The sequence below is a fragment of the Dipteris shenzhenensis genome, chromosome 18, assembly GCF_047967505.1.
Source record: "Dipteris shenzhenensis isolate YYH24624 ecotype China chromosome 18, Dip_SZ_1.0, whole genome shotgun sequence".
Lineage (NCBI taxonomy): Eukaryota > Viridiplantae > Streptophyta > Polypodiopsida > Gleicheniales > Dipteridaceae > Dipteris > Dipteris shenzhenensis.
In genome coordinates, this window is record NC_141613.1 from 50,330,876 (window position 1) to 50,402,964 (window position 72,089).

The 72,089-nt window shown below is 41.0% G+C and overlaps 1 protein-coding gene across 1 annotated transcript; it reads left to right on the forward strand.

Moving 5' to 3' along the window:
- Positions 1–23,794: 23,794 nt before the first annotated feature.
- On the forward strand, positions 23,795–42,954 carry LOC147891375 (uncharacterized). Its single transcript, XM_087389752.1, has 6 exons — positions 23,795–24,470; positions 26,697–27,221; positions 34,770–35,171; positions 38,051–38,966; positions 40,288–40,379; positions 42,526–42,954. Exons 2-6 carry the CDS (start codon positions 27,130–27,132, stop codon positions 42,641–42,643), a joined length of 1,620 nt encoding a protein of 539 aa, XP_087245878.1. The 5' UTR covers positions 23,795–24,470; positions 26,697–27,129; the 3' UTR covers positions 42,644–42,954.
- Positions 42,955–72,089: the final 29,135 nt, after the last annotated feature.

The following is a 72,089-nucleotide window of genomic DNA, read 5'->3' on the forward strand; positions in this document are numbered from 1 at the left end:
AGTATTACATATATTTTGCTTTAGAAATAGAAGTATGTCAATTTATTTGGAAATAGTAAAACTAATAAGAGAGACTCCGATTCTTCACCCCGTCTTTTTTGCTGATGTAGGATCAGAAAACTGTAAAATTATGTTTGTCGTCAATTTGCATATAGCTCATCAACTGTTTTTGTGTTATTTGATGTACGCTTTGAAATGTAGCAGTTTCTCCTTATATTTACCAGCAAGATACATTGTACCATGCCAGGGATCACTTGGTTAACCACCATTTTCTACATTTGAAGGAGATTTTTGCGGACAAGAGTCCTACCCTCTCCCTTCTAGTAGCAAATTCTTGCACAAAAGGGATTGAGTCGAGTAACTCTCCTTCTCTTGTTACACCTTGAGGCTCATCTGGATTTAGTTTGCCTCGTGGGACTTGAAATAGATTAGGGTCTTTAAGATGAGCTAGCGAGCACCCTTGTTGTATTGAGCATGAGAGAGAGGGGTCCCCCTTACGATTTGTGATTTGTGAGAGGTGTGTCCCGCTAGAGCTAGTTACTTAAGAAGGGTGAAAGCGCTCTAATGCATTGAGTTGAGAAGACTTGAATCTTCATGGTGCCCTACGAAGCTTTAGTATACCTTATCATAGGCCTCCTCCTTGAAATCCATGAGAAGAATTGCAAACAGCTAAGACTCTTGATAAACTAGTTGGACTTTCGAAAGTAAACATCTTGTCCATGATGCTCAGTTGACGAGATCGATACCTTGGATAAGATCTTGCAAGATGTATCTGTATCTAGCATCTACCTAATGTTACCTCGACCGCAATGAGAGAGAGACTCTTTCCATCATTGTAAAGGCAAAATCTATTCAAAAGCATGCTTAATTTCTAGAATTGCCTAAAGAAGGTTAGGGGATAAATGGATCCTTTACCAATTGGAAGTCATTACTTACTAATATCTCCCTTGCTTGGGTATATAAAAAGCTTCTACGTCACATGAAGGCCGGTCTGATGTCAACCATTCAATTTCTTCAATCACGTCCCCTTGTTTAATGAGTGAAGGGGTCTCTTTGAGTTTCTTAATCCTTTTCATAATATACTTTATCCCTATAGAAACTAATAAAGTGTGGTTTCAAGTTTATGCCAGCCTTCTAGTAATGCATTCAATGTACCTTGAATGCTATAATTCCTACCAACAATATGGCCTACCCTCCCTTTACTGCATTGGATAAGCGGAGGGTACATGTATAATATCTTTTTGGATTTTTCGGTGCATATGATAGCAGCAAAGACTAAGAAAGGAAAATTTCAAAAGATGAGAGTTGTATGTATTGAGCATAATGACTATATGGTGGAATTTTGTACAAGAAGTACAACTAGATCCTACATGTGAACTTCATTCTCTCTTACAATGTAAATCATCCTTTGTCGTTGGGAACAAAACCTAAAAAATCAATTAAAGGCCAAATGAAACTATGTAAAAAAGAGAGGTCCTCCAAGGTCTACGGTTGATTAATCACTCATTGCGGTTTATTAGGATAGTTGTGAGAAAATACTTTGAAAGGTTGTGATAAACAACGGTGTCTCCACAACAAGACAAGTGGATTGTGTAAGATATGTGCTTAGAATAACCTTTGTTAAGTAGGGCATAATAAAAAAATCCATAATCATTATTGATAGAGGGATTCATAGGGGGAGAAGGAGCCAAGTATGATACTTGCAAATAAAAGGCTTTGCCATGTGGTAATGTCCCATAAATTTGAAAAGGTATATGATACCAAAAGGCTATGGTAGATTCCACGGGGAAGGCCTAACAACTCGAATATTGTTAGTATCTTGAATGATCAAGTATCATGAGCTAAAGGTAATCTACAATAAGAGTGTCTAAACCTTTGTCTGAAGATCCTCAAGGACTTGCGTAATAGCCTTGATTGGAAAAGAGAATATATGAGTTGTCCTAGTTGTGGAAGGTGGAAATGACATTAACATAATGCACCAGGTGGTCACTCTGTACAATATGCACAGTTGTAGGCAATGCATTTTGTGATCTGGGGGACTTATTAAACCTTTTATGGACAGGAGAGGGTTTTAAATGTATTTATCTAAGATAGTTATGGTATGTATATGTACAAAGGGGTCTTTTAAAATCAAAATTGCAACATACATACATACATACAGAAAAGGGAAGAAGCTATACAAAAAAATTTGCAAATTTAAATATACAAATCATTAGAGTCTGGGGGCCTCATGTCGAGGGCTTATCTGCAAATCTACAGGATTAGAAAAAGGGGTTTGATGCATACAAGCATGTGGTGGATGCACATCACTACCAAAAATCAACTTGTGCTAATGTAGATGCAAGGGCTTACCTACAAAGTGATAAAAAAGTAGAGTCTAATCCATGCAAGCATTGATGAATGCTTATCACTACAAAAGGCAAACTGTGCTGATGTAGATCCAAGAGCCTAACTCTGAGGGATTACTTGCACAAAATTGGATACTTATTATCCACGTAATATTAGGGATGAAGAGAGTTGTCCTCATTGTAGATGGAACAAGTTGCTTTGGAGCTCACAACTTTGTGTTGATTTCTATCCTCTGCTATAGGATTGAAATTGGAATAAATAAAATCACAAAAACTACAAGCTTTGAATGCGATAGAGTTAGAAGTAACCTTCACAACATGTTTCAGATTCAAATTGCCATTGTATGAGCTTATATCTTAATTTCATAAGTAACTTGAATTGGAATGGATTCTATTATTGAGTTTGTTTGTTGAGACCTCTCCGGAGTGACGTTGGATGGAATCACATGAGCATGCATGGTGCTATCTGGGGATTTGTGGTAGAGTGTTACTTGTCTTTGTCAAGAGAAGTTACCCATGAAGGACACCAAGATGCTTCACTATGAAAGGTTGATGAATGTGTAAAGACATGGCTGTTAAGTGTGGAAAATATGCCAAAAAATAGCCAAACAATGACGTTTTAAAGGTGGCATGTAAAGTGCAGCTGTCATGTAGCCGAAAAAGATAGCTAAAGGTATTGAGTGATGTTAAATGTATGAATGTGAAATTGATGATATATTCAATGGGGATGATACCGTTAGGAACCAATTGAGATTTTCAGGCAACATGTTCTCAGCTTTATGGAGTTTGACCTCCTCTAAAGAAATGCTAGTCTAAAGCTAGAATACATGTCTCCTCATACATATAGCAACAAAAGGTATCCCTGTTCTTGTACTTTTTACGTACTACTTTGAATGTTGGATGATGTGTAGTTAATGAATAGAATTCAATCAATCAAGAAATGGTTTTGATGGTGAAGCTCAATTAAATTGCAAGGTGAAAAGATCAAAACTCATGTATGAGGTGACTGGTATGTAGAGCATAATGCAGTTTTTCTTTCTATGAAACCTTCAGATTCTTTTTGGATCAAAAGTTATGGTGATCGGAAGATTTGCCAATCTTTGACCAAAAGAGTATTAAAAAAATGATGGTGTGGCAAATAATTGCATATGCTAAAGTTTGAATGTGCTTGTGTAACACATTTTGGTTAGTTGGCAATAGAATGACGTAGCAATATGTGCCATGTGGCTATTGCACTGGTATTGTTGAGGGGGTAGTGTTAAGGTGGATTGTCAATGTTGAGGTGGTGGTAGGATAAGCAGAGGTGGTACAATAAGATGATGTGGGGGTAGGATAAGATGATGTGATAACTTTACCACATGTCATAAGGAATGATGGCCTTATTTGATCTGCCATGTGGGTTGTGTGTGACATTGCTTGCTATAGAGAGGCCTATGGAGATTTGCGTCTGTGATAATTGTTGATGAAGCTGATGATGTTGCACAAGGCATGTCGACGTTGTAGGCTCTGTGGTATTCATATTTTTGACCAAAATGCTCATGCATTGACGAGGCTACATGTGCAATTCAAATCCCAAATAAGCTCTAACATATGAGTTATGCCTAGAAGCAAGACATGCATTGATGAGGCACATATTTTTGAGCAAAATGCTCATGCATTGACGTGCAATTCAAATCCAAAATAAGCTCTAGCACATGAGTTGTGCCTAGAAGCAAGAAACAAGGCATGGATGCAAATGACAGATATAGAAGAGAAGGCTTCAACCAAGTTCTTGGTCAAATTCAAGTTTTGGATTGCTAAGAACATACAGGTAGGTGTGATTCTTTTGTGAGTAGTTAGAGTAATAGTTGTCACTTGCATTGAGATTTGTGTAGAGACTCTTGTGATGCCACTTTTACTTCTTGGATTCATGAATATTTCCTTTTGATTTGGAGGGCCTTGTCTACAATGGCCCATTTCTTTCAAAATCTTCGTAGTAGTAAGAGCATATTTATGTTAACATTTCAATTCTATGATTACCTTGCGGGCCTTAGCAAACTTGTGAGTGCATAAGTTGTTTTCATTGAAGGCAAGTTGTTTTCGCTAAAGAAAAGTCCAACGCGGAACAGCGTAGAAGCAAGACAAAATTTGCACAATGCTAGCTAGTGCACAAGAATGCAAGTGAAGCCTTGTTCAAAGGGTGGAGGAGGTGATTCTATAGAAATATTGGAGTGACTACCTGAGTCGAGTTTAGCTCATGTGGCTAGAGGTAGAAGTACTACAAGGCTTAGAAAGTTGTTTTCGCTAAAGAAAAGTCCAACGCGGAACAGCGTAGAAGCAAGACAAAATCTGCACAATGCTAGCTAGTGCACAAGAATGCAAGTGAAGCCTTGTTCAAAGGGTGGAGGAGGTGATTCTATAGAAATATTGGAGTGACTACCTGAGTCGAGTTTAGCTCATGTGGCTAGAGGTAGAAGTACTACAAGGCTTAGAAACCTTGCATTTTGTTCCAATATTTTCTCTCTCAAAGTATCAGGAGGTCTTTGACTTGTCATTCTCATAAAAGATATTCTCATTAGAGAAAGAGTGAATACTAATAACATCACACTCTTGCAACATTGTGATAGCAATGCCAACATAAATATGAACAAGAAACGTTGAATCATCTACAAGAGCAAGGAGCAATATTGTCCTATGAAACTTCCCCCAAAATATTAAAACTATTCAAAAGTGATAGCATGGAGCCTAAACCATCCAAACCATACACCAAACCATTGATATGCACCCAAATCATTTTCCAACCTTTTTTTGTTTTTCTATAGCCATTTTTTAACTAGGAATCTTAGTTTCTTTAATCTTGCCCATTTTTTATATTCTCTTTCAATATTTGGTGGCATCGAATAGGAAATTTGATAAAATTGAAGTGCATACTTAGAGTTGAGATAAGTAAAAATCAATATAATTTCATGCTTCACAAGAGTAGGTGGATGTGGGAGCACAAAGGACACAAGTACAATTTGAAAAAGGGAGAAAGGGAAGAAGAAAGAGAAACAATATTGAGAAGTCAACAAGGAGAACAAAAATTTAAGATATTGTGAATGATAATGTTGAGGCCCACCTCTCACCCATGTGGTCATCACTTTGGGGAGTAACAACAATATAAGAGTGGAGGTTGTTTTGTAACTGTTCACAATCTAGAGTAGTGGCCTTGTCTGATGAATGATGCTTAGAAATCCGACTGTTGTCACAATACTATCGGAATATGTTATAAGCACCACGTCGTCTCCTTTTTGAAGAGAGTTGTATGCTGTAAGTTGGGAATACAAACTAGTTGCAAGCTTTTATCTTTTAAAACGTTGTTTCGTCTCTCTGAATGCACATTTTTTATTCATCTCTTTCTGACTTTAGTCAGACGTGAATTTGACTCTAGTAGTGATGTGTGTTGGTGTTTTTCTCCCTTTTGAAGACACCAGTAACACTATTGGCGATCCTCTACTGTGTTCGAACTCCCAGTTGGTTGTTACTGCTACATAGCAATTATGCAAAAGAGTGACAACATTACAATCCAAAATGACTCGAACAGCAAGAAACCAACAATAGCAACAACTTGAACGAATAGAATCAACAACGGAGTGCCTATAGAAAGGCTACTTCAATACAAAACAAAGACGACACAGCAACTCGATAAATCAGTGCATTCATATCACAAATTCATACGAAAATTTAACTTCTAGCACACTACGGTAGGAGATAGATTACGACTTTTGCCAGCAAGAACTCACGGAAATAACACGCCCAAGAGTCTCCACTAACCTCTGAACAAGTTAGAAGAATTGTGACGAGGTGCAAAAAATGACTACAAAGCCTGTTCTCGGATTGGGTCTTCGACAGAAGCGGATTAATGTGGGATTGGTTCCAACTGGACAAAGTGACAAAAGGTTCTTTTGAACCAGTTCATCAATAAAATCAAGATCAATACGATTACATCAACAACAAAGTACTACACAAGCTTTCAAATTATCAAGCTCCATCGACATTACAAGCAACTAAGTGGGCAAGACTGCAGTACAAGCATTCTGACATAATCCAGTGACATTAGTTCTCCTTCTCTTTTCTTTCATGGCGGATATCTCGGCTCATGTCAGATAGATTTCACGAGCCATTGTCAACAAGTCAAATAGGATTATGTCGGACTGCAGTACAAGCAGTCCGACATAATCCGGTGACATTAGTTCTCCTTCTCTTTTCTTTCATGGTAGATATCTTGGCTCATGTCAAATAGATTTCAGGAGCCATTGTCACTAAGTCAAATAGGATACGTCTACTTCACATGTAATCCAGCTCGTGTTGAAGCAACAACTCAGACTGACTAGGATCAACAAGATATATTCCACGATCCAAATTACACACCAAGTGGAACAAGCTCGTCTGACAACTCACTTAGCAGCAACGAATTATATGAAGCTCGTGTTGAACTCAGTACATTGATGATATCTACATCGATAGAGGAATTCCTCAAAAGAACTCTTGCAACCAATATAGCAGCAAGTGTGGTTGTTGTAGCCCAAAGAAGATCTTTGACCCACTACCTGCACAACTAAAAAGGAGAGTACCAGCCAAAGCTCCAGCTCAAAATCCAGCTCCACCAAGAATGTAGAACCCATTAGTGAAAGCAGCCAAGTTCATAGGAAGAAAAGGCCAAAATTCCGATAGCCATGTTGGGGAGTTTGAGACAAGGGGGATAGCAAGCGGCTTTGGCGGACTCCCAGACGACACCAAAAAGGAGCAATTTGCAGCAACCGTCAATGGTAAGGCGACGAATTGGTTTATGCAGTATGGAGTAGCTCATTTTGCCACGTATGATGAGTTAAAAATTGCATTTTAAAGTCATTTTCAAAAAGAAAAAACGCAAGAATATATCCTTAAGAAGCTTCGGAACATGAGGCAGAAAGATCTCTTAGTGGAGGATTATGCTTAGATGTTTCGGAATTTGAATAGAAGACTCACTCAAGCCCATCAACCAACTCAGAAGGAATTGGGAGATTACTTCTGCAAAGGATTAAACAAAGAATTAAGAACTACAATAGCTGGTAGAGATCAGCTTGGTGGTGCTAATGACTTCAACAACATGGTTGAAGCAGCCTAAAGGGTGGAAAGAAGACTTGGCACTAAGTCAAAGGCCAAAAGCAAAAGAAAAAGAAAAAGAGATATTCTGACTCTGAGACAAAGACAGATACTGATGCAGAGGAAGAGGATAGTGAGGAAGAAGAATCTGAAACATCCGATGAAGACAATGAAGAGTAAGAACACACCAACAAAGAGAAAAAGGACAAGCAGTCCAAAAGCAAAGAAAAGTCAAAGACTAAGAAGAAATTAGACAAGTTGTCAAGACACCAGTCCAAGTTGGAGAGCAAATGATCAAGGACCAGTTGCAGAGTTTGAAGCCACCCCCAAACTGGTATGATAAGATGCTCTTTTTTCTTATTGATGGATTGATTTGGGAATTGACCAAGTCATTAGAAGATGTGTGCAAGATCATGAACAAAAGGCTGTCCTGGAAGAAGCTCATGGAGAAGTAGCAAGAGGACATTTCTCTGGAGACATTATAGGTAAGAATATCTTTCAAGATGGTTTATGGTGGCCTACTGTGTTAAAGATGCTCACAATTATACAAAGGCATGTTTACAATGCTAGAGGGATGATAGACCACTTGATACTGATAGAATGCCTCATCAGCCCATTCTCCCTTTGGGACCATTCCAAAAGTCCTATCAAACCACCAACAAAATTTATAGGTAACCAATATATTTTGGGTGCAACTAATTTTTGCACAAAGTGGGTTGAGGCTATAGCCCTTAAGACATGCAAAGCCAAAATTGTGGCATACTTTCTTTACCACCTTATTGTGACTAGATTTGGAGTACCTATTGAAATAGTATCAGACAGAGGTACCCACTTCATCATTAAAACAATTAGAAAGATGGCAAGGATGCACATGATGTTGCACAAAAAATCCACAGCATATTATCCTCAAGCTAATGGATAGGCAAAAAGTTCTAATATTCTTATGAAAAAGGTGTACAAAAGGACAATGGTTGATCATCCAGAAGATTGGGATCAACACTTGGATTCAGTTTTATGGGCCCTTAGAGTAGCTCACAAGGTTGCAAACTGGTCTAACACCATTCAGATTGGTGTATGGATGTGAGGCAGTGGTGCTAATGGAATTTATTGCAGGCAGCTTGAGAGTTGCAATTGATAATAAGCTATCACCAGAGGAATCCATTAATTCCAGATTGTAGCAACTTCTACAATTAGATGAAGATAGACTAAGCAATTCCCACACCGCGGACATCATTCAAAAAAGAAGAGCTGCTGGGATCAATAGAAATATCAAGTTCAAGTTATTCAAGAAATGTGACTTAGTTTTGATGTTCAATACAAAGTTGCGTAAAATTCCAGGAAAGTTCAAGCTAAGGTATGATGGACCATTCAAAAAGTACTAGAAGTATTTGATCAAGGTGCCTTCCAATTAGCTGACCTTCATGGCAATGCTTTTGAAAAGCCAGTAAATGGTTTTAGGTTAAAACCCTACATTGGACCTAACTCAACCCAAGCCAAGATCAGTACAATATCTCTGCAGATGTCTACTGACTTCAATCAAGAAAATGTTTTTGTATCAGTCATTCAGGTTGAAGACTTCAACAACAGGAGATTCCAATATAACTCCAACGTCACTCAAGACAGTAGGATTCAAGGCCTCAACCTAGCAAAACTAGGGCAACATACAAATTTGGTCAAGAAAACGTCTCCAATCACTATCTACAGCAACTCTCACCGTGGATTGCAACTAATTTAAAAATTTTCTACTATGATCCTACCACAATCAAAAGGAGTACATAAGGCAATGCCACATGGAGTAGCTTCACTTCAGCTCTTACCATCCAGCTCAAGACACCAGCCGCCATCGAGCCAGAAACAACCAGACACATCAATCAAAGTCCTACAAGAGTTCAACTGTAGGCTGACAGGCACAGAAGAAAACCAAATCAACGACCTCAAAAGGTCTCAAGCAAGCTTTCAGCATAAAGCAATTGAATAATGCAAGTACAAGGGTGCGAGCATGCATGAGCACAGTGGCAAAAACAGGTAAGGCTCTGATCTGACCACCGTCTGACCATACGACGTCCAACTCCAATCCGACCAACGAGCTGCTTGTATCGCTTGGCAAATATGACTCCGACCAAATTCCAACCTACTGTTCTGTGGTCAACTAAGAAGACTAAGCTGAGTCCAATCCAACCATGGTCCCAGAGTCTATTGACTCATAATGCCCATTCCGATCGAGATCTGACTGCATGAATAAACAAACAATCACTTTCAACGGCCACCCCGATTCGTCATACCCTGAACGATCAGACACATGCAGGACATACAAGGAATTGTCGCAAGTCTCGATGACGTGATCGATCACTCGCATGAGTTGTGTAAATCAAAAGCCTTGATCATTACCAACTCAGAGCTAATGAAACTAATCAAACAATACACAATAGACATCACTAGTAAGAGACTTCACAGTCTCTCTCTCCACTTCTCCTAGATCGATGGCAAGATCATTGGATCTCATGCTTATAGCAAGTCAGTGTTCACATCCACTTGCCACAGACTCCATTCCCTACCCTAAGCCATATATGGCACCCAAACTAGCTCTTAGATTCACAACTTTCGCCGCTCGTCGGCAAGCTCCTGAACAACTACTTAATCTTCTCAGCGACACCGCCCTACGTGACGCTGACATGAGGAAGAAGACAAGCCTCACCCTTGCCCACAAGAGTCCCCGAAAGAAGGAAGTCGGAGAGGAAAAGCCTATAGTTGTTCCCGATTTGGAAGATAGAGTCCCACAGCATAGCGAGATGCCCTTGCCCCCTCTCAAGAAGTAAATGGTGCAGACTAGCCTCACCAATTTCAGGATCTCACTCGACCTCACAAAGCACAACAAATCGTTGCGCAAGGTTGGTCTTTTGCCATATGCGAGCTACCTTGGAATTCTTGGAAGGACCAGCCTAATGCTCTCCCCCAATATGAATATTTTCAGAAGGTCAGAGGTATGCTGACCCCAAATCTCATGGTTACCCTAGAAATCATTGCTAAATTTTTTCAATTGTTGATTCTACAGCAAGAAGTCGTGTACAAAAAAGACGTAGATGTAGACATGCAGAAAGAGTTCAGTCTACATGAGACATAGAAAAATTACTTCTTCATCACCAAAATTGAGGATGCATGCAAACAACAACAACTTGTATGGTACTTGGAACGATTGCAATTGTTAGTCAAGACCAACACCATGAGCTGTGACTCTTATGCGACACTTCATGCAACAAAGAAAAGTACAAAAATCTCATGGGCACATCTTCTTCACTCTAGGTTGTGCATGAGATTGCAAGAAAGAATTTGAAAAAGTCAAATGCCTACACCAAAATTGCACCTTTTATTTGTGCTCCTTTTGAGTATGCTCATCAACTAGGCCAGAAGTGCCCTGAGGTAATGTGCAGTATCAGGAAGAAATAACAAAACACATCCATGATAATCCGGATAATGATGATGCAAATGGGAAGCAACATGTCATTCAAGATCTTGAAGCTACACACTACACCAAGGAAGAATCCACAATGGTCGTGTATGGTCAATCATTGGCAGAGAAACTTTGGGATACGCCTCTCACCAGTGCAGAGCTTTTGGCTGGACCAAAAAATCAAATTAAATCCAAAGGCCAAGTTGATGTTTCCAAATCAAGAGAAATGGCAACAACCCGAGGAGGATTTGCCTCGTTTTTTGCTAACAGCATCTCGAAGAAGCTCACTCGAAGCACTCTCCCCTATTTGAAAGCTGACGCAATCGCAAGAGACAACTCCACACATCAGTCTGACCACAAGTAAAGTTACAAAGGTATTGACCATGGAGGCAGAACATGCACTGCAGGTATTGCAGAGATTCAACGAGCAACAAAGAGAAGGGCAGATGCAACTTCACAAATAGATCATGGAATTGAAGTAGGACAAACAGGTTGTATATGATTACATCAATCAGTAGCAAAAAACTTCCCAGAAACAACTCAAAAAGAGCAAAAATGAACTTGCAGTACTGAAGTAGGAATATGCCCAATACAAGGAAATGGAGGATAAGCAGATTTCCAAGCTTACAGGCCAAGTGAGAGTGCAGAGAGAATGTCTACCAATAGTCACAACCTGGTTATAAGAAATGAAATCAGAGATTTTACTCTAGTTGAAGAGACTGTTTGCCTCACATACGAACCTGCAGATTGAGAAAACCATTCTCAAAGAAAGAGTTCATGCACTCAAAGGGATAGAGCAATCTCTAAAGGAGATGGCTGAGAAAATCGAAGGTGTTTTTCTCAGTTCAATAGACCTCAGAGATATGAAGTGACAGTTAGCCGAAACTGCCCAGGGCCTGTGGTATAATTTGAAACAGAGATTATATGTGATTACTAAATGGCCTTATGAAGTGTTTGCTTCAGCCGCTTATACCTACAACATTATGGCCAATGAGATGGAACTGCTAAAGTCAAAGGCTCATAATTTAGGAACAAAGACAGTGCAGATTGAGGAGGCCACAGCCCTAGATGTATTCAAGGCAGAGTTGTTAAACTCTCAAGTGGCCCTCTTGCACTCTGTGCCTACCAAGTAAGACACAAAACACAGTAGCTTAACAAATGCCACCAAGCAGAATAAAGATGCCATAGGAAAGCCCAGTTATGATGTGCAAACAAAAGCTCTACTGAAGGTTGAACCCACTGAACAAACTATGGAAAACAAACTAGTTGAAAGTGTAGCAGCCAATGACAAGGAATGGACAGACCCCTAGCTTGGCAAGATAGGAAGCATAGACATCAATTGCACACAAACCATCAATGTACAATTGATGGAATATTTACCATAAAGGGTTTGTGTCCCTGGTTTTTGGAAAAAACCTCTCCACCGAGAAGTGCCACGTGTTGAGTCCCACCTCTCACCCATGTGGCCATCACTTTGGGGAGTAACAACAATATAAGAGTGGAGGCCATTTTGTAACTACTCACAGTCTAGAGTAGTGGCCTTATCTAGTGAATGATGCTTAGAAATCCGACTATTGTCAAAATACTATCGGAATATGTTATAAGCACCACGTCGTCTATGCAAACTAGTTACAAGCTTTTGTCTTTTAAAACGTTGTTTCATCTCTCTGAATGTGCATTTCTAATTCGTCTCTTTTTGACTTTAGTCAGACATGAATCCAACTCTGGTAGTTCCATTACCAGAAGTGGATGTGTGTTGGTGTTTTTCTCCCTTTTGAAGACACCAGTAGCAGATAATGACAAAGAAAGATGAGGAGATAATGAGGGTGAAAAAGGAAATAAGTATAAAGGGGCTAGTTGTGTCATGAGTTGTCGATCTAAAAGACAACCCCAAGTAAGATCAAAAGGACAAGAAATGGAATGCAATCTAAAACACCCCATTATAGAGTGCATGTCTTCCATGTTAAGATGCACTTTTCATAAGTTAAGTTATTTGCATATGGTATCTCCATGGACCATGAAACCTAAATAGAGACTTGGATATCATGCATATAATGGCTTTAGGAGCATTGGCAAATCTTCCCAATATAGTATCCATGGGTGCAACAAAGGTGAAATTTTTTATACCAACCATAATAATAAAGGATTAGATCTACAATGGGTCTTTTTAGAAAGCCTTAGATAAATTTTCAAAGAATTTGAGAAAGTCTATCATAAATGATGAGGATATTGAATCATGCCATGTGAGTTTGGGATGAAATGCATGACATGCTTAATTTGAACTTTATTACTTTTTGCAACATGTTATAGTTTGATAAAGCATGGACTTATGTCTTTACATTGTTGTTATAGCATACTGTGTATGCTCAACACAAAGTAGTAAAGGCTAGTTCAATTTTTACGATGTTTTGTTGCATGTAAACATTTGGTATTGCATAGCCTTGTCTTTAAATTGTAGTTGCAGCATCCTTTGTATACTCATGGCCCATGGTTTATCCAAGAATACAATTTTGTATATATGTCCTCTACCCAAAATATGGAGAAATCACATTACAAACCAAGAGGTGCATACTGACTCATGTCATAAGGGTGCATACTTCAAAAGCTCACATCGTGGGGATGGATTCATTCTTATCAATGCACTTTATGAGATGTTTCAATGTTTCTATCATCAAATAATTGAGCCCTCTAATGCAAGAGAGAAAGCTGCACAAACACAATTAGGCCATGTGGTTTGTGAAAGTCAGAGTAGGAGCTACACAGATCACAAGTAGTTGGAAGACTTCATTGTGGAAAATGTTGGACTAGACCATTAAAAAAATTGTAAGTTTATGAGGTGTTTTTGTCATCACCTTGAGGGCTTCCTAATGAAATGAACTTTTTTTACTAGCATTAAGATCTAATCTTTTTAGATTATTTAATTTAATCAATCTACTAAGCGTGGTTGCTAGGAGTTAATGCATAAACTATAAGATATTGCTTTTTCCCTAATGCTATGTCTAAAACACTATATTAGGAAATTTTAGAATTTCCAAATAGCTTGGGAATTCCCAAAAGGTTAAAGATTTGGCCACATGGTCAAATCTCAAGCCCTTACTTGAAAGTGTAATCCACCCTAAATACTATATTCAAGAATCCTTACAAGTCCCTCTTTCAAATAAGGGGTTGATAATTTAGCCACATAGTCAAATCTTTAACCCTATTTAAAAGTGGGAATTGAGAAATTCCCAAATTCTCTAATATAGTGAGATCCCACAAAAGGATAGCACAAGTGGTTTGTCCAATGAGAGCGTTGAATGAAAATTAAAGCACTAGAAGCACAACCAATCCTCAACCAATGGCCATGATTGGGGGAAAGAGAGCCTCCATGGAAGATGTAATGGTTTTTCTTCCAACTATAGCAAACATGGAACTATGGAAATGGATTCAAGAGAAAACAAAGAGAGAGAATAGTGCAGACCTGAATGGAAAGAGCTCATTACTAGCAACAAGAGTCTATAACAACAATCAACATGGAAATGGATTCAAAAGAAAACAAAGAGAGAGAATAGTGCAGACCTGAATGGAAAGAGCTCATTACTAGCAACAAGAGTCTACAATGGACTATAACAACAATCAACATCAAGCCAACAATTTCTATGGGGCAACCAAATTTTCCCAAGGTGAAGGGCTAGATCAAGGAAAATTATTATCTAAAATAGGGCAAATAGATAGATGTTTTATTACTAAAAGAGGATCCAAAGCTCGAAGGAATAGAGTCCCTTCAAAGATCAACAAATGGTAATCTATTAGAAACAACAATGCTAGAGGTGGGGAGATGGTGGGACTACACATGGAAGTGGTACTGAAGGAACAATTCATAAAGAAGAAGGCACTAGTGCCACTCCTTCAAGTCCATGTATCCCTAGGCAAATACATTCTTCTACTCGTTGAAGAGCACCCCGCTCTAGTGAGGAAGTCATTGGGAGTTCCTTGTTGATCTGGATCAACTTTAGGTCTTCACACATCCCAACCTTGATTTCTTTGTTGGCCTAGCCTATGGTGGTATGACATTGGTGATACGACTATTGCCATCGACTCAAATAATTTGGCCTTGTTGGTTCTTCTTGGACATTTTATCCCCTTTTTTCTTGTACTTTTTTCACTTACCATAGTGCATCGATAATTTGCAAATGGCACAATATTCAATGCGAGCAACTTCACCTTGATATCAGAGGCATAGCCTTCTTTGACCTGTAGATACTCGGGCTTGTAGTCATTATGGATTGTGCTCTTGTCCATTGGGATTTGCATGTCCTTGATTACTTGGGTTAGTGTGAGGTCCCCCCTTGTAATCATGGAGCACCTTGGCACCCTTTAGCCATGGTCATCCCAAAGGCATGGAGTACACTCCTTTTCTCTCCATCTTGACCACAATTAAGGTTATGGTGCAATAGGATCCATTGATTTTGATGATGACATCTTTTAGCATGTCCATGGGTTTGACTAGCCTTTGATCTACCATCCAAAGTTTGAATGGCAAGGGATTTATCATCTTTAGCTTTAGCCTCCTTTGACTTTTTTTTTAGATCATGTTGATCCTTGAGACATGAATGAATCTTTTTGTCCTTAGGAATGAATCAAGGAGTACCATTCCCTAAAGCAGATCCCTTGCTTTCAACACTTGCTTGAGGAGATGATGACCAAGCAAGCTCCTTCTCCTCACAAAGAAGAAATTGCTCATAATCTCCTCCTGCTCCAAAAGAATCTCCTAGGCAATGCCATGCTTCAAGAACACATTCTCAAAGTTCCCTTCAGTTTAAAGATATTCAGATTCAAAGAAAAGAGGAAGGAGTCCAAAGTCCCATAAGAAACAGAGCAGAAAGCACCAATGGAGATCCCTCGATTCTAGCCCCTCCTCTTCCAGTTCTTCTTCTTTGTCATCTTCTTCTTCTTCCTCTTCTACATCCTGAGAGTCTTGTACTCATGGATGCAAAATTAGGAGATCCAGATCGAGACGAAGGAGCTTTAAAGAAGGAGGCAAGCTTGTCAAATTTACCAAGTGTTGTACTCATGGATGCAAAATAAGGAGATTTAGATCGAGGAGAAAGAGCTTTAAACAAGGAGGAAAGTTTTACCAAGGATGGGGCAAGTGAGAAAGCTTTGAAGTTCATTCGATAGTTTGATATAGCTTTTCAGACAGGTCACTTTCATGAAAAGTCAAAATTAAAGACCGTAAGTCTTCACCTCACAAACAGTGCTAGTGCATGGTGGGGGGCTTTTGGTGGCAAGTGAAGCACCCAAGAAGTGGAAATGATTTAAGAAGTAGTTCTTCAATCAATTCTTGCCAAAGAAATTTTATGATGGTGTTCACATAGCTTAGTGTGTCCATGATAGCCATAAGAAGTTTCATCAACAAGCTTGTTCGTTGAGGGAAACTGACTAGAATCCAAGGAGATATCACCATTTGGTGCTTCTCTCAAGAAATAAAGAATAATCTTTATGAGAATTGACTTTGATCAAAGAATGTTGACTTTAATTAACTAAGAATAAGTTTTATTGTTTTACTTTTGCTTTGCATCGGTAAAAGAGAATTGTGGGGATGCCTACAAGGGACTAGGATTCCAGTATAAGAACTAGGGATGCATGCACTATAACTGCTACAACAACAACACTTCCTCGTAGATAAAGATGTCCACAAAGAAAATGCAAAGTCTAGCCACTCAATCAAGATGGAAAAACCTCAACAATATAATGCACGACCATAAAGAATCAACTATTCTCATCCAATCTTTAAACATAAGATCCTTACAGAAACATAAGGAAGATAGCCAGTCAGACACATGCATTCAGATATTATTTGCTTACAAGAAACCAATACTGAACAATGTGAAACACATCTCCCTTCAACTTTCAAATGCATAAACAACCCCTCGACTTGCACATCAATACGAAATAACATCACCATTCAACAAACAAATACAATTGCACAATTCAAAATTAAAATTATAACTATACACATCAAAACGAACAACAACCAATACACGATTGCAAATATATACAGATCACCATCCAACAAATACAAAATTACTCTTTCAATTGTTGCATGACACATTATCGACCATCGACAAAGCAAACAACATGATACTGCTAGGAAATTTCAATATTGATATGTTACCAAAAAAAAAACAATCACACACATTAAAAGAAATGATGACTACCTTCAAATATGACTTATAGTGCCATCACATCACAAAAATATATGGAACACAATTGGATCACATTTGGAGCAACATACCAAAGACAACCACTCAACGTTTAACAGCGTACGTATATTGGGGGTAGATCATTCCATAACATACATACGTGTATAATAAAACAACGAACTTAATGTACTACTACATGTTACTCAATTTCTAGGGAAAGCAGAAAAAAAACACACTTCTAACATAAAACTCACAATAACTTTTTAAAAAAATAAAAAATATTGAAACAAGGACTTTGACGTCATCCTACACGTTTAACAACTCCAAAAAAAAAAAACAGAAACAAGTTCATTTTGAGATATCAAATAATCCCCCCAAAAAAATTTTGTTTTGTTAAAACTAAATTATTAAAACCCAAAAAAACATCCAAGTAAGGCCATAGTGGTTCCACCATCTTGTTAATAAAACAACAATTCTAGTAGCTTAATGTTTTGAAAGAATTCTATTGTAAAGTATAAAGTGTAGTGGGAGACATTAGGAATTGCTAGGAAAGGGGTGCTTTTGAAATATAGCATTCAAAAGGCAACCACCCAAAACTAAGTAGATAAATTTCAATATAAATATTCTAGCATCCTCCATATACACTCTTTTGAAAAATAATTGAGTGATGAAACACACGATCTCCACATTTCTTCACTTAAAAGAGCTCACAATACTAGATAGACAAAAGTATGAAAGGCTTTAGTCCTATGCTTGAATGTAATGCGTTACCCACATGCAAGCAAGTAGAGGTTTTCTATTTTTTTGACACGTGACAGGGCTGTGTATGTTAGACCATGCATTCAAATGCATGTCGGAGAGAAGGCAACCTTTTCCATTGTTAGCCCTTGCAGTCCGTGAATTTTCTCGCCTACAACTAGTTGGATTGGGAACTTTCGTCGAGTAAGGACTGTTTTTTTAGAAGGATCAATTTGTATTTCTTTTGTTACTCTTACTATTGGCATCCATTTGTGATTAGTAGTTGTTGTGTATGCATGGAAATTGCTTTGTCATGTTTCTTTCCCTATTTGTGGATTTTGAAATAGAATCCATACGATGTCGTCATTTTGGTGTGTGGACATACTCATGAAAATTCCATCTGCACCGTTAACTAGTCCATCTTGTTGATTTATGTTTCTCGAGCATAGTTCAACCAGCATTCCTTCTTTAATTTGTGTAATTGTTTTGGCTGTTTGTTGCTTTAGGATTTTCTAATAGTTTACATGAAATGTGCCATACTGTTATTGAATGTATCAATTGCTTTGATGTTATATTCTTTTCCTTTTGTTGCATGAAATACTTTTTTGTTATGGTTGTTCATGTCCAAGTTTGTGTAGTAAAGATGGGGGAAAGTGGGGTCTTGCGGTGGTGGACGGAAGCAACACTCGTTGATGTAGTTAATTTGTTCCAGATTGTGTGCACATGTTCTGAAACTATTGAGTGCCTTCTATGTTGCATTGGTTGTTTGAGCTCGTAACATTGTGGTTTTGTTAGCCAGTAGGTGTCCGCTAATGTTTCCAATGACTCTTTTTCTAGTTTGAATACCCAATGTCTCATACCAGTTTGGCTTGGTACAAATCTCCACAACAAATGACATTGATGTCACCAAGGTATTCCATGCAATTTCTTTTGAATGTAGGCATGCGAAGGTGTACAAAAACAAATGATATAGTGCATACCTTATGCAAACAGTTTCCTTCAGCAACAATACGTGTCGATACTACTAGATGTAAAATCTCGGACATCAAAAAAAGAATCCATGATACAATTCAGGTATTCACACAAGAGCCCAAAACCCAAAATAATGACTATATTGAGAAAATCTCGTCCTTGTACTCCAAAAACAACACCAATAAAAAAAACTCTAAGGACAAAAACATCTCCAACCAAAAAAAAAAAACGTGTATCTCTAATAAATGATTGTATAACACTAGCAAAGTACTCAAAAACATGCAAAACTCCTATAAAGTACATACATGCATATATTAATGCAATTAAAGATACTCCAATATATGCATGTATATCCTGTGAGCATTAGCTATTCAAAAAACAAACAGTATACATTAAATAAGACACACATGCCTGGGTAATGGCCAAAAGATAGTGTGAAATGCCATTTCATGCAAAAATAGAATGCATTTGCATAGAGTGTAAAAAAGCCTTACGTGCAAACGCATTGCCAAAATATTTCATCCCCCTTCAGTTTCAATGAAATGCTGCAACATCTGCTGCTGTAACAATTTTGAATGACAGCGAAGAGCGATTGGTTGCCCCCAGAATAGCATTTACTCAAATTAGAGAACTATCACATGATGGACAGTACGACGTGCAAGATAGCATTGTTAATGTCATATCCAACACAAGCAAAGTGCATCATATCTTGCCACGATTCATTAACGATGAGTCATCCATAATTCTCAGAATCAAGAAAAAACTACAATCTAAGAGTACATATCTCCTCGAAAAAGTCCATTCAAATGTGAAGACAATACACCGTTGGATTTGTTTCAAGACAAGCACAGTGAAGAACTAAACTTTCCAACACTCTTCTTTGGGCATGAAAGACAAATTAGAAATGCAAGGCTGACATACCAAGATGTAGCAAAATGGAAATTAACACACACATCCCTTCATTTCTCACAAAAAATACCAAATCTATTCTTCAAATCAATCAAAGTTTTGATCAATAAGGTCATGCAATCAATTTGGGTTCGCTTGCGTAAAGGGGCTCTACAAAATAAAACAATATGTGCAAAGGATGTTATGAATGACACCAACATTGAGGCTATTCTGAAATCTATAATTGGATACAAAGACTTCGAGAACCTGCGGACTTCTCCAGACTATAAAGAGAAACTTGAAAAAGTTGCGTTCGTAATGATGAGACAATTAGGCCACCCAACCTTTTTTATGACACTATTGTCTGCAGAGAGATTATGGGAACCTTTGACAAAATGTCTACAACAAAAGTACTCAAACAAAAACAAAACACATCCAAAAGACAAAGACTCAATCATTACATTGAGAGAACTGATAAGAAACAATCTGATGATATATTTAATAATGAAAGAGAAACAATTACTCGGAAATGTAGTGGACTACTTTTTCGTTACAGAATTCCAAAACAGAGGAAGCCAGCATGAACACATAATTTTATGGGTGCAACATGGACCTATATATGGTATTCATGAGAATGAAAAAATCATCTCTTTCATTGACAAATGCATAACATGTGACAAGATCCTACTACCAGCAAATATTAAAGACATCCAAACACACAAACACACATTTACTTGCAAAAAAACAACAATAGCAATTGCAGATTCCACTATCCAAAGCCTGCACTACATGAAACGATGATACTAGAACCTCTACCACGAAACATGATGCATTGTATTGGAATTGACGTATCAACATATATACTAGCACTATGTTTATCAATATAAAAAACAACTCTATTCTTAAAAAGACAACCAAAAGACGTTTTCATGAATGCTTTCAATCATGAAATGAGTTTCTTATGGCAATCAAACATGGATATACAATACATTATCGATCCATACTCGGCTACAACATACTATACTTCGTACATGATAAAAATGGATAACATAATAACAACAAGCCTCCGACAAATAATGAAAATGTGCATAGAAAATAACACCAACACACATGACAGATTACGAGCAATGGGAAATACATTCTTGCTTGCATAGTAAATGAGCACACAATTAGTGTCTTTCATTACTCTAACTTTACCATTACACAGGACAACAAGAGACTTTTATGTAAACACAAATAAGCAACAAAATAGAGCTCCCATTCTTAAAAGAAAACAACAATTGCAACAACTCCCCATTGAATCAACAAAAATTACATGTCAAACTATTATAGATAAATATAAAAAAAGAGAAAATATGAACAAAATTTGCCTCACAACATTTGTTGCAGAATACAACCAAAAAGACAACACAATCAAAAAAAGAAAAAAAGCAAGAATCATAAGATTTGTAAAGTTCAAGAAAGAAAAAGATCCGGATAATCTTTACCGTGAACAATTACTGTTATACTATCCTTTCAAGAATGACGAACATGAATTATTAATACATGGATCTTGGCGATAAGCTTACAATTCTCGATATCAAACAATTAGGCTTTGTATACAAAAGATGATGAAGATGATCATACAACAAATGCAAGATTGGTGGGAATATCTTACGTAGCAATCTCTAACACGTGCATAGTGTTGTCTTGGACAATCTCATCATTGGTTGTTGCCTTTCTTGGAGCTGGATTTAGGGGCAAAAATTAATACACGTGTGTTAGCTATTGCATGCACTCTACGTTTTCCCGAAATGAAGGGCATTTTTTCTTTAATTCATGCTTGCATTCATTTGTTGGGGGAGTAAACACAATTATGGAAGCAAAGAGATTTATATGCAGGGGACGTGGTTGCGTAATATTGCGTGGCTTTTTCTGTTAAATGTGCGGGGATCACTTTGCAATGCTGTAGCTAGGGAATAATCAAATTTTGACTTCTTTACTCAGAACCATACCGCCAATTTCCTGCATCTCATCTCTGTTGTAGAAACAAGGTTACGAAGCGTTGAACATCAAAAGATTGCAACATCTTATAATCAGTTGAAATTGAAGAGTATTCACCAAAGAGAGTGCAATTCGAGGCCAAAAAAAGACACATTCGGGAGGGAAAGATAATCACTTGAGTAATACGATTCACCGTCTGCTTGATTAATACCGAAGTTCATTTAGACCATTTGATTTTCCTGACTTTATAGATTACGAAAATAGTTTATTGGGCAATGGGTCCAGCGTCGCATGCAGCCTGCCATGGTCGCATTACAGTGGAGGGCCTATGTACAATGTGATTTTGCATTTTAGACGTGCGAGCAATCCTTGGTGTCGCAAGACCTTCAGAACTAAGGTTTCGAAAATTGGTATCATCCGAGCAGTGAAAACACGAGATACAAGAAACCTGTGAGCAAGAAAATAACTTGATCCAGACGATGAAAAAATGCGGCAAAAATCGAATCAGCGACTCACCCTTGGAGCAAGCCTGCTTGGGCTGTTTTTCAATGGCTGGAACCTCCTTTTGAGATCTCTTCAGGCGTGAAGGATCTACCGAAACGCAGATACGGCTAGCAGGTAATGACGTCTCGATCATGCAACTTGCTGAACACGAAATAAGGCCAACTGTGTGCACAAAAGGTGAGTCTCTCGACATCTCATACTATCTAGAATACAAAATGAATAGGGTTCCTGATCCTCACCATTCTTTGTTACCACAGACTGACAATTCCTTTCCCGCAAACTCACGGATGTAACTTCATCGTCGCACGAGCCCGCAATCGGCTTGCCAAATTTTTGCAATTCTGGACATTCACGAATACGCACATCAAAGGTAACCGAAAATGATTAATCTCCACCTCCAATCGGATTAATTGTGGAAGGGCGATTCACACATGCAAACAATTCAACGAGAACGAATTTATTCCAATGTAGAAACCGAACGGGAAAAAGAATAAGGCAACGGTGAACCTTGAACAAAGTTGCCACTACTTGTATCCATGGACTCAGCGGTAGCAATGGTGTCATGAGAGTCTCGATCGTTCGCAAAAGCCATCTTTCCTCCTTCACGATAAGTATGAATATTTTTGTGTGTACCCACAAGGTTGCTTGGGACCCTCCTTTATAGCATGAGGTAGCTACGCTTTATTAGCATTGGCTCTCCTAGACACAGTGCTTTAAGATTGAGTTGAGTGGGAGTACAAGTCTTCGAGTCACTTCAAGCTTTCTTATTGCTCATCCAGGTCTCGTGTGTTCGTTTGTGAGCAAGGCGCTAAAGCTGGTTCGCTTGTTAACTACTGAAGCCGTTGCCTTTTAAAAAAAATTGCTATCCAAAAAGCTACTTGCCAAAAAAGCAAGTTCGCCTGTAAAAAAATCGTTTTCCTGTTGAAAGGGCTTCATGCCAGCCAAATGGGCTTTATGCTTGCCTAATGGGCTTTATGCCTGCCTAACGGGATTTATGCTTGTTTAACGGGCTTTATGCTTGTCGATGAAGAGATTGTCGTCTACTGGATCTGTTTAAAAAAATAAAGCAAAAAAAAATCCAGGAAGTTGACATCAAAACTTTGCAGGTATTATTCGTAAAACCTTCAAGGAAAAATAACGCCGATTTACCTTCCAGTTTTTTTAAATTTAAAGGCAATGGCTTTGTAGTCAGTGTGAGAGCATGCAAATAACTATAGAACCTTGGAAAATCCTAATGGATCTTGCGCGTCCTCAAAGAGTTTTATTATTTCTTACTAAACAATTGACAAGAAATAATAAACAATGGATAGTGGTGTCTAAAGACCCGTAAAACCAACAAGTTGGAACCAAGTGCTTTCGTGCATACATGCACCCTTGTTTGGAACCTGCGCAACCAACGCGCCTTGACTCCTAGCCAAAGTACGAGTCCGTTTGGTATCGGGTTCATCCCGGACAAGAGACACGTGGACGCGGACCGGACACGAAAAGAAATTCCAACTAATCTAATTTTGGCTTTGCGCCTGGACGCCTCCCTCTCACGGCAGGCCAACAAAAATTAGGCTATTTAAAAGAAGTAATCCCCAACCCCATTTCGCCCACCTCGGTTATCTCCTCCCCGTGAAAATAACAGAATTGCAGCGACGAATAAAGCTGATACAAAGCTACTAAAAACCGGCACTATTGGATGCGGAAGTGGGTGTGCTCGACAACAGATTGAAACATGTCACAGGGGTGTATGAGGTCTAGGCGACGATGCAGAGCGTCGAGACCGAGCAGGGAGGGATTTGAAGAGAAAAGGTTGGAGGGAGCCGGATGGAGGGGCGATTCAAAGACGGAGGAGAAAAGGTGAGGGCGCTTGTGGCAGGGAGGGAGTCGAGGCAATGCAAAGAGACGGAAGCTCAAGAGATGGAGAGCAGGGGCGATGGGGCAAGCGGGAGGCAGGCAAGAGTGGCAATGGGGCAGGAAGGAAAGCCAAGGGAGAATCGAGAGGCAAGGGAGGAATGAGATTATATTGCTGGGACATACTTAACATTAAAGACAATTGAAAAGAGTTGAACGGTTAATTTGGTGCCTCGACCACGCTGCATTTAAGTAGATGCGTGAAGCGGCTATGCGTTCTTTGCACCAACAGGACGTAGGGTGTCATTTCAGTATGCCAGTCAGAGTGATTGTTGTGTGCCATAACATGTACGAAGAGTGAGGGCTGGTGATGGCAATTCAGGTGGAGCCATAGCGATGCCGACTGTTTTTCGTTTCTCGCAATTGGACAGCAGTCGATTTGCGTAATGGCTTATTGCAAAGGCAAGCTTTCAACTCTGTCGTAGCCAAAAAGCCTTCAAAGTAAAGGAATCCTAAAAACAGAGGCATGAACCCATATCAAAGGAACTAAGGAAATGCAGAATGTCACTTACAAACGTTGTTGAATAAGAGCATGTGCCCGATGGAATCGCAGGAACGCGCTCACTTATTGTGCATGTCCTTTATCAAAATAAGGAAACCCACATTCAATGTATGTGATGGAATCGCAGAGATGCGCCTCGATCCACATCAGAGGAATCCAAGCAATGCATCCCTCTTACAAAACTGAGTCATATGATCTCTTGCTGCAGCTCGTAATAGATACGCCACATATCGTGCATATCCTTTATGAGCAGAGAGGAATCCATTATTTGTTCCGTAACTCCACTGTCTCTTCCATATTTTCTCTGCCAACAATCTGGTAGGGACTAGGGAGATGATTCAGTGGCTGCAAGTAATGGATGTCAAACTTTATCCAGGGATGTAAGCGTTGCTCGCCTCGTTTGCACGTGTTTGTGCATTTATTGTCTTCGCAGACTTTCCACACAAGCATTCCATTTGTAGTCATCTGTGACTTCCAAGCTTATATGTGTATATATGAGACAATTTCTATCTATCGATTCTCTTTTGATAGATCCCCGTCCTTCTTTCTGATACCTATAACCATTACTCCGGTCTTGTGCAGCTTTGCCTCCATCCTTGAGCAAGTGTGAGTGCCACATCATCCCTTGCAAGTAATGCTACATCATCTGCATATGAGAGAGAGAGAGAGAGAGAGAGAGAGAGATCATCCCAAAAACTTTTTTGCCGGACGTTGAAAGGGGGGAGCTAGGGTGGTGAATGAGTGAAAACAATGTAAAATAAAAGCCTCACCTTGCAAGTGTGCTCAGAACAGTGCCCTCCATTTAAGTTCTGGGTATGATTGACTACAAGGTGAAGAGAAACAAACTCAAAGACAGAGCTGCAAAGTGTGAGATACTTGGGCTGTTTGTATGTTTTTATCATCTGCATTTTTACCTAAAGCAATCCTTGCCTGTACTCAAGGACTTTCAAAAAATACAGCCAATTGGCTAGGCTACTGATTCCACAGAAGCGAATAACCTTTGCTGCAATTTATATGCATGTGCACTGATCAGCTAGATTGTAAATTGAACGTCAGGAGAGGGAGATACGACAAAAACATGAAATACGGCTGTGTGGTATGATTTGGGACAGGAGTAGCTTAGGCATGGTAGTTCTGGTATGTGTATAGTATGGAAATTCTGCATCGTACAGTATATAGTATAGTCTATACTGTGCAGTGTGCATACTGACAAAAGTGATCGTATGTAGGTAAGGCTGCGTTTGTATATTATTATTTTTTTAAAGAAAGAAGGATGTGGTTCAGGTGACCTGTAATCATAAAACGTACCTAACGATGCCCTTTGTTGCCTTAAATTGATTTGGCACCTTGCATGTGAAGCCATTTGGCTTCCATAATTGCTTGATGAAGCAGGAGAATATGACTCGCATCAATTGTAACAATGCTTGCTGCGTACAATCAGCAAAGAACTTGAGGTTCATCAGTTCATATGTGAACAGTTACAAAGTGCCAAGATTAAGCTACTTGGATGCAGCACAGAGGACCAGATTGAGGATGTTTCCACTACTACTTTTAGTGGGAAAATTTGAGACACTGGTACGAGCAAGCAAGGTGTCCACTAGATGTCAAGGAGGACGTTGGAAACCATATTGGCTTTTTGTGATGCCACATCAGCATAAATACTCCCAATCAGCATCAGAACGACACAACTTGACAGCGGCTTAAATGGAAGAGAGGGCATGCAGCTGCATGAGTATGAGTTGTGAAGCTTGAGCTGAGGAATGTGCGAACATGCAAAAGGGGGTCTAGTCCTTGGTGCTTTGATGTATATCAATGCAGATGTCTTGTTTTGCAAAAAGCAGAACCCATATACATGAAATATTTGTTTATTTTGGCAAATATAGTATTAATCAGTGAAACAGAAGGTTAAGTATGTATGTTCTCCTTGATATCCATTTCTCCTTGCTAATTTTGTGAGGTTGAATCTTGAATAAATACGAAGATGCAGAACCATTTGCATTAGTTTACTATGAACCATAACATAGGATAATTGATTACGTTTCTGATGGCAAGTGTTTGCAGTCTTACAGGCTGACTGTGTGATGTTTATAAGTATTGATGCATCTTCACAATAATTATCCTTGCAGATACAATCTAAAATCGTAACCTACAAACGAGGAAGGATGAGGAGGATTTTGGAAAGGATTATCATGCACGATGGAGCGGTGCAGTTATATATTTGAGCCTAAAGGACTTATCCTGACCAGCTTTGCAGGTGATCAGCAATGGTGGAGCATGGAAATCTATGAACTTATTGCAGAATTAAAAGTCCGGGAGGATGCAGTGCTTCATTTTGCGATCCCATGAAAATTTGAACACCAGCCTTGCACGGAACACAAAATGAGATCTGAACATGTTTTGGAAAGATGTGTGCGATATGGTATAGAGTTATGATACATTAGAGATGCAAGAAGTACATCAATGAGGCGAAGGTGGATTCCTTTTTCAACTGAGGGTGCACTGCTTCATTTTTGCTTTCACATGGAACTTTGAACGCTAGCTTTGCACAGAAACACAAAAATGGGATGCGAACATGTGCTGGAGGGGTGTGTGCGATCAAGTATGGAGCTACGGAGGATTAGAAATGCAAGAATTACAGCAATGAGGCAAAGGTAGATGTTCCTTTTACAATAGCCCATCAAACTCTAGAATTCTTCATATAAAGATTCCAAATTCATTTTACCTCAACTTTTTCCAGGGGCAATGGATGCAGTTGTCCTAAGCAATGCAGAAGACATCCTAGCAAGGATGGAGTCAGAGAGAGAGAGAGAGAGAGAGAGATGATGATGATGATCTTCATTATCATGTTAACATTCATGGGATGTTGGATACGACCCATGGTACAAAAACATCATTACAAAGATACTAAAATGGTGCAAAGTGTAACCAAAAGCTAGTGGTTTTTGCTTGTAGTGTGTACAGTGCCTTAAGATTGCTCAAGGAGTTATTTTCTTGTCTCCGCGACCAAATTGGTGTTAAGTAGCCATAGCATTGATACAGTCCTCATTGAGAGGATTTGGACAGTTTTGTCATGTTGCACTAAGACCTGGCAAATCCTCCCACTATAGGAGAGTATGATGCAAGGGTGTGCTCCTCAATCTCTACTGCTGATTTATTGAAGAGTAAACAGAACTGCTCTTCCCATGGTATCCAATCCGACCCCTTCACATGCCGATGCCTGGTCTCATGTCTAGAGCCGTGCCCTCGTGTTTAGATGAATGCCAATGCTTTCCTCATCTGTCTTGGTACTGGCTCAAATTATATAAGTTGAGAGCATTCCCAACTCAAAACTTTGGATTTGGTAGTGTGCAAGACTAAAATGCCTGTCTGAGATCTCATCCACACTCTAAAGACTTTGACTAGACATTTCAATCTGGATACGGACCTCATTCATACTCTTTGTGGCATTTACGACTGAGGTCACAGCATTTCCAAACCTAGTCAATATTTAGACTAAGCAAGCAAGGCTCTGAGAGGCACTGCTCCCTCCTTTTTATGTAGTTCAGAGTTTCTTTCTCCTTTCTTTTCATGTTTTACTTCATATGTCCTTTGACCACCACTGTCAAGACTCGTGTAAGTGTGAAGGGAGTTTTTTTGTGTTTGATCTTTTGTTTAAGTTGGGATGGCCCATGTCCTATGTGCAATCAATTCTTTTAATTCAGTATGAGAATTCGTTCCCCTTTTGCCCCTCTTCGCCAAAAATTAAATGACTTTTACAGGTCTCTCCCACTCAGCATGATAGATGTGGTATTTTGTCAAGGCTTCCTTTGTCAGACCTCATTACAGATTGCCAGAGCTCTCTTGGCCATCAATAACGTGCAGAGTGTTGGAAAGGTCACCTCCCCATCTGTAAGCCCCCAGATGAGGAGAGCATGGGGGAGGGAGACCTAGGGCATGTGCCCAAAAGACTCATGGTGGAGAGGGGGCTGCCACATGGGCAGCACCTAACAGGGGAAAGGGCTAAAGGGGCTGGGCTGCCATGTGGGGAGCACAGCAGCCTAGCAGACGTGCCTCAAGGACTGTGCATACGGGCGGGAACAGGCCCCTTACAGAGGCAGACATGAGGGCGGACTGAGGCAACATGTGGCGCAGCCAAGACGCACACGTGTGGGCAGTATAGGGGGTCAGAAAGGGGCGCAGCAGAGGTGGGTGTACCAGCAGCAGGGTCGGCCATCCTGGTTGAGCTGGTTGGGCTGGTTGGAGCCAGCCAACCAAGCCTTATATAGGCAGGCAGAAGGGGCTGGGACCCTGCCTTGGAAGGAGGGCTAAAGCCCTTGGAGTGTGGGCCAAAGGCCCTGGCAAAGAGGGCCCTAAAAGGGGCTGCCTACAGCAAGTATTCCCACAGACCAGGGTTGGCCCAAACAGACCCTGAAGTCGGCCAGTTTGGGTCGGCTTTTTTGAGTAGGGCTTTGCCCTATAAAAGGGGCCCCTAGGGGCCTCCATAAACATCACTTGGAGCAGCCCTCAGGACAGCAGACAGGAGCAGCAAAGGGGGAGCCTTAGGCCTACATTCAGGAGGACAAGGTAACCTAGGAGAAGCTGCAGACTGAGCTAGAGTGGCAGCCCACCTAGGCTGGCTCTGGACATCAAGGTGGAAGGGATCTAGACAGAGAGTCTACATATGCTCGAGGTGGAGCACACGGGCTCAGAGATCTAGAAGTGCTTGGTATCTAGTAGGAGAACCTTTTGGTATTGTATCTTGTCCTACTTTGTGGACGGACAGAAATATAAAGAGTTGCTTCTATATTTGTTTCTGAGCATTGTCTATTTACTGGCTTGCACATCTTTGCACATTAAGTTAAGAAGTTTGTGATTCCACACCAGACACACACACGGTGTGAGCTCCTGGGCATTACTATCAGTCTTCCACTGTGCGTACCCTCGATTGGGTCATTTCTAACATGGTATCAGAGCCCAAGTAGAAGGCTCACAGGTGTGGGAGCCTGAAGGTAGGGACCTTGCTGACGACCCTGATTCAGACGCTGTTGGGAATCGACTTCCACGACTGGAGGATTGTGCCCTTGCGAGAAGGAGGGTGACTCAGGTTCAGTCAGGTGCGTTCAGAGTTCTGGTCTACTAAAAATAGAGTTTGGTTGACTTTGCTGTGTGATATAACAGCAGAGATGTCGACCTCTATAGTCTCTTCAGCTCTTGCTCTCCCTTCCTCCTCTCCCCGCCCCCCAGTTTTCTCTCATTCACTATCCCTAACTTCGGAGAGTCTGGGAAACTAGACGAGACCAACTACCCGATCTGAAAGGTGAAAATCCAGAGCCATTTAGTGGCTCGGAAGTTGTGGAAGTTGACAACGGGACTGGAGGCGAAGCCGGAGGACATGGTGGACAGGCAAGGGAAGATAGTCATGGCAGTAGACAGAGAGGAGCTCGAAGCTTGGGAAGACAGAGATGCCCATGCCTTGGCATTTATCATAGGGACTTCGGCGGACTTTGTTCTTCCACATATCCAAATGGCCGAGGCGTCAGTAGAGGCGTGGGTCACTCTGAAGGATCTATAGGAGACGGATAACACCTCCTGGATTTTGCTTCTTCAGCTTCAACTCTACAATCTTGATATGGAAGAAGGAGATACGGTACATAGCTTGATGGTACTGAGGAGACTACCTCAGAGTTTTAAGAGCTTTGTTACGACCGTGACAGCAGGATAGAGGACCAAACCTCTGGCGTTTGAGGAGTTGGGTCCATTACTGCTATAGGAGGAAGCTCGGGAGAAGCTCTACAACGACGACAAAGATGACAAGGCGATGCTGGCGAAGGATTACACTAGCAAAGGAAAGGGCAATCCCGGTGGCAAGTCCAAGAAAGACGACTTTGATGACGAGGAGACTTCGAAGAATAAGCAAAAGAAGAAGTGCTTCTACTGTGATACGCCAAGACGTTTTGCAAAGGACTGCAGAAAGAAAAAGGCAGATCGGAAAAACAAAAAGGAGTCCGACTCAGATTCAAAGGGAGAGGCCAAAGCAAATGTGGTAATCAAAGAGTTGTTTCTGGTGACATCACCGAGTGTTACCGAGGTCAGATATGTTGACCAAGAAATCACAGTGAGGATGTCTGACATAGAGATATGGGTCGACGAGGAGTGAGATGTAATGAAGGGGAAAAAGAGGCCAAGTTAGAGGCCCTTTAGGGGGAAAATGTGGAGGGACTATATAAGTCTCCATCCACTCCCTTCATTACATTAGATGCCTTTGTGAAGGTGAAGGACAGCATGGAGCACTTGGTACCTTCCAAGTGCGTGGCTGTTGACACTAACACGAGGGTGGATTCCATGAAGGGCCCTGGGGTCTCATGGTGAGATGGATGTTGTACTTTAGAAGGGGACAGTACAAGATTACACAGGCTCTTGGTGGGTGCCTCCATGAGGTACAGGGTTTGCGTTCAGATCAAATACAGAGGCAGTACAACAGTCTGGTATGTACTTGATATTTTGCGTTTAAGCCTTTATAGCATGTTGTGGAGAGACTCTGCTCTTCATTTTTCTCAAGAAAAACAAGATTGGAAGGAATTGGTTTCTTCGAAGGCAGAAGGGGAAGTATTGGTGCTTCTTCAAATCTCGAACGCAGATTGCTAGAAGGTGATGGACAAAGAGTACTGAAGCCAGAAGAGTACCTGCTTGAGAACTCAGCGAGAGTTCATGGTCCAGGTTATCTAGAAATATTCATTGGTTGCAGACCTTGCCAAAGGAAGCATGGTGCCTGGAAGACTCCAGGGTGTTCACTCATCATGAGGGGGACAATTGGAAGATCGTGATGGATGGATTGCTCGAGTTCAAAGGCAAGAACGTGACTGAAGGAGGTGGCGCCAGGTGGTGCTACCAGAGATGGACCTGTGTACTAGGATGGTGTGCGGAAGCGGAACCAAACATGGTGGACCAGGAGCCACTGGATGAAAAGCCAGGAAAAGATTTCAACATCGAAACGCTCCAGAGGACTACGACCAGGGAGTTACTGGAGCATCGTCATCGACGTGTTGGCATTGGGCCGAGATGTGTCGGTGAGAGGGGGTGTTGGAAAGGTCACCTCCCCATCTATAAGCCCCCATATGAGAAGAGCATGGGGGAGGGAGACCTAGGGCATGTGCCCAAAAGACTCATGGTGGAGAGGGGGCTGCCACATTGGCAGCACCTCATAGGGAAAGGGCTGAAGGGGCTGCCACATGGGCAGCACAGCAGCCTGGCAGAGGCCCCTCAAGGACTGTGCATATGGGCTGGAACAGGCCCCTTACAGAGGTGCACAGGAGGGCGGACTGAGGCAACATGAGGCACAGCCAAGGCGCACACGTGTGGGCAGTACAGGGTGTCAGAAAGGGGCACAGCAGAGGCGGGTGTACCAACAGCAGGGTCGGCCATCCTGGTTGAGCTGGTTGGGCTGGTTGGAGCCAGCCAACCAAGCCTTATATAGGCAGACAGAAGGGGCTGGGACCCTGCCTTGGAGGGTTAAAGCCCTTGGAGTGTGGGCCAAAGGCCCTGGCAAAGAGGGCCCTAAAAGGGGCTGCCTACAGCAAGTATTCCCACAGACCAGGGTTGGCCCAAACAGACCCTGAAGTCGGCCAGTTTGGGTCGGCTATTTTGAGCAGGGCTTTGCCCTATAAAAGGGGCCCCTAGGGGCCTCCATAAACATCACTTGGAGCAGCCCTCAGGACAGCAGACAGGAGCAGCAAAGGGGGAGCCTTAGGGCTACATTCAGGAGGACAAGGTGACCTAGGAGAATCTGCAGACTGAGCTAGAGTGGCAGCCCACCTAGGCTGGCTTCCGGACATCAAGGTGGAAGGGATCTAGACAGAGAGTCTACATATGCTCGAGGTGGAGCATGCGGGCTCAGAGATCTAGAAGTGCTTGATATCTTGTAGGAGAACCTTTTGGTATTGTATCCTGTCCTACTTTGTGGACGGATGGAAATATAAAGAGTTGCTTCTATATTTGTTTCTGAGCATTGTCTATTTATTTGCTTGCACATCTTTGCACATTAAGTTAAGAAGTTTGTGATTCCACACCCCACACACACATTGTGTGAGCTCCTGTGCGTATGCTCTGTTGGGTCATTTCTAACACAGAGGTAGACAGTTGTTACTAAGGTCAGTGTTGTTGTAACATGTAGGGACTAGTTGTGCGGAAAATAGACGAACATACAAGGAAGAACTCAAGCATGAAAGACACCGAAGATATACCTAACTATAATACACTGCTTTATTGATACATGATTGCCAAATTGGCATACAAAACTGCACTGAGACCGCTCCCCTGACGACATGCGGGAGATGGAGCTATGCTGCTGAAATAGGACACCCAACCTCGCCCATAGGATGGCTGAAAGGGGCTGCTGGAGGATGAAATGAGGGGCATGGCCCCCTTTATATAGGGGCTGGAAGGGCCCGTTTTGGCTGACCCAACTAGCCTGAACTGGCCGACCAGCCAGTCGGCTGGTTGGCTGGGCTGGTTGGGCTGTTTGCTGAGCCTTAGGGGACGACTTGAAGGGGGTTGATGCTGCCCATAAAAGGCGCCTCCCCCAGCCCCCTTTCCATGCATGCTGCTGCCCTGCCGAATCTGCTGTGTAGGGACAATTGGCTAAGGCAGCCAGTTGTCACTGCCACCTGGGCTTGATCCTGGTGCAAGTGATAGTTGTAAACAAGAAGGCAGCACCACTTAAGCAAAACTTCCTTTGCTGGTGCTCTCACTAGAGAGGGAAAGAGAGCAAAGGAAGAGTCACGAGAACAAAGGGGCATGGCGCTGAACATCTATACTCAATGCTCAGGGCTTCCTTAATTGCTACTTTGAGGATCAGGGCAGTGGCTGGGCAAGCGAGGAGAGATTGGATGACTCACAATCACTGGGCCTCGTTATTGGCCTCTTGCAATATATATTGACATCTTAGCTCTACTGACATTTGACACTTCTTTCAGAATGCCAAGGAATATGCACCTTGTGACTGACGGGACTGATGGGTGTTTGTGGATGCGTGGCTCACAAGGTGGCTAGCAATTTGTCTTTCTTTTGGACTCTAATTATCCCCTATGGTGCTTTCCATAGGGTGATGAAGACTAGCCATGAATTGCATGGTTGGTTCTGTGAGGGGGAGCGATGTCTGATTTCTTCTCATTTGAGTACAAAATGTTATAGCAGTAACTGTATCTAATGTGCTGCCTTTCCTTTTCATATACATGCAGTCAACTAAGTATATTGTTGTAGGCTAAATAAGTTATCACATTTGCTATTTAACAGAATAATGGCTGTCTCTGCAAGCAGGTTCAGGGATTTATCGTGGTCATCGTTCATAATTTGAGTTCCTTTTGCAATGAAGCTAGAATGAAAAATATGGAAGCTGTGTATCTAGTACCCATTCTATGAGCAGGAGTTTTGTTCTTCACAGATCTACTTTGAGTGAAAACCTGAATGTAAAGTCACATATGGAGGCTATGAAACACCGTGAATCATTTGTGAAATCTGTGTAACATGTGCCCATGAAGTGCATTTAATGAATCATATGATTAATAATTGTTGTTTTCTCTATTCCAAATGTATGGTCAGCTCACTAGTTTTTTTAGGAAGCACATACAAGTTGCAAAATCGAAAATCATTCCTGCTGGTTCCTCACAACACTTTTCTAAGAGTGAAATTTTGAAAGCTTTTTTTTGCAGTCTACGTGTGGTACATTCGCTCTATCTTAATAGCCTAGCATAGAAACAGTTTCTAGCTGTTTTTGATGTTCTTCACATCCCTGAAATAATTTCTGCATATTCTTCAGAACTTTGAGAACTATACTGTTGTAGGGCTTCTTGCCATGGTATGCTACTGTGTTGTTGCACAGCAGAGCAATCATATGGCTTAGATGTTTTTAAAGTGTGAACAGGTGGTGAGCAGGCTATGAGAAGAAGTGAGCGAGGTGACCTATATCTTGTCCTGAAAAATATATTTGGTTCTTAGAATAGTGTGCCTAAGATTATTAATTTTGGGGTACATTAAAGAGGGAAAATTTTGATAATTACTTTGTAATGGTACTGCTTACAGAAGGGTGGTATAAGCCAACTTCCATCCTTAAAAGTCTCCATGCAAATTGAGGCATTTTGACTGCTCTCAAATTTAATTTGAAACATTTGTAAACATATGTTTCTGTGACATTAATTTCATAGGCTAATAGAAGACACATACAGGAAGTGGCAGGAGGCGCGCTTCCAACGAGAGCAAGAAGAAGAAATGGAAGCCAAAGCTATTCTTGAAAGGAGAAGAAAAGAGCGGGCTCGATTAGCGACATATATTTATTCGTCTGCACAAGACTCAGATAAGGGCTCTCAAAATAGGTGGCAATTAAATGTTCAGAAAGCAAGAGAAAGTGACACAATGATTAAACATAAAAGAGGTGTTTCTTTGGGACATGAAAGTCATGTCAAACAGAAGGGTAGAGCACAATTCATTGACAAGGCTATTTTGTCCTCACAAGAAACAACCAAAAAAGAATTGACAGAGACAGAGTGTTCTTTGGAATCAAAAACTCAAGGTCATTTGGCAAGCCCTCCAAGTAAAGAAAATTCTCACCACAGTTTGCTGAAAACTTGGTAAGAAAGTCCTGTTTCTTCCTCCTTAAAACTGTTTTACTTTATATTGTCAATTGCTTCTCAGATTAATGGACTATTGACCATTCGGTGCAACCATGATTGAAAAGGATCACAATCCTTTGACCATTCACAAAACCATAGATTTCAAATAAGTCATGGACTGAATGAACAAGGGAGGTGTTTCAACTATGTTTGCAACTGGTTTTTTATCTTTGCTCTGCTCTCCCTTGCAGCCAGAAGAACTGTCACCCTCCTGCTCGGAGTCTTACTCTCTGCAATATTAGGCTTTCCCAAGCGACCAAAGAGTATAGGGCACTCATAAAATGGATGCCCAGTTTGTAGACAAGACATTTATTTTTTCTCGGTTCTTCACTCTAAACTGGACATTGAAAGCTAGACTTAAAGGACAGTCTTAGAAATTCTTTGCTTCCACTAGATGTGGATGCTTCGTTCAAATAATCAATCCTTTTAGGATTTATCTTTCTTTCAATCATCTCTGCCATCTTACTGGCTTCATGCAAAGTAGTACGGCCACAGACTTCTATCTCAGACCTTATATTAGGTATTGAGTGAGGTGAGATATCTGGTCACTTATCACTTTCAGGTTTAGCCTTAAATTCAAATGTTACCTTCCGAAAACGAGCTGCAAGATCAGTCTTACTTCCCTTTTCAGATTGGCAAAGTCAGATACGTGTTCGCTGGTATCGATCCTGTCTTAGATGCTCAAGTTGAATTCAGGGCATTCCCATCCTTCATTCTTATTTGTTTGTGATGTTCTCTTGATAATGTAAGAAAAGGAAGGTAGCTTTAAGAAAGATCATTTTGTGACAAGTCAGGATAATTTGACATGAATTGAAATGGTGGTTGTGATGACCTGTCTTACAAAAGCATGGCTATTTGGAAAGACTTATTTGGAGGAGTTTGGAATAGATCTACAGAAGGTACAGGTGGAGGTCAATGTAAGTCATACTTCAATGTTTTATCAGATGGTTGTTCAAGCCACTTTTCTTAATGGTTACTAAAAGAGGAATTGTATATTGAGGACCAGGGATTTGAGGACCAGGATTTGAGGCAAGAAGGTCTTTAACTTACGGAAAGCTTTCTATGGATCAAAATAACCACCCCATGCTTGGTACTAAAAGATGAACATTTCAAGAAAAGGGATTCAATAAGGGTCCATTTGACTTTTTTCTATAAAGATGATGACAAAGGCAAGATAGTTATTGTCGTATTATTTCCTCTGAGTTCACTTAACATCGACGAGAAAATCTTTGGTAGGAACCAATGAAACATGCCAAAAAGGAATGAATAAAGCCTTTGAATCAAGGGCTGTCACATGGGCAGTAGATATAATAGGCAAGAAGGTTACATCACTCTCTTACTAATGGTGCTTGTACTAACTACTGCGGTGCGGAAGCGTGTATGCTAACTGAGCAGAGAGGGACATAGATACTCTGAATATGCATGGAAGACATCACATCACTGTTAATATTTATGATAGCTACTGTGTCTAATCTTCTTGGGAATAGCAATCACCATATTGGTATACACCTATTGGTCCTCATTAAAGGCGGCTGATCTACTATGCTAGATCTGTAGACTGAGGCTATGCTGGCTGGGACCGAGGGAACTGTGCCCATGAGAGAGTGGGATAGGAAGAGGCTTAGGACTGTTGAGGTCGATATGGCTGATGGTGGAGCTGATCCTGTTGTTGAGGCTGATGGAGCTGGTGCTGCTACTGCCGGACTGGATGCTGCACTAGGTGATGGAGCAGAACGAGAGGAGGGGCTACGATATTTTGACTTTTCTGCTATCTGCTGCTCCAGTTCTGAGTGTATGTGACTTGATTCTTAGGCACACATATTCTTTGAAGTTGGATCTACATAAGTGTTCCTAGTTCAAGATTCTTGGTTTGCTCTCCGTTCTTCCACTATGTGGTAGGTCTAGCTATCAAGGTGTTTGGGTACTAGTCTAGATTCTTGAACACAAGGGTATGTACAAGAAACTAAATCACAATGGGTGTAAGCCAGAAAATCCGAGCAGCATCTAAAGAGAGAAGTAGTTCTGTAAGAAGCCTGGTGAGAATTCTGAACACCCTGGGACCTGTCAATGATTCCAAATGTTAGGAAGTGTACTGTGTATATACATCATATGTAACTGAATGCCCACCAGAACATTTATAAGAGGCACCTGATGATGGTCAAGAACATGGGAACATTGTGCTGTTCAAGTGTGCCAGGCCTGAATTCTATTCAAGCTGCGTTGCTTGCCTTATAAACAAAGATATTATTGCAACATCTTTTCTAAAACGGACATCCTGACCAACATGAAGAAATTGACAGGAGTGAAACAAATCCTATCAAGGTTATAAGTTAACAAGAATCAAAATCTATTTACCCTTGGTGACAAATTTGTGGTATTTAAAATGTAAATTTCAAGGTAAACACTCTTTTTTGTTGTTGGTCATGTTGGTGTTCTTATTTAGAGAAGTAATATATTTATTCCTTTTTGCATGTATTTTATATTTTCATCTCTCTTCTTTGATTTAATGAAAAGTCTGTGTTGTATCAAAATCCATTTTAATCAATAGAGGCAGCCTGCAGAAGTTCGTCCTTAGGAGTACAACGTTATACTCGTTTGCATGCTTGAAAAATCGTTTGTTTGTTGGAGAAATGTATTGTAACCTGTGATGTGTTGTTTTTAGAACTCCATAGATTGTTTGAGCTACATGATAGCGGTATTTAAATTGAACAATACCTCACTTGATTGTTAATTTTGGAATGAGATGTACTTGCAAGGCCCTTGTAAGAAGGGCTTAGATGGGAAGGCTACTGTTCTTTAAGCTCCTTTATGCACTTTACTTATGTCTGTGACTACAGCCATGCAGGTTCAAAGCAGGAAGACTCTAGGGTTAAGACAGAGTTTCTTGAAGATGTGTTGCAAGAGCGTCTAGAAAATGAAGCAGCTACAAGTTCTCTTATTGCAGAAATTACAGAACTCAAGTCTCGTCTTGATGAATGCTGTTCAAAAGCTCACAAGGATGATTTCGCAGTCCCATTTAGTTCCCATCCAATCGATCTTGAAGTTGGGAGGAAATCTCAAGAGCACACTGATTCTGACCTGGAAAATTTCAGCTTGCAATCCTTCCATGTGGGTAAGAGAGTTGATGGACCACAAGAAGACGATGGCAAGGTTCGAGAACTATGTAGTGAAGCAAAGGCAGAGATTTTGCAGGAAAGTACAGCCAGTGGTAGAACAAAGCAGCAATCACACGCTGATTGTAAAGACTATTTATTGGGTAGCCAAATGAGACACCAAGATACTAAGGCAACCATGGGCTTCAGGCCAGACATGAAGCCATACATATACAATATAAAAGCCGCAGATGCAACTGAGAAGATTGTGAAGGTGCATTTATGTAGTCCTAGCCCCAGGCCTCTGATTAATCAATTGCCACAAAATTCAGGTGTACCACACACAAAGAAATCTTTCCAGGCAGAACAGCTACCAGACCATGGAAAAGAGAGTTTGATTCTTTGCTGCCTAAGAAACAAGAAGAAGATGTTTCGTAATAGACTGTGTGGCCTCTCAGATGAAGAGAAGGCCCTTCTTGCCTCGATAGAAAGGCTTGATATGAAATTATCAACTGTCTCTGTCAAAAGTTCTGAAAGTAGCCGCACCTCAGTCATTTCAGAAGGGCATCAGTCAACAAAGTCAGCACCGCCAGTGATGAAATGTAAATTAGACAGTGATTCAATTTCAGTAAACAATGGCATGTTGCACTTAAGGCCAATGGTGAGGACTTTTTTGCTTTTTTATTTTGATATTTTGTGTGAAATTTGTACTTGGGGATCCTATAAGATCAATATCCCTAGGACATGGAAATGCATGTGCAAACTAAAATTTACAATAAAAAAGACCTTTGTTCCATTTACTTCTTAGCATGAGAGCCAAGGTGGTACCATATGTTAGGTACCATACATACAACACGAGTACCGGTACATGTGCCATATGGAAAAAAAAAAGAGAAACTTCATCATATGCCCACAACAATTGACATATCACATTTCTTTGAGACGTAATCAAGGGCACATGATCAATGATAATCCCAAACTTTCTGGTCTGGATTTATTGTAAGAAATTTCCAAATTTTGGCCATGCAATACTCGAAATATGCATGGCAAGGCTTGCATTTGTGGTGTCCACTGAGCAAAGACATGTTTGCCAAGTTTGTAGTGTTTAATGTCATGTTAAAGCTCCACCTTCTCGTTGCAAATCTAAATTTTGTAGTGTTTAATGTCATGTTTAACCTCCACCTTCTCGTTGCAAATCTAAGTTCCATGTCCTTAAAATTAACGGGACAGTTTAGATCATATTTGCAAAGATCTGATGGTCGTTGCATAAGATCAAGGGGGGATCGAGACCATTTACTACGTACTCATTATAAGCTTAGGTACATTGCTCATGAGAATTTGCAAAGCCTAGTTGCTTTCCAAACACTTCAGTAAGTTCCAGTCACGTTCCATGGATTGGGGTCTACATACTTGCTATAAGCTTATCTTACTCGGTAAACTCTTTCAAATTGCTAGATGTGAATTTTTACATTTCTTCCGAAAATTAAATTTCTATTTAGTATGGCCATATTACAAAAGATCCAAGATAAAATCTTGAAAGAGCCTCATAAAAAATCATGCAAAAAAAAAAGGAGGTTGTCTAATCAATCCAGAGAGTGGAAATGCCATGAAGGCCCTGTAGTTGTATATGTGAAGATTAGACCATGGTCGCACTCTCTCATGAAAGAAGCTCTCCTGTCCACTACGTTGCGTGAGGAGCCCTGAATCTTCCCCCAATGGCCATGGGAGTGTGTAGAATATCCTGTGAGGAGACTATTGAAATTGCTTGGTGTTACCTCTAGCCGATTCATGCTATAGTCTCATAACACGTGCACATGTTGATACTCTTTTCCTTAGTTGGCAAAACCATTGATACGCTTTTTGATTCTATGGGAAGAAAGACTAGGATAAGACTTGATCTACAGAGAATCTTAATGTTATTTCTAATATATTACTAATACTAAAGCTATCGTTTGATCATTATTCTTTTATGGTGTATGTAGACATCTCAATCAAGGTCTTTTTTGGTAGCTTCAAGGCGGCGCCAAAACGTTGGCTTGACCAACAAAGAGAGAATTGCTCAATTTCAAAATTGGTATGTCTTCTAGTGAATCTCTCTCTCTCTCTCTCTCTCTCTCTCTCTCTCCATCCTTCCTATCCCTTTCTCCCCTACTGGTTTGCTTTTTGGCTCAGGCATTCCCTGCCCATGTGGGTTTCCTGATTCTTTTTTGTCATCCTAGAGAAGAATATTATCCACCTCATCATAAAGAAGCCTGTGATGTAAGACTTGAAACTGCACTATGTTGTGTTTTTAGAGGATGAGTTTGGGAATGTTCTTGGATTCATCTAGGTATATACATGACAAGCTTCCTAGGGAACCTATCAAAAGACATGCTGCATACATTCCAAGTCACAGTGGTCACTGGTGAGCTCTTTGTCCCCTTCACTTATATATAAGCATTTGATAAGCTTAGTCTTCAATCAACTCAACAACAATACATTTGCTGATCAATAACTCTGCAAAGGGATGCTCATGCACATATGAGCTGTCACTGGCATCCAAGAGATTGTGGTCATCTCCTTGACCACAGGCAAGCCTCAGGGGTTGCTGAACCCTCAGCCAGGGTCCAGTCACAAGAGACCTGGCAGCAGTTCAGCAGCCGGAAGTAGGAAGGTAGTGTATTCATGACTGTGTTGACAAGGAGTTTGTGTAGATATCCTAGGTATAGTGATGGAAGGTGTGGAAATCATGTCTAGTGGGGTACCCGAGCCTGTGTCAATATGCAGTGAGCCAGAATGTAAAAATGCAAGCATATTGTTGATGAAAATGAATGGCGACCTATTGGGAAGAAAGCTGAAGTTCAAACTGCAAGCAAAACAGTAGTAATCTGTCTGTTCAAAGTGCTCATGTATTTTGCAAAAATTCACAGACCTAGTTTCAGATGTGGACTAGGCTAATGCAGGCAGGTATTTTTCATAGAGAATGAGTAGCGGGAGGCCAAGGACTGGAGAGATGGAGAACCTATGGTGGTGATATTACATGAGATAGATAAGGGGAATAGAAGGATGACAAGAGTTGAAACGGGGGGTATTTGTGTCCAAGTAAGGCTATGGGCTGCACAAATGGGGCTGTCCAGGCCATATACCAGTGTGAAACTGCAGGGGGGCACAGGCTGACAATCAAGTACCTTGCAAACATTCTCAGACCCAGTTTCAGGCTAATGCAGGCAGGTATTTTTCATAGAGAATGACTAGAGGAGGGCCAAGGAGTGGAGGGATGGAGAACCTGTGGCGGTGACATTACATTAAGATAGATAAGAGGAATAGAAGGATGACAACAGTTGGACAAAACATGGCCGCCCGGGGGGGGGGGGGGGGATATGTGTGTCCAAGTAAGGCTATGTGCTGCACAAATGAGGCTGTCCAGGCCTTACACTGTGTGAAACAGCAGGGGGGCACGGGCTGAGAATCATCAGCAAAAACAGGGACGATAGCATGGATAAAAGGGGTAGAAGGAGGCAATTAAAGGAAAGAGGGGGATGTGCATGTGGGAAGGAGGGCGAGACAGAAGAAAAAGAGGGGCAAAGATGTATGCAGGCAGCAAAGGGAATGCAGAGGTCATCGTGGAGTTGTTGTTCATCTTCAGGAGAATCATTTAGGGAGGCACAATTTGGAAAAATAAATGCATAGCACGTCAATCCCCCTTTATAAAGAGATCATGAGTTCCAAATCCTACAAATAAAAGCTGCTGTTGCTGGGTTCTGAAGTTCTTTATTTTGAAAGATTTTTCAGTGATGTTTGAATGTCTCATTCTTGAGAAAGAATCTTTATCTGGCCATAGGTTTATGTCCCTTCTCTGAAAGCTTTTGGGATATCATTCTAATAATTCTGATCATAAGTATTAATTGATGGATATTCCAAAGTTCTTTACAATAATATCCCTGAACCTACTAGTCAGAAAACGTGACTCTCTACATTCAAAGGATATGTTGTGGAAAGGCAGTTTGAGTGAACGAAAGGCCTCATTTATGGGCTTCTAAAGGTCTTTCTATATATGCAATTGCTTTTTTATTTGAAACCCAACTAGCACGACCCAAATTTGCATGATAAGAGAAAAACGTGAAAAATGATAACAGTTTCTTTTGAGAATTTCGATTCTGTCGTTTAGAATCTGCCACAATTGGAAATACAAATGAAACATTTAGGGACAATGCAAATGATTGTTTAATATCTTCATGGAGCAGTTCACAAGAGTCTGGACGATGTCAGTTTTCTCCCATGGAGAAACATAGAAAAGGACGACAAGCTTCTGATGGCACTATCTTCATCCATCAAAATGCACAATTTCTTTTCAGGTGACGAAATGCCAGCAATTGTGGAAATTTTCCATGCATTCATGGGTTTGAAACATTTATGGCTTGTTTCTTTATTTGTAGTATGAAATAGCGCCATCTCAACTTACCCATTCTGTTGTACCTCTGACACATGTTGTATAGTATTGGAGCTGAGTTTTATTACCTCCAAGTCATTGCAAGGAGTCTCCTTGCAGGAATAATATAAGTAATTATCCTTATGAAATTCCATCCTCTGTAACCTCTTTCTGAGAAGAACATTTGTGTTTACAAACAACAAGCACTACAAATTAGCAGCTATGTAAGTCCAGATGGTAATCTCTGCTGGGAGAATTACTTTGCATGCAACCCTGAAAACACTCCATGTTAGCATTGGTACGTTCTAAACCATAATTCCTGCTGTTTGGGTTTTGAAATATTTCATAGTTCCTGCTGTTAATCTGGAGTTTTGGGAATCTGAGGAAGATTTGCACGAGTGTGGAATATTATTTACATTGAAGATAATATATATTATAGCTTAAGCCTAAAATACATGAGGTGGCCGAGCCTGTATTCTTATGAAAGCAAAGGAGAAAACAAAAGCACACATAGGCAGTTCCTATCCTGAACTAAATCCCTGATTAAGCAAGGAGGACAATTGTAGAGCCACCTAACGTCATGTTTCAAATGCTACATCCTAACGAATCTTGCTGCTCTCTCTCTTGAAGCATGTGAATCACTTGAGTATATGTCCTGTTTACTCCTCCTGAATATCTTCAACAAACACTGATATAATCTGTCTACCGTCAACCTGATCCCCGCCGATGATGTGATGTACATACCTCCAGACGGTAATACAAGAAAGGAGTCAAAGTGATCTAGTTCTTGTGAAAATAAAAGTATAAAAAACATGTTACCAAAGAAATACCATTTTTTAAATCTCTTGAAAAACAAGCTCGGATAGAATTGCTCATACGTTTTTACTCTATAAATGACACACCGGTGTCAAGCCACTCTCCATGGCAAGTAATGTGATTTGGTGTTCTTGAATTTACATACCATGTCTCATTTGCTTCATTATGTAAGTCATGCTACCCATAATGTACCTCAGGGAGAACAAACAATCTATTCTCTCATCATTGCTAGATAGGCATAATTTCCATGCTGGACTCTTCCATGACGAATGCCATTTTGTTGTAACAATCTCTTACTATATGACTAGTTTTGTCACAATTACTTTGTTATTGGGGTTGCCCTCTACCACCTTGTGTACCATATGAAGGTTGAAATTCTATCATGGTGGTGTATCAATCCTACCACGTCCCTTCTATAGTTGTATATACCCCCCCCCCCCTCCTTGCACCTCTGTGGCAGAAGAATGTTTGATCCCTTGCACGAATATTACTACTTGTGGATGTACCAAGACCAAGATTCAATTCTTCAACAGTGAGCAATGAGACCAACTCCTCAAAATTTGGGGGATTTCCACCTCGAACTGTGATAGAGTTATTAAATTACTTATACTTATTGTCCAAACTATTGAATGTAACTGCTACAAGATCACTACAATCCATAAGTGCATTTATAGAAGCAAGTGCATCTCAAAAGAGAAAATAGGAAAATAATAGGGGCTAAGTGCACCAAAAGTTTGAGCTAATTGTACCAAAGGTACAGTGTTGGAGGTCATAGAGTGACAAATGAGGGCAACATCCATGATAGGTTAAGAGTTGAAAAGTTTATGTAAGACTAAAGTGAGGATCGAAGATATGATAAAGTAAGAAGACAATAGCCAAATGCATAAGATAGAGTTCAAATTTTGATCACCATTATGATTACCTCAGTAATGGGTGCCAAAATGTATGTCTTAAAAAAGTACAAACGGGGAAAGAAGGGTAAAGGGTTGGTGGGGGACAAGTGGGGAGCATCCCACATCCACACGCCCCTATGGGTGATGTGATTTAACAATTCGTAAGTGTGACGTTTATGGGACTTATTTCAAGTAGGAAGCAATGAAAATTTTGATAAATAATGTTAGTTTTCTTCAAGGAAGATGGCATATATATAAGTGGCATACTAGCAAGCTGGGGAACAAGGAAGACCTATCTTTACCACCATGAAAGAGCTTGATAAATGTAGAATTAGTCTTTCAAAGTCTTCTCATATTTTGGCAAGCCCATGAAAGTAATGATGCCTTTATGTGTGTCCATGCAACTCGTTTTCTAGATTGCACACCTTGAAAACCATAGCTTTACTAGTGTACTCTTCAATAAGAACTTACTTGCCTATACATGTAGAACAAAAAATTGACATTTCTGAATAAATTTCAAAGCCAATTACAAGTGATTGAGCAATGCCAACTTCCATATTATCCTTCTTTTAACCCCATATTTTGCTTGATGCCACCAAGAGCTTTCACAATTGAAACTCACAAAATCATAGTTGACAGAAACATGCATGAGCAATAATTAGCTGCATATCACACATATAGAACAAAAAGAAGACTCATAGTCCAATTGCTTGGAATCTTAATGGCACATATGCTCCCATCTGCTAGCCATATCAGAAGTTGCAAAATTAATTGCTTCTTGATTGCTAGTCCTTAAAGCTCTAGGCCCATTAGACAAAATCTCCACAAAAGACACAAAAGAAAGTTCCCTAAAGCTTTAGGACTATTAGATAAACTCTCCACAAAACAACCAAAAGATCAAGACATGCTTGTTCCTTAATATGGAAATTCCTCTTGAACACATGAAGATTATGTGTTGAACTACCTTTCTTTAAGAGTAGCCCATACATTAAAGATCACGATGAATTGAGAGTGAGGAAGTATCAAACTCACACACGAGGTACTATAACTTACCTCACAAGTGGATCTATTTCACTATAAGACTAAAAATTACAAGTCCCATCATGGGTATAAAGATAGGTGTGCAAGGATCCATCACATCTTGGATGCATGATAAAGTGAAGAGGTTGGCCCAAGATCATACATAGTTACTCCTAAGCAAGGAGCTACAAAAGAGGCACCATCAAGACATGGCGCAAGTGTCTAAAAACACAAAAGTTGCTACATGAATCTTTAACAACACATATATCTTCTAGAGATAAGACATGCAAATCTGTGATAACACAAGTGTCTCCAAGAATAATTGGCACATGGATATGTGACAACATTTACAAATGCAATAATACTCACCCAAACCATCTCTGTCATTGGAATGATCTAGGGACACGAAGCTCCATTGGGTGACCTACTTTTCTTCCCTTTCTACTTTAATAGTTATTTTTCCTCCATTTATAATCTACTTAGCTATTTTGTTTGTTTATTCAAGCTTCGGTATAAGGCTAGCCAATTTATACTTTGTAATTTGTGCATCCTACTAATAAAGTGATACAATAAGATTAAAACAAAAAAAGAGAGTTGAGAGTAAAATAAACTTTATAATTCTTTATTTGCCTATAGGCCATGATTTCCCTAACCTTCCCTACAAATCAAGTAAATAATCAACATGGAGAAATACAAGACATGAAACACCAGAGGATGTCTACGAGACATAAACTAAAGTAGCACAACTTGCTTTGGTATGATATAGACAACTAAAAAATCATAGCACATTGGATCAAAGGGAATGACAAAATGGATCACATGGGGGCAAAGATGTCATAATGCATATGACCCACATACGAGGTTGCCAACATCACAAGGTGCTTGCCACAATAATGCCTAAATTCGATTCTAGCTAGAGATCTCACCTATCGACTCTTATCCTATGTAAAATGAGCATGTAAACAAATAGAAAATGTATTCCTTCGGAGGACAAGCAACAATAATAATCCAAAACAAGAGTTTCAACAAAAAGAAATACAAACACAAACATCAAACAAGGAATGTGTGTGTGTGTGTGCACGTGCGCCCACCAAGGGAGATCTTACATACTTAATGTCAACCATTATGGTAGCCTTTTGGCATTCCAAACATGGCTGGAAAAGTTTGAGATTACTTTCAGTGCAATGTTTGTGTTCGCCAAAGATGACGAGGGCTTAAATATTCTCAACATTCATGTGCATATCCTTGCCCATAAAAGGGAAAATTGATGCTGCAATTTCTACAAGGAGATCAACTTTGGGCTGCAATGATGCACTATTTGCTTTTGCAACTCACCACCTCTTCTTTTGGATATTGGCAGCCAACTCAGAGAGATTTTCTTTTTGGTTGTATTGATGGCATGGTCAAAGGATTTTCTTTTTTCTGTATTGATGGCATGGTCAAAGGATGTCCTTTGGTCTCCAAAATATTTTTTAATTTTGGAAGCATATCCTCTTCCAGTTGGAATGGCATGGCCACAACTATTTGTAGGGCAATTCCTTAAAAGATGAAAGCATATATTGGTCAAAGGTCTTTAAACCCCCACTGGCTTTGCGGGATCCCAGACATTCCTACTTTATTAGTTTCAAAGGGATCCGCTTTGTGGTTGATGTGATTCATGATGATGGTACCATGATATCTTTTCCTTTGGTTGCTAGACAATATGGTTTAGCAATGTATTATCACTCTCTATGGCAAAATATTACTCAAATGCTTTAGCCTTTTCTACAAGTGCCACCACTTGAGCTTGAGGATAGACTTCAAGATTGGACTCTTCATTCCCCGAGTTTATCAACCTATCCCTTCAGGCTATCCAACATTATGATACCTACCTCTTATACAGTTTTGTTGCCCCCACCTTGGGTTTTAGGTAAGGCAAATCAACTCTAGCATATGAATGCTCGACAAAGTGGTGGTTGGAAGATATTTCTAGAGCCTTGGAGTTCCCGAGTTTCTCTTCAACAGCGAGTCTTTTTGTGGTGGGTGATGTTGGGGGTTCCGTCTGGGTAGCTCTTGGCACAAAGACATATTGCTCTGACTATTTTGTCACAGATGTTTGGCTCCAAGGACATATGTGCCTCATCTCCTTTGGCATTGTCCACACACTCTCCTCTCCTCCCCTCTCGTTGCTCCTCTCCCCTACCGCTCCTCGTTGCTCCTCTCCCCTCGCCGTTCCTCCCCCCCTTCTGCTCCTCTCCCTTCCCCCTTGCCGCTCCTCTCCCTTCCCCCTTGCCACTCCTCTCCCCTCCAGTCGGTCACCCTCCCCTCCCCTCCCCATCTCCTCTCCACCTCCCCTAAGAGATCTCAACAACGGAAGTAGAATGGAAGAAGGTGAGAGAGAGGGAGAGCCACAAGTTTTGGTGGGTGCAAAACACCCTAATCTTCTATGTCATCCATATATATATGTGTTATACATAACAAGGGTTAAGGCACAATGGTCTTTAAAACCCCCACATCCCCTCCCCTCTTGTCGATCCCCCCCCCTTCTCTCTCTCTCTCTCTCTCTCTCTCTCTCTCTCTCTCTCTCTCTCTCTCTGTGGGTGGGGTGTGGGAGGGGGTGGTGAGAGGAGAGAGAGGGTAGGGTGGGCGAGGGTGGAAGGGATGGTGAGAGGAGGGAAGGGACCCCCTCCCCCCCCAACCTATTCGCAACAGGGGGGAGGGGGTAGTGGCAATTTGGATGTGGGGGGTAGTGGTGGGGGGTAGGCGGGGTCAGGGGTGGGGCGGTTAGTTAGGGGGGGTAGGGGTTTAATTTATTTTTATTTAAATATCTTAATAAATTTTATATTTTTAATTTAATGTATATCTTAATAAAAAATAATTTGTATTTTGATTTCATCTAAATTTATTTTTAAAATAAGGACTTTAATTATATCTTAAAAGTAATTCAATAGAACAAATAAATTTATATACATTTATTTTTAAAAATATTAAATTTAATGTGTATTTAAACTTCAAAATGTATGAATTTAATATATATTTGAATTTACTTTTAAAAATAAAAATAGTTTTATGCTTTAACACAATATATGTTTATTATATTTTTATTTAAAAATGAAAGAGAAATTATCTTAATTTAAAATAAAGCTTAAACTTCATGATATTTAAAGTAGGAATTTTAAATTAAATTTTTTATTTAAGAACGAACTTAAAGAAAACATATAATTAGATTTTAGTTTAAAGTTAATAAAATAGTTGCTAACCCTGTGGCAACAAGGGCCAGAAGTGCAGTCTAGGACAACAACTATGAGAGCATTGTGTGTGTAGAGTAGCGGCAAAGCTTCGCTTGTAATATCTTGAGCCTGACAGATAGTATGATAAATCCTAAAGGATGAGGATAGCCAAGTTGTTAACCCTATGGCAACAAGGGCCAGAAGTGTAGTCTAGGACAACAACTATGAGAGCATTGTGTGTGTAGAGTAGCGGTAGCAAAGCTCCGCTTGTAATATCAGGATAGCCAAAATCCTCTCTAGAAAAGATCCGATCATACTTGGAAAATCAGGATCTAGAGAGACAAAGACTAAATCTAGAGAGAGAAAGAGTAAAAGCCTACACTTTTGGAGGTCCCTCCACTTTGTGTAGGGACCCAAAAGGTCCCCCCACTTTGTGTAGAGACCCAAAAGGTCCCCCCAAAAGTGGAGGGACTCCTGTCCAAAAGGTCTCCTACAAAAGAGGTCCCACCACAGAGGTACCTACAGATTGTGTAGAGACCAACATGTATAAATATCTCTCAATGGAATGAAGCTCCCACTCTTTGGGGTTTAGTGTTCAACCTCACTATTGTGTTCATGCGATTGATCTCCATTGTGTCCATGCTGTCTTTCACTATTGTGTTCTCTAGCATGCCCTTACCCTTGCACTCTCTACCCTTGAACTCCCTCCTCCTCCTCCTTCCTCCCTCTTCCTCCCTCCTCCTCATCCTCCTCCCTCATCCTTCTCCTCCATGTCCTCCTCCTCCTCCCTCCTCCTCCTCCTCCTCCCTCCTCCTCCTCCTTCCTCCTCCTCCTCCAATCTCCTTCTCCTTCCTCCTCCTTCCTCGCTTTTCCTCCTCCTCCTCCCTTCTCCTCCTCTTCCCTCCTCCTCCTCCTCCTCCCTCCTCCTCCTCCTCCTCCCTTCTCCTCCTCCTCCTTCTCCCTCCCTCCTTCTCAACCCTTACCCCTCGAATCTGCGAAGGAGACTAGCTCTCCACTCCTCAACCTTAGACTCCTCCTATACCCTGCAACCCCCTCTAAACCCTGGAACTCCTAGTTAACTCTCTCAACCCTGTCCCCATTTCTAGCCTTGAAATCCCCTTCTAAACACTTGAACTCCCGTGGAGGCAAGAGCCTCCGTCAATCGTTATAAATCAAGCCCTCTTTCTCATTCACGCATGCATGAGATCTGCTTTCCACGCTTTAGCCTACACCTTTCACCGAAGCATGACCCGAGGACCTATGCTACAGTTGTGAACACCTATGCTACAATGAGCAACGACATGACTGTAGGTGACCAACACCCTCGGAACCTGCACATGGGTAAAACAGAGACAACATTTGGCACCGTTGTTAGGGAGGTCGCCTAAAGTGAAAGCGGAGCATGTGCTTGCATGTGTGAGAAAAGAACCCCCTACGAAAAACCATTCAACATACATCCCTCAGGAGGGAAAAAATGCTTCCAAATGATGCAAAAGGATAATGTTAACATACAAAATCACATTAATACACTAAACAACCAAAATTAACCCTCAATCCCTCCACATCCTATAAAAGCAATACCAACCCCCCTCATTTCTTTCCCCACTTTTGCTAGCCACTTCCTTCTCCAAATTCCGTTAAGCCTTCATAATTTTCGTCTTTCTCTATTTTCCGTCCACCATTTCCACCACCACCACCACCACTTTTTCCGTCAATCCCCCCTCCACCACCACTTTTTCCGTCACCCCCCCCTTCCATCTCCATCTCCACCTCCCATCATCTTCCTCCCCACCACCTCCACTTTTTCCATCCATCCCCCATCTCCCCCACTCAAGGCAACCATCCCTTTCCCCTCCACCATCTCTCTACACCCCATCTCCCCTTTTTCTCCTCCACCTCCCATTTCCTTCCCTCTCCCCACCCCCCATCTCCACCATCTCTCTACCTCTCTCTACACCCCATCTCCCCTTTTCCCCCTCCCCCTCCATCTCCCATCTCCTCCACCACCCCCCATCTCCTCCACCCCCCATCTCCATCACCCTCCACTCCACCATCTCTCTACCTCTCTCTATCACCCACTCCCTCCACTCCATTATCTCTCTACCTCTCTCTATCCCCCACTCCCTCTACTCCACTATCTCTCTACCTCTCTCTATCCCCCACCTCCTCTAACCCCCATCTCCATCACCCTCCACTCCACCATCTCTCTATCCCCCACTCCCTCCACTCCACCATCTGTCTACCTTCTCTACACCCCATCTCCCCTTTTTCTCCTCCACCCCCCATTTCCTCCCCCCCTCCACCTCCACCTCCACCCCCCATCTCTACCATCTCTCTACCTCTCTCCCCTTTTCCTCCTCCACCCCCCTTTTCCCCCCCTCCACCCCCCTCTCTCTTTCCTCCACCCCCCTTTCTTCTCTCTCTTTCCCCCTCCACCTCTAGCCCCCCCTTTTTCCCCCCTCCACCCCCACCCCCCCCCCCCCCATCTCCACCCCCACCCCCACCCCTCTATCCCCTCCACCCCCCTCTCTTTCCTCCACCCCCCTTTCTTCTCTCTTTCCCCCTCCCCACCCCCCTCTCTCTTTCCTCCCACCCCCCCTTTTTCTTCTCTCTCTTTCCTCCCCCTCCTCTCTCTCTCTCTTCCTCCCCTCTCTCTCTCTTCCCCCCCTTTTTTCTTCTTTCTCTTTCTCTCTCCTCTTCCCCCCCCCCCCTCTCTCTCTCTCTCTCTCTCTCTCTCTCTCTCTCTCTCTCTCTCTCTCTCTCTCTCTCTCTCTCTCTCTCTCTCTCTCTCTCTCTCTCTCTCCGGTCGCTCCTCTCCCTAACCTAATCTAAAGGCCTAAGGCCCTCCCTAAACTAAGGGCCTCAAGCCCTAATAACAAAGGGCTTAAGCCTTGCCAAAGGCAAGGCAGTCCGGCGACCCGACGGCCCATGCAGCGCCCGCCAGTGGCGACGCACGTCCAAATCAATGGCGCAGCCTGTCCTTCAATAGCCTTCGATTGAGATATATTTAGAAGCGTGAAGAGGTTGATTTGGTTGGATGGGCAAATTTCAACAAAAGATGAGGAAGCTCTAAGATGACACATGAAGAAGCTGAACCTTGCAAGCTTCCGTTGGACAACATAGGCCTGCAATTTTTTTGTAGAAGCATTAGACTAGAAATGTGAAATGATGTAAAGATTCATATTGAAGAGAGATTTACGGTGATATAAGTAGCTTTGGATACAGAGTAACGATCGGCAAGTTACAAGCATTTTAGTGAAAGGGGATCGAAACTACCTTGGCAACATATTGTCATACATAGAGCATCATAAATTTAACTAAAAGTCCCAAATTTAAAACTGAGAATACGAGCAGATGTGACATGAAGAGCGCTTTGTAATGATGTAAGTTTCATAAAAATCCGACCACTGAATGAAGAGTTATGAGCATTTTACTAGCTGTGGGTCAAACTGTCATAGAAATTGCCCTCCACTCATGCTGATTTCGCTTGGCAAGAGTGCTCTCTCAAAGCTCCACCTTTATCAAAGATGCAAGGCCCATGACGTTCGCCTAGAAGCAAAGGATATACACTCATAACAGCTCTAGAAAATATTGACCCATGTGGTTGCATTGACCTTCGAACAAATACATTTTTAGGATGAGGTCACCTACCACATGGCAGCCTCATCCTCGTCCCCGCCATGCCACTCTTGCCACCTTCGCCTCCTTCCCAGCATCCCCGTTTGCCTCTACCTCCCTGCACAGACCCCCACTCTCAGTGTCGACCAATGCGACCATCCCTTCAGCAACCAAGGGCCTTAAGGCCCTCCATTAATACAAACCCAAATCCTTTCCCAACCCCCCCCCCTCTTGCATTTTCAACGCCTCCACAGACAAAAAACCTCCATCGTCGATGCCCTCCCCCCTCAGGAAGCTCCCCAAAAAAAAAAAACTAACCTTAACCATAATTTACCTAGGGTTAGGTCAAGCTAACCTATGTTTGGTTAAGTTTGATAGGTTAGATAAACTATAGTAAGATTAGGAAAACTCAGGTTTAGTTTAGTTTGATTCAAGTTAGGTTAGACTAATGGGATTCCAGTTAGTGGCCTAACTACAGTTAGTTAGGATAGTTACTCTAACTACACAGTTAGCTTAACTAGCAGCTAGCTTAACTTCCTTAGTTCAGTTAGTCCATCCCAGTTAGAGTTTAGGACCCTTTACACCAAACTTAAGGCCAAGGGGAACCCCCCTTTAAAAAAAAGGGACCATTTTTACCCCTAACTTTGAGGGTCCATATCTTGCCCGTTTGGGACCCGAATTTGATCCAGATTGAGCCACAACTTCACACACGAAACCATTGAGCTATGGGAACTTTTTCCAGCTAACTCCACACCATTTTAGGCATCCATAACACTCGTCAATTTGCGCCTCCATATGGGCTCATTTTTTGTACTAATTCGCTTATAAGATTCTGCTAAGACCTCTGATTGACAATCCGTTTGCATCGACACATTTTCCCACTCACGTGGAACAATCCTAGGCACATTTTTAATGTGATGGCCACTATGACACTAACGTGTCTCTAACCCCCCTTACCATTTTATTCCTTCTTTGGGAGCCTGTATCACGGCCATTTAAAGACCACATCAATTTTATGCATGTAAATAAAGACCATTTTATTCCTTCATGCATGTAAAGATCTATTGTAAATAAAGTTTTTTGAAGTGTTAACCACATCAATTTTGGGCTCCGGTAGTCACCTCACGTAGGCACTCATTTTGACCTGCCGCTTGCTTATTTTTTACCATTTTTGGGTCCACGAAGGTCAAAATCATAATCAGACTTCGCACTCATATGCACCCACCTGAAAGTCACAAATAGGACTCGTTTATGTACCTAATATTAGGAAAAAGACTAGAACTTGCCTACTTCCGGGACCTTTCTTCGACCCTTGCTGCTCTTCAATAATTCAACCTCTCACCATTGACAAGCAGCATGGAGGAAATTACAATTGAAGAAGTAATAAGTAGCAACGATCAACGTCCTTCAGAGCACCTTAAAGAACAATGCAACTGCAACAACAACAATGGCATACAACACTTTGGTAAATTGGAAATGCCAAAGTACAATGGACGAGGGGACCCCATCAGGTTCCTTTAGCTCTTCGATGCAGCATGTTGTGCTAGAGGCGACCAGTCAAATGAAACCAAAGCCACTTGGTTCTCGATGGCCCCAACTGATGAGGCTTTAGAATGGTACCTCGACCTTCTCATAGAGGAGAGAGCCACAGGGACACTGCTATCTGACTACTTCAGAAGAAGATAGCCATGGCCCTAAGAGTAAAAGAAGAAATGATGCAGGCCATCGAGCAAAAGTTGCATGTCTCTCAGCCACCACACTACCCACGGAGAGAAAATATTTGTTGCCCACATTGTATGGGCAACCATACAGTCAATGAATACCCGATCTTGAGGACGGCAAAACCAGAGTAAACATTCTAGCAAGAGAGCTATATGAAGAATGGGGCCTACCTCCAATGCAAAAGGCCACATTTAACATCTGCCTAGTTGACCACATGAAAATGAAGCCATTAGGTATCATTGACAATGTGTCAACAAAAATTGCTGGAGTAAGATTCACACTCGAGTTTACTATCTTGGATCTTCGCAAGGGCACCACAGCATACCAAATATTATTGGGAAGACCATGGCTTTGGGAAGCATCGGTACTCCATGATTTGGGCACCGATAGGATCACTATCCAAAATAGAGAAACCGTTGTAAAGATAAATCTGGGAATAGGGGAAATCAAGCGCACTATTCCTAGAAATGTTGAAGACACTTCTTCCACTATAGCCACCAGTCATGCATCCCCTGAACCTACCAATGGACAAAAGCCCATAGAAGGGGATATACAAAGTAACCTCAACAATTGGATACAGACATTGGCTACAATAGATAATTGTAAAACAACACATTTAATATTGCCAGATGTGGATGCCCAAATGATACAACTAGAAGCACCAATCTGGGATGATGAATCAAAAGCAGTGGAAATGCCACTTTTCATGACAGGCATCGAATGGGACAGTGACCCTGAAGAGTCCAATAATAAAAGGCTACGGGGCCGACATAGAGTGGGATATGGAAACAAAAGCTGATAATGCATCCTTGGAAGGCCAAGTATTTAACAATGACTTGGCAATCCTACAAGCACTCGTGGCGATTGAATTCCCCAAGATCGACCCTCCATCACAATCCAAAAGCAACTGGTCCACAAAAAAGGAGGGTGTACAGCGCCACAAGGCCAAGATAGAGCATTTCAATGAATTCAAAAGAATGCAGACAAGAGTGGTAGAATTGTACTTGACTAAGCCCACAAAAGCACCTGAGTCCCCAAATTTTAAATGGGATCCTAAAGGGCTTGAAGGTCTTTGTATGGCCGAAGGACCACTCCTTGGGAGTGCAACTCCTATTGAAAATCCATCACTGGTCTCACAAAGCAAAAAGCTTAGAAAGTTCAAACCCAATGTGAGAATGAAGAGTGAAAAGGTGAATAGTATCAAAAAAGAAGAACAAGGGAACACGAGTGAATTGGACCAAACATATTCCAGTGGAGCTAGCAGCCAAGCAAGCACCTCAAAGTGCCATGAAGGCCTAAGGGAAGTTCTTGATTACTTCAAAAACTACACTAGTGGAGAAGCAACAATAGCAATGCCTAGGCCAGTCAAAGAATCAAAGCTCAAAGAAACAGAGAATATTGAGGATATCCCAGTTTATGAAGCACCAGCCAAGACAAGGAAACTGAATCTTGCCTTGGACGGTGAAGAAGAAAAGCCTGTGTACATCGGTGAACATCTCACTCTAGAAGAAGAAAAACATGATACGATTGGTGTGTGCCTTTGGCCAACGAGAATATCCTACGGAAATGGAGCCTAACAATGGAGAATTGAAAGCATTGCTAATGGAATATAGAGATTGCATGGCTTGGTCTTACAAAGAAATGAAAGGGATTTCCCCAAAAGTTGCAGTACATACCATACCAATAAGGGAAGGATCCAAACCAAAGGTATGTGGACCTTACAGGACAAATCCCAAGTATGGCACCCATGTCTATGAAGAACTAGAAAAACTACTGGAGGCTGGTTTCATTTATGACATCGAGCATACCAATTGGGTGTCACCAATTGTGATTGTTCCTAAGAAAAACAAGAAGCTCAGAATATGTGTGAATCTCAAGAACGTCGATGCAACAACATTCAGAGATCAATATCCCCTACCATTGACTGAAATAGTTTTAGAAAGGCTAGCAAGATTTGAATTGTATAGCTTCTTGGATGGTTCAACGGGTACAACCAAGTATAAATTACACCTCAAGATCAGGCAAAGACAGCATTTGCCATAGAATAGGGCATTTTTGCATACAAAGTCATGCCATTTGGCTTATGCAATGCCCCATCTACTTTTCAAAGGGTAATGTACATTGCCTTCAAGGAATTTCTCAACAAGTTCCTACAAGTCTTTACACTCAGGAAAAAAAGGATAACTTGAAATGCCTTGAAGAAGTGCTTAAAAAATGCAGGGAGTATGGAATGTCTTTAAATCCTCTAAAATGCCAATTCTTGGTCACACACGGAGTATGAAATGTCTTTGAATCCTCTAAAATGCCAATTCTTGGTCACACAGATAGTCTCTCGACATGGGATTGCAACTAACATGGACAAAATAAAGATCATCATGGAACTTCCACCCCCTCGCTAAATGCCAAGGGAACTCAAGTCTTCATGGGACATGCTGGATACTATAGAAGATTCATACTGAGGTATGCCATGATTGCAAGGCCCTTATACAAGCTCATAGTCAACTTCATTTGGACAGACGAATGCGAACAAGCATTTAAAATCCTCAAGTGGAGATTGATCACAGCCCTTGTTCTAATGGCACCAAATTGGGACATAGACTTTCATGTACATACTGATCGTTCCAATTATGTAGTAGGGAGTGTGTTATGTTAACTTGGAAAACACAACAAAGACTACCCAGTATACTTTGCAAGCAGATAGCTAAATGATGTGTACGTGAATTACACCACAACAAAAAGAGAAGCCTTGGCAATGATCTATAGTGTGAAGAAATTTCGACACTATCTATTGGCTACTGACTTTATCTTCTACACTAATCATCAAGCCTTATTATATCTTGTGAATCGACCATGTACCATAGGCCAGATCACTCGATGGCTTCTACTGCTACAAGAATTCAATTTCAAAATCGTGGTGAGAAAAGGAGCTCAACATTTCATTGCCAATCACATGTCATGATTGAGAACAGGAGAAGAACCGGAAGGAATCGAAGATGACCTACCAGATGCCGCATTATTTCAAATAGACACTGTGCCTGATTGGTGTGTAGACATCATTGGGTATTTAATGGCCGGAAGACCACCTCCTGAAATGAAAGTAGTGGATTCTGGGAAACTAATTCTAAAAGCTGCACCCTATCAACTCATTGCAGGACAACTATACAAGATGGGCAAGGAACAAGTTTTAAGGTGATGTGTGATGCCACATGAGATCATGCCAATCCTCAGTGAAGCACATGAAGGCATTGCAAGTGGACATTTCCAAGGGGAAGCAATAGCAAGAAAAGTTCTTCTCACAGGATACTGGTGGCCAACACTTTGGTCAGATGCCTATGAATATGTCAAAAGCTGTGATGTATGCCAATAACGAGCTTCTAAACTACAACACAAAGACTTCAATCCCCTAACAACAGTCATTGCACAAAAACCCTTTGAAAAATGGGGGATTGATTTTGTGGGTCCCATCCATCTAGCAGCAAAGCAAAAGGTACATAGGCACACTCCTGACAATAATGAAGATTTGGGGGTCCTAAGTCTTCCATAGTTAGGACTAGATTGTTTCATGAGCACTCACTAGCATATGTACGCCTTCGCACATATAGGTAGTTTCAATCGATTTCAACCTAGGGCTCAAAGGTGTTGACTCAGTCCTAGCTTCCCTATGATTCCCTTAGCAAATTAAGCATATATAGGAGGAATGCCTACCTCACTAGTCATGCATAGTGCACCCACATGTTTTGAGCACCACGAATAAATTGCACAAATAAAAGCCCCAAGAGATACTTGTTTTAAATCCACACACACAGCACCCTCCCCTCCAGGAATCATGAGTCACCAATGTTGATGACTCCACGACTCTAGAGTCACAACCCCCAAATGTCTCTAGTGGCACCATACAACAGACTGTTGTTCAAGACATAGATCAAATTCAACATGGGCACATGGGAATCAACTATATGTCCAATACAAGCAAGGCCATAGCACATTCCAGATCATACAACATCATAGCCAATAGTTACAACAATGGTCTCAATTATTTGCTACCATGGTGTCAGATGAGCAGGAAAGAGAAATGGAAAGACAGATGCTCCCATCACTCCAATCCAAGTTGCAAAGTGCCAAGACTGAAATTATGAAGCTCAAGGAAAGCATGGCAGAACAAATGCAGTAACAACTCCTTGCACATAATGCTCTAGCAGAAAGTAGAAACGATGTCCTGCAAGCCATAGTTTCTCTCTAAGATAAACACCTATAACTTTTTGATGCCTTGAACCAAAAGGAAAAGGTCGAGTTATTCCTCTCCCATATGCAAGCCACTTGTGATGATATCAAGAAGGGATTGGTGCAATTAAATGAAAGATTACTACTTAAAGAGGATCAGCTCCATGCCACATCAAACACAAACAATGAGCTGTAAAACAGCCTCAAAGAGGGTGAACGTCAAATTCAAGCACTAGAGAAGGAAGGCGTGGCATCAAGGGAGATACTTGTGCACACTAAAGCAGAACTGGACACTCAAGAACAAGAGATACTCCAACTCTGCATGCTTAATGATCAATTTCCAGGGCATCCAAAAGTAGCTCAACAATTCAATAGTCTAAAGCTTGCATACACCTCCACATTGGGTAAGTATAAAGATAAGTGCATGGAGTGGCAAAATCAAAAAGCAATAATTTCCAAGTTGAAAATTCAACTACTGGGTCAAGCTAATGATGATGCCGAGGGGTCAGCACAAGATCTTTTGATACAAGGCATCACTACATTATACCAAGAGCTTGTTGCAGTCCTCTAGCAAGAGGATGACCTTGAAGGAAGAATACGGATACTCTAGAAACACTTGCAAATCAAAATGTTACATGCAGTATTTGGTTTGATTGGACCATACTAGTAAGCACAAAGAATCTCTGAGATCTATGCCAGCACATAGATGAAGACGAGAGGAATGTGTTCTGTCTCTCAGTGCATGCAAATCTCATACGGTTAAAGGCTGATGCAATACTACTATATGAATGCTTGATGGGAAGCCCCCCTCTTTGGGTAATAGCCAGACTCCTACCTTTACTGCAACAATCACCAGCAACTTCCATGGGATACAACTCCCAGAAAAATCCAAAATTAAATTTGTCAATGCCTACCAAAAGCGACAAGGATCTGCCATAAGAATATGTGGTCTACCTTCAATCTAATCTCCCCTATCTTGCCACTCTCTATTCTGATCTATTCACATCCCTACCTAACTCCAATACTATCCTCCATATCTTTCCAGAAATCCACGCTAATCCATATTCCTTGCCATGCCTCTTTGCCCATGCCTCTCAACACTATTGCCTAATCCAAGAATCTAACTCCTATCATCTAGTTACACCTAACTTTTTTCCAACATTTGACAATGCATCCCTTGAGGATTATCAAGTTGCTAAATCAATTTGTCCTACTCTCCCTCCACTTTCCACCAACATCCCTACTTGTAACTTCTTGAATTCACTCCTTGCTTTGACCTCAAGCTTTTTCCCTACATCTTCCTCTCCCCCAAGACCACATGTTCCTCCAATCTACCTTGAGTTTTCAATGGAAGACACCATTAATGATTCCACTAATGAGCTTCAAGAATTGGATAATCCAATTCGTACACCCACAAGGGAGTTGCAACAAGATACAGATAGGATTCTCGTGCATGGTAATCCCATTGGTGGTTTTTGGAGGCAATACCCAAACATGCAATCAAGAGGAGGATGGGACCTCTCGGGAATTTCAACGAGTATCCGCTAAGCACAAATCACTCCAAACATCAACATGAAATTTGAGCCACAACTTGCTTGGCATAGACCAAAGCTACTTAATGAAAAGTACCTCCTTGAATACATGTAGGCTCCATCTTCCTTTCACACGCATCCCACATTTGATGCAGTGCCCCATCGCTACCAGTGGGATGCCAATCGTCATGATCCAGATAATGCAAATGCTCTTTGCAATTGGCCGTTAATCAATAGAAACTCTAAAATCAAATGGACAAGCCAAGAAACACTGATTAGAGCCTTGGACAAACATGCATCAATTATGCAAAGCAGTTATGACAAAACACTCAAGGAAAGTGCAAGATTTAGTGAAGCCTTAGCAGTCATCCTGGAGGTGTCCCTCACCATTGACGACCATTTGTCCAACATCAGCTTCAATCCAAATCAACAGATAGATGCTCAAACAACAAGTTGCCTCTTTCAAAGGGGCCATATCTCTTCAAGGGCATTATGTATGTTTGTTTGAAGAAATGGTTAACACTGTCTTCTTAAAAACGGAGCAAGCAATCTACGGTGTTTGTGGATTACAATGAAAAAATCGACAAGAAGCTCGCTCCATCTATCACTGCCACCATCTTTACCATACTTATTGGGTAAAGACAACAACATCACAACATTATCTGTAGACCCAACCATAACCCGAGGATGGGTAATCAAATTGGTCAAGTCTTTGATGTGTTTGCGGATAATGTTATTACTATGTACGTTTAGAATTGGGGTGCTTGTAGGTGAGCCATTGGTTTAACTTTCTTTGATGCAAGGACAATTTTGATTAAGGGACTATGGGAAATGGTTTGGGCTTTTTTTTGCCAAAATGCTTTGTTTAGGTTAACTTTTTAGATTTAGCTATATGATAGTTGCTAGTTAAATCTTCTTTGAGACCCTCCCTTATTAAGTTTGACATGTACTTCCTTTGGGCCCTAAGTCATGTGCTTTGTGCTCTCTTCATTATGCTATTAACCTTAGCAAGGCTTATAGCAGAGTGGTTTGCCAACTTGGGGGTGGAGAGGCAACGCATGCTAGGGGCTAGCTAGTGTAGTTACCCTAAACACTAGAGAAATGCACACATGAGCATTTTCTTGCATAAGAATATGGCGAGCATGGTGTCAGCCACCTTGAGCCACATTCGTATATGAAAGAAAATGTGATTGATGCAACAGTTCTCAGTTGAAAATGCTTGTTGACATCTTTTGTGGCCATCTGAGCAAATTACATTTCTCGGTCATTTTAGAGGGTGATGTGCCGTCAGCAATGGCATGGGGGTAGTTGAAAATATTTGTTGCCGTCTGTTGTTGCCATCTAAGCAAATTACATTCTCGATGATTTTAGAGGGTGATGGAAAAAATGGAATTCTTGACTTGACTGGATTTGTATGAGAACATAAAATTGAGCACATTCTCCATTAAACCAATGTACACACAAGGAAAAAAATTAACATTATTGCAATTTTTAAAACATCATATGAAAATGAAAGAAGAAGGTACCCATCATACAAAAGATCTTACAAATCATCATGTATTGCATCTTCATTTGTATCCACACCCCTAAGTTCCTCACTATTAGCATCATCATCACTAGGAGATGATGTTGATGATCCATCCTCCTCAGCACTATCCACAATCACATTATCCTCATCCTTATGCAATCTTAATGTTGCTTCTGATTGTCCTCGAGTACTCTAGAAGAGGGTTCAGCTGTATCAATGCATTTCTTTAAGGGAAGCTTTTGTTTAGTGATGCCAATTGTCTCCTTGCGAAGATGTCCAGCATTGGTCAATTGAAAGTCATAAACAAGAATGCCAACCTCATCAAGAACAAGCACACTGACATGTGTTTGATTTTTTGCTTCTCTTCGCTTTCCCCTACCACAAGCATTTGTGACCATTTCAAGGGTGTACTTCCATTATACGAATCATGAATCTTATTTCTAAACCAATGAGCTTGAAGGAAAATAATATCTCAAGTTTTAGACATGATCAAACCAATCACCTTTGCAATCCAAAATAAATGGCTAAGAGGATCATCATCGACAAGTGTTGCAACCATGGAGTCCACCTTTATATCTTGCACACTTCCACTCCACATTTCTACAAATTGCTCATCTTACCAAGACCTCCGTGCATCCAAATACATTTCTTTTGGCTGTACATTAATCATACCTTGCAATTGTGTATGAAGAGAAGATGATACTTAATTCCTTGGAATCACTGAGAAAAATATGGGATAGTGCACCACCGGTAGCATCTGACTCTGAGGTTGTATCCCCAATAACATCTTCGACTGTAACTACAATATTTATAGGTGTAACTACACCATCTACCATGGTTATAGTTACGCCATCTATGGCTATAACTACAACAATGTGAAGGGGTCATCCTAGGGTTGGTGGTTCGACTTCCATAACTATTTCGAGAAAGAGAGCCGAAAGAACTCCAACTCCACATGCAGATCATTCGAGTGTAGCTTATTTACAAGTAGGCAAGGAGTTGGATAGTGATGAAGACATTCCACATGAAGAAGATGTGCTTACAAATTTTTCTATAAGTGTGCCCGACTTACATCCTCTTGATGACGAGGGATATGTTTGGGAATTTTTTCCATTCAGTGTGGCTATAGTACTCATTGATGCAGCTTCCTTGTTCACAAATCAACAAATTTTGGATAAGCATTTTGCACGCAAATTGTATCAAGATATGAGGAAAGCTAAAACACCACGTACAAGTAATATCACTAGATTCCATCCAATGATATTCAAGAGACTTCTAGAAGATGATCCTACATTGAGTGAGGTCACATTTCAAAATCCTGGAGATTTTCTCCAAGCCTTTGAAGACTTGAAAGAGAGTGACTTTCTTTGAGAGATGCATGTTTGAGTCCATTGATGGGCAACAAATTTGTGAAGCTTGTAGGATCGCTACCTTGATGAGGGACAAAGTACATTCTAGAATCATAAATGTTGAATTAGGTTGTATATCATATGAAAAAAAACATCAACACTTTCTAAACTCCTAATTAAGGCAAGGGAGCTATGGATCGCAAGAGACCTATAGCTAAGTATATGGCAAAAAGGACTTGCTTATACAGATGCATGAAAGATGTAGTGGGTGAGCGCCATTGCAAGACATAGCGATCACTTTTGCATTATGTTTCATGAGGAGTCCATGTTTTAGAGCATCATGGATGTATGCCAAGCATTTGAAGCAGGAAAGATATCATACAAGGCACCAAAGCATACTCAGAAGAGAGCAATAATAAAAACGGTCTCTATTGTTTGGTAGAGGCCATCAAGGTTCCCGATGGAATAACAAAAGATGTATGCCAACAGCTCCTTAATGGGTGAGTGCTTCTTTGGAAAAAGAGCAAGCATAGTGACTTGGATAAAGTGGTCACCCGAATGGTTCAAATTGAAGCTGCTCTATCACCATTATTTTTTTTACTCAATTTAGATGAGGAGTTCCCCGATAAAGTAGTTGATGTGGATAAGAAGAAGGCACTTGGCCTTGGTCAACTGGTTGATAAGACATGAGCTAGAAAGTGGTTGAGCTCAATGGATGCATATGTTGGTTATTTTTCATCTTTTCTTATGATATCCTGTTATTAGAGGAAGATACAAAATTTTCACGCATCAATGGATTTGATACAAGGCACTTCATGGGAATGAGCACTAATGCATTAGAGAAGCCATGTGTATTTTTGAAAGATGAGTTACAGGGCCTTAAAGTATCAGGAATACTTGAATGGTCCTTTGCAAAAAAAGAAAAGATCAACGTTGGTATTTTTGTGAAATTTTCACAAAGGGATGTAATGTATGCCAGTTTGATGTTGGGATTTGGGTAATTTAGTCATAAAAGTATTCCATGGTATAGTCCCATGTCATCATGCATGCATACTAGAAGAAGGCAATGCCATTGAAGTCTTATAGCCTTTGTTAATGTGTTTCTTATCAAGGAGTGGTGGTAATCTAATTGAAGTTCCAAAAAAACTCCTTGAGCTTCATTACATTGAGGAAAAAAAGGCTAAACTCGATGTAGCAATGGTGGATTATAGAGAGTCATTAGATCTAGACCTAATAGTGGAGATGGCAGAAAACTTATTAAATGATGGATGGATAGTAGCATTGTACCGAATGGGTTTTGCTACAGAAAAGTTGCCACACAAAGGTATAAATGTAAATGTCTTTGATACCACCCATCAAATCCAATTTTTTGACACATATTACAGTTGCATAACCTTCTTCAAAGAAGAAAATACCAAAGAAGAGAAAGGGAGAAAGGAAGGTAGTGACTTAGAGAGTGACGACTCTAGCTCAAGTGATGAGGAGGAGGATAGCTCTACATCCGATGACGCGCAATGAAAAAAGTTCTGCACGAAGATCATTAGGGGAGAAATGGGATCTCAAAAGGGCCTCCAATTAGTGTTTCCTAATTTCAAGGGATTAGATAGTGTTTGAGGTGTACCAATGAGAGTGCTCCTTCGTGTGGGACACTGGTATGTTGTATTGTACAAAAGGACATGTTGAGCATTTATGGTTGGAGAGACCTCTCACCCATCATTTAGACCCATGGTCCTCACTCCTAGCCATTGATCTAATCTCCACTCCAATGGTCATATTCAAATTTATGGTAGAGCACTCCCAGCCATTAGATCGATGGGTTGATCCAAGCGAGGGGACGAGGGGAAAATGTGCTTCAATTTGGGCCATAGATCAAGGGGTGTATCCAAGGAAGGGGATGAGAGCAAATGGTGCTTCAACCTGGGCCATACATCAACTGATGGATCCAAGGGAGGGGATGAGTGCAAAATGCACTTCAATCTAGGCCATAGGTCAAGGCTAGATCCAAGGGAGGAGGTGAGAGCAAATGGCGCTTCAATACGTGCCATCCAAATAAGTGCTTCAATCCAAGCCCTTAATCTTGGATCTAGATCTCCACCATCCAGAAGGTGCCTTCATCCTAGCCCTGCAAACGAGTGCTTCCATCTTGGCCATTGATCTTGGACCTAGATCAAAGGTGCACATTAAAAGGCACCTTTTTGCTCTTAATGAGGCCTCCACAAAGTCGAACCTTGTCCTCCTCTTGTCAAATCTTGCCACTTGGAGCCCACCAAATCCATTCCAAGGCATCCTAGGCCTTTGATCCATCCATCGCCATCCAAAGGCCAAGGTTGATCAATTTCAAACCATGTCAGTTGAGTAAATGCTAAGGGGCCCTTAGCCCATGGGATACCAAAGTGGTTCACTTGTAATTAACTTAATCCATTCCTTATGAGGTCCTTTTGAGAACCCAATTCTCCCCTAATGGCAAGGGGATCCAATATCCCAAAGAGTTAAGGAGGTTCCACTCATCATACAGGAAGGCCAGAGGCAAGAACTAGTCCACAACATCGCAGGAAAAGGTAAGGCTTTAAAAGTGGAAACATGGCCTTTGAAATTAAAATCCAGTAAGCCGCCCAAAGTCTCAGTTGAAGGATAGGGAAGTGGAACAAGCAAGGAAGACTTACCTTGAATAGAAGGTAATGATAAGCCATAATGTTTGGTAAGAAAGAGTTAGCAAGAGGCACTGATGAGTTTGTGCCTATAACCTTGCAGGCTCTAGAGCAGCCTATCAGTCAAGACCCCAGTAGTCAAGGGCCTAGTATTGAAGATCTTCATGCTTAAGAAGATGAAAGCTCATAGCATTGTAATCACATGCTTTGTACTTTGAATAAAGAAATTTACTTTCGGTCTCTCATCAATGTGCGCACCAAAGTTCATTGTTTCTTGTTTATTTTGATTTCATTTTGATGATAGTAATCTTATTTAAATTGTGTATAAAGATTTTTTATTAGTTTCAATTTATACTTAAGGGTGTATTTTCACACCAAGAAGGTGTATATATGTACACCACCTTTCTAATAGAATTTGTCAGTACAATGTTCATGGAAGTGTTTGACTATGTCCTTCCAAACAAAAGATAGATTAAAATTATATATGAGTGATTAAACATAGTAAGTGTCCTAATAATTCTAACAAGTACCTTATTTTATTAATCTGAAAAGTGTGTACCTAGTGATTATACATAGTAAGCAATTATCCTAACACATTTGGTATTGAAAGTTATCTTAAAAATTCTCATTACCAACTATTCATCATCGTAAGAAGTATTTATGGAAGCTTAGGAGATACTTGGAATTTTCACTAAATTTTGGTTTTAACATTTAGCCAAAAAAACACCATTAGCAATGTATTCATAATTTTGGGACTTTTTTTAAGTCCATCTTTGAATTTGGACTTTACACAAGTTCAAAATATTTGAATAGTGTGTGAGAGGGAAACTGGCATTGTAAATGATGTCATTTGATAGAGTTTTTATAATCCATAAAAATATACCCCCTGCTATTTAAAAGCCAAAGGGGCAGGTAGACTTCACCAATAAGATCCTCAACATCACTAAAAGAATGTAAGCCAATAGTCTAACTAACTGTGAGAACAAATTGCATGCAGTCTTGTATTCTCATAGGGTACATACACCATATGTATGCCCTTTCAATTAACATATATGGGATGGAAGTAGCAATACCAAATGAATTTTAATCCCTCCTCATTCTAAGGATTACAATCCAAGATAGATAGGAGGGGAATACCCTTAGGCTATTGAATACGGCTAATCACAATTAAAAGACTAGAAGAAAATTTAAATTTGGTCAAAGTTTAAAAGCTAAATGATCCAACAAGGGTGTTGCTCTAAGGCTACTCCAAAGTTCTAGGAAGCATAAAAGAAAAATCTAGTCTAGGGGACTAGGCCCCTTTATCATCAAGAGGATGACCAGCTATGGAGACATCACACTATAGACAAAGACGGTGTAGAATTATCTACGTTAATGGCACGGCTTTACTTATCACTATCACACACAACTCTAACTCATTTAAGTGAGTGAGCAAACAAAGGTGAAAGTCATCACTCACCTATAGCCACTCGTAGCAGTGATTGTGGGGGTTAAAGGTCACTGTGCCTTTACCCCGGCTATGTACAATACTCAATCACATATATAAATAAATGAAAAAGAAGATTAGGGTGTTTTGCACCCACCAAAACTTGTGTGGCTCTCTATTTCTCTCTCTCCCTCTTTCGTTCTTGCTTCCGTTGAGAGCACTCTCAACTGGTATCAGAGCCCGGGTGATCTAGCTGAGCGTGCGTGAATGCTTGAAGCTCAGCAGCTCTGTGGGAGGAAGGAGAAGCTCTGTGGAAAGCTTTGTGGGTGACTTTACTTACATCCGAGTGTGTAGAGACCTTGGAGGAACCTTTGAAAAAGTCACTTTGGTTTTGCGAAGTGGTTTTGAGAGCCTGTTAAGTGTTTTCAAAGAAAAAGTCGTTTTTTGAGCTTTTCCATGTTCCGTTCGATGACAGAGACTCCGTATTGACTTGTAGAGGCAACTATTGCTTGCTTTTGGTGTCCACTTCACTTCAGGACCTTGGAAACACCTTCATTCTTGAATCTGGGATCATTTCATTGGATTTCTGACTCGCTGTGTCAGTTTCTGCGTTTTTCTACCCGGGTGTTGGAACTCAAGCTTGGAGCAATCATTTGCAGATCTGTCAGTTCCGGTGGACTCAAGAGGTCCTAAAACTTCTATGTTGGTCATCATTCACACTCCGGTGGAGTTTACAAATAGCTCTGTTTCCAAAAACGTTTTTCAGTCCGTGTGTTGGACCTAGTGATTGAGACCACGGTTTCCAAAACCATCTATCCCATTGCGTTTCGGACGCCCAAAAACCCCTATCTATCAGTTCTTATGCAATTCGGTGGAGGATTTTCAGAGTTATAGATCTCTATGTATTCGATTTCGTCTCTCTGTTATGCATTTTTCATTCTAAGGTTTTGAAACCTTAGATTTATGCCACATGGCCGTGGATAAGTATTGACTCCCATTTCTCACTCATCAGTTGGGATTTTGGAGTTCCGGCAGAAGAGAGATATTTGCAGATTTTCTTGCTGAGTTCGATTATGCAATGGCGCCCATGTTTTGAGGCATCTCAGGTTCTATTTTTAGTAGCGGTCATTACCGTGGGACTATGATTTCTTGAGCATACCTTATGCAGATCGCTCTGGTTGCAGTAGTTTGAGCAGTGTGCGCTCATTCGTGGTGTGCATTGGGTTGCAGTGGATGATTTATAGGCCATTTGGATGCATTGCGGTCCTTATTGGATGCGCTGATAAGCCCAAATTGCCCTGTGGGATGCCATTTTTATGGACGCTTTGCACATGGATGCTATTTTATGCTGAGGGACAGCTTTGACACATTGTAGGTGATGCACCGATAGTGTTATGCTCTCTTGGATGAGATATTATTAATGCATATACTAGTGGACGGTGTTTATGCTTGAGTCATTTGGCACTTATTGGCATTTTGGATTGCCATTACAGTTGGCATTTTCTTTTGGGCCAGATTTGCTCATATGGATGCATAGTATATGCACATGAGTCAGATGCTTTGAGACATGAGTTTTGGTGATATTTCACTCTATTGTGGCATACACATTTGGGTGCACCTGGTATTTGGTGTGATTCTCTCTTGTAGGCACTAGCATTTGGGATTTTTGCTTCATTTACATCATGGCATCCTCTTCCATGTCTGAAAAGGAGTTTTTTAGCATTAAAAAGTTTGATGGGACAAATTTTTCTTTGTGGAAAGAACAAATAAGGGATGTGCTTATTCAAGAGAAGCAAATTAAACCCTTAGCAGGGATCGAAGCTAAGCCTGCAAATATGTCTGAGGATGATTGGAATGAGTTGGATGCATTAGCAAAATCTACTATTAGACTTCATCTTGCAGAGTCACTTTATTTCATAGTAGTAAATGAGCAAACTATGGAAGATTTGTGGAAGAAACTGCGTGCCACTTATGAAAAGGAAACTGCCTCTAATAAAGTTTACCTCATGAAGAGGTTGTTTGAGCTGCAGATGAAGGAAGGGGTCTCCATTGCTTCTCACTTGAATGAATTCAATATTATTTGAAGGAGGACAAAGGAAAGAAGATCGAGGAGATCAATGCAATCACACATGATAGTGACAATGACGTTCTCTTCATGTCTAGTTTATCTGCAGAGTTGCTTACCACTTCAGATGATGCATATTCCCAGGATTGGATTTTGGATTCTGGTGCTTCATTCCATGTTACTCCCCAAAGGGAATGGTTCTCCACTTATGATAGTGGAAAGACAGGTTGTGTGCATCTTGGAAATGACTATGCATGTGACATAGTGGGAGTAGGTGACATAAAGTTTTCTTTTGCAAATGGGTCTGCATTTATTTTGAAACATGTGAGACATGTTCCTAAGTTGACCAAGAGTCTTATTTCGGTGGGTCAGCTGGATGATGCTGGTTTTCACACCACTTTTGGCTTTCAGAGTTGGAAAATTCAGAAGGGCTCTATGCTTTTGGCCAGGGGTGCCAAGTGTGGGACTTTGTATCCCTTACATGTATCAGGGGTATTTGATCATGTTGTTGCAATAACCGAGCAGCCAAGCACTTCTTTGTGGCATTGCAGGTTGGGGCACATGAGCCAAAATGGAATAAAACTCTTATGCCATTTGGGTTATGCACCGCATTTGAGTTTCTCTGATTTTGAATTTTGTGAGCATTGTCTCTATGGGAAGCAGACTAAATCAGACCATAAAAGAAGGGGAAAGAAAGAGTTTGAAAAGCTTGATTTGGTGCATTCAAACGTATGTGGTCCCATGCCTACACAGTCATTAGGCAGGGCTGAATACTATGTGACATTCATTAATGATGCAACTAGGAAAGTGTGCGCTTATGCTATAGCTCGGAAGAGTGATGTGTTCCAGGTATTTCAGAAATGGCTGGTCTTGGTTGAAAATCAGTCAGGTAGAATGCTTAAATGCCTACGGACTGACAATGGTGGAGAGTATCTCTCTCATGACTTTCAGTATTTCTGTGATACACATGGGATTAAGAGGGAGCTCACATCCCCTCGTACTCCAGAGCAAAATCCAGTTTCAGAAAAGATGAACTGTACCATTCAAGAAAGGTTGCAATGCATGCTTTCCAATGCAAGTCTTTCTGGTGGTTTTTGGGCTGAGGCATTGAAGATTGCAGTGCATGTGATCAAAACATCACCTAGTAAGAGTTTGGATGGTGGTATTCCTGAAGAGGCATGGAGTACCAAGAAGCCCTCTTACTCTCATTTGCATATATTTGGGTGTGAGGCATATGCACATGTGCCAAAAGAGCTTCGAAAGAAGCTAGATCCTAAGTCTAGGAAATGCATCTTTCTGGGTTATGGTGAAAGTGGAGAGATGGGCTATCATCTCTGGGATCCAGAAGCAAAGAAGATCATACGCAGCCATGATGTAGTCTTTAATGAAAAGAAGATGCATAAGACACCCATGAGGGATGTGGAAATGAGGAGAATCACTTTCCAGGATGTGAATCCACCTACATCTGTTGATAGACAGCAAGCTGTCCATGCACCAAATGTGCAAGAAATGGTACCACCAAGTACTCCCACAGGTATACAATCAAGGGTAGATGATGGATCATCTATTGGTGGAAATGATGAGCCAAATGTGGCTGATATGCAAGTGGGACAGCAAGCTGAAATGCTCTTGAGAAAATCATCTAGAGTGTCTAGACCGCCTAATAGGTTTGTTCCAGGAGTAGACTATGTGATGCTTACTGATTGCAGGTAGCCTTCTTGCTACAGAGAGGCTATGATGCATGAGGATCAATGCAAGTGGGAGTATGCTATGGAATCAGAGCTGAGTTCACTTATGAAGAATAAGACTTGGGACTTGGTTTCTTTGCCACATGGAAAGAAAGCATTGCCATGTAAATGGGTCTACAAGATGAAGGTCACAGGTGATGATGTGCCTAGGTAGAAGGCCCATTTGGTTGCTATAGCGTTCAAGCAAGAGAAGGGTGTGGACTTTGATGCTATGAAGATGACCACACTTAGATGCATGCTTGGACTAGTGGCAGCAGAGGATATGGAGCTTATGCAGATGGATGTTAAGACAGCTTTCTTGCATGGGGATTTGCATGAGGAAATTTACATGGTGCAGCCGGAAGGCTTTGAAGAAAAGGGCAAAGAGCATTTAGTTTGCAAGCTGAAGAAGAGTCTCTATGGTCTTAAGCAAGCGCCTAGAGAATGATATCAAAAGTTTGATGCTTTCATTCAGTCCCAGGGCTTTAGAAGGAGTGACATTAATCACTGCCTCTACACTAAAAGGGCTAAGGATAATAGCCTGATAATCTTGGCACTATATGTGGATGATATGCTATTGGCTAGCAAGAATACTTATGAGCTAGATGCATTAAAGGCCAAGTTGCATGAGGCCTTTAATATGAAGGACTTGGGACTTGCAGGTCATATTCTTGGTATGCGCATCATGCGTGATCAGAGTAGGAAACTCCTTTGGCTTTCACAAAAAGAGTATGTTACAAAAGTATTGCAACGTTTCAATACGGAGGGGGGAAAGGTAGTGAGTACTCCATTACCTCCATATGTAAAACTGAGTCATATAGATAGTCCCGAATCAGATGAGGAAAGGGCCATGATGGCCAAGGTTCCTTATGCATCAGTTGTTGGGAGTCTTATGTATGCTATGATAGCTACTAGACCAGACATTGCATTTGTAGTGGGAGTTATTAGCCAGTATATGGCTAATCCAGGAAAGAGGCATTGGGAGGCAGTTAAGTGCATCATGAGGTACATGAAGGGTACCAAGGAGATGTGCATCTTCTTTGGTAGAAGAGACATGCATGTACTTGGGTACACAGATTCAGACTATGCAGGGCATGTGGATAGTAGGAGATCCACTTCAGGTTATGTGTTCACCTTTGCAGGTGGTGCAGTGTCGTGGATGTCTCGTGCACAGAAGTGCGTTGCTTTGTCTACCACAGAGGCTGAGTATGTTGCAACCACAGAGGGTTGCAAGGAGGCTATATGGCTTGATCGGCTAGTGGGAGACCAAACACATTGAGGTCAGGTACCATTTCATCAGGGAGGTACTTGAGGACAAGCGCATAGAGCTTGTCAAGGTTCATACAGACGATAACCCTGCAAATATGCTGATGAAATGTCTACCTAGTCAGTGGTTTGAGTATTGTCATGTATTGATGGGCATTGGATAGTATGCTCACTAGTTATTCTCCCTTAAAGGCACATTGTCCTTTAAGTGGGAGGTTGTGGGGGTTAAAGGTCACTATGCCTTTACCCCAGTTATGTACAATACTCAAACACATGTATAAATGAATGAAAAAGAAGATTAGGGTGTTCTGCACCCACCAAAACTTGTGTGGCTCT

Bases quoted from the DNA above. Each gene is read 5' to 3' on its own strand.
- LOC147891375 (XM_087389752.1), top strand. From the start codon at position 27,130: ATGGGATGCGAACATGTGCTGGAGGGGTGTGTGCGATCAAGTATGGAG. The intron at 27,222-34,769 runs GTAGATGTTCCT...AGACACATACAG, and splicing joins ATTACAGCAATGAGGCAAAG to GAAGTGGCAGGAGGCGCGCT. The intron at 40,380-42,525 runs GTATGTCTTCTA...ATCTTCATGGAG, and splicing joins ATTGCTCAATTTCAAAATTG to CAGTTCACAAGAGTCTGGAC.